The 68,497-nt window shown below is 41.6% G+C and overlaps 2 protein-coding genes across 4 annotated transcripts in view; both read left to right on the forward strand.

Moving 5' to 3' along the window:
* The first annotated feature begins 24,614 nt into the window (after positions 1-24,614).
* Positions 24,615-60,665, forward strand: LOC128693209 (uncharacterized). Of its 3 annotated transcripts, XM_070089291.1 has the most exons (7): positions 24,615-24,718; positions 28,828-28,960; positions 30,924-34,210; positions 34,342-34,454; positions 49,607-49,674; positions 55,780-55,887; positions 59,531-59,756. In XM_070089291.1, exons 2-7 carry the CDS (start codon positions 28,837-28,839, stop codon positions 59,602-59,604), a joined length of 3,774 nt encoding a protein of 1,257 aa, XP_069945392.1. In that variant the 5' UTR covers positions 24,615-24,718; positions 28,828-28,836; the 3' UTR covers positions 59,605-59,756. The 3 variants fall into 3 exon arrangements, with proteins under 3 accessions (XP_069945392.1, XP_053638684.2, XP_069945391.1); XM_053782709.2 differs by lacking the exon at positions 49,607-49,674 and having other exon boundaries at positions 59,531-60,665; XM_070089290.1 differs by lacking the exons at positions 24,615-24,718; positions 49,607-49,674 and adding an exon at positions 24,743-26,925 and having other exon boundaries at positions 59,531-60,665.
* Positions 60,666-66,774: 6,109 nt separating this feature from the next.
* The window catches only part of LOC128693137 (uncharacterized), a 25,075-nt gene continuing 23,352 nt past the window's right edge, over positions 66,775-68,497 (forward strand). Inside the window, exon 1 of the mRNA XM_053782608.2 lies at positions 66,775-66,963. Within this exon, the coding sequence (XP_053638583.2) occupies positions 66,775-66,963 (189 nt within the window). The remainder of the gene's footprint in view (positions 66,964-68,497) is intronic.

Here is a 68,497-nt window from a genome sequence, read left to right on the forward strand (position 1 = left end):
AGTCCAGTCCCTGGACCAATTATGTACCTCTGTAATCTTTTGACTACCGCCCACAGGATGGGTATGGGGTGCATAATAAACATATTAAACTAACTAACTAAATTTATGAAAACACTGGCCAGAATTATACACAAATCTAGAGAGCTTATCTGAGGTTCCTGGAGCTGTCTTGTCCAGTCGTCTGATATCTCAAGTTATGCAGGAATGCATGTCCAACAATTTCGCCTCCTATTTGAGAGGTGTCAGCCCAATTTCAACCTCTAGAGCACGAAAATTCCTTCCCATCACACCAACGTTGTACACAATTCAAAACCAAGATGGCGAGTCTTCTTCTACACAGACGCAGGCTTTCCGTTTTCTATGACATAAATATTATTAAATACAGTATGGCCACCTATTTACATATAAATACTGAATTTCTGGAAAATATATACAGTATTTTCCACAGTATCCCTAGTTTTGAAGGTTCTCATTATCCATCCTGTCATTTTTCTAGCAGATGCGATTGATACAATGTTATGGTCCTTGAAGGTGAGATCCTCTGACATGATCACTCCCAGGTCTTTGACGTTAATTTTTTGCTCTATTGTGTGGTTGGAATTTGTTTTATACTCTGATGAAGTTTAATTTCATCACGTTTACCATATCGGAGTAATTGAAATTTCTCATCGTTAAACTTCATATTGTTTTCTGCAGCCCATTAAAAGGTTTGGTTGATGTCCGCCTGGAGCCTTGCAGTGTCTGCAATGGAAGATACTGTCATGCAGATTCGGGTGTCATCTGCAAAGGAAGACACGGCACTGTGGCTTATATCCCTGTCTATGTCTGATATGAGGATGAGGAACAAGATGGGAGCGAGTACTGTGCCTTGCGGAACAGAGCTTTTCACCGTAGCCACCTTAGACCTTACTCTGTTTACTACTCTTTGTGTTCTATTTGTCAGGAAATTATAGATCCATCTACCAACTTTAGCACGCATTTTGTGCGCTATTACGTTCTCATTATCCATCCTATCATTTTCTTTGCACGTGCGATCGTGGCACTGTTGTGATCCTTGAAAGTGAGATCCTCAGACATTACTACTCCCAGGTCCCTTACATTATTTTTCCGCTCTATTGTATGGCCGGAGTCAGTAGTATACTCTGTTCTAGTTATTATCTCCTCCAGTTTTCCATAACGGAGTAGTTGGAATTTGTCCTCATTGAACATCATATTGTTTACCGTTGCCCACTGGAAAACTTTGTTTATATCTTCTTGGAGGTTAACCGCGTCCTCAGCAGATGACAGCCTCATGCAGATCCTAGTATCATCCGCAAAGGATGATACGGTGCTGTGGTGTGGTGTATATCTCTGTTTATGTCTGATATGAGGATAAGGAATAAGATGGGGGCGAGTACTGTGCCTTGTGGAACAGAGCTCTTCACTATGGCAGCCTCCGATTTAATTCTGTTGACCACTACTCTTTGGGTTCGATTTGTTAGGAAGTTGAAGATCCATCTCCCCACTTTCCCAGTTATTCCTTTAGCACGTATTTTATGGGCTATTACGCCATGATCGCATTTGTCAAATGCTTTTGCAAAGTCTGTGTATATTACATCTGCATTCTGATTTTCTTCCAGTGCATCCAAGGCCATGTCATAGTGATCCAGTAGTTGTGAGAGGCAGGAGCGACCTGCCCTGAACCCATGTTGCCCTGGATTGTGCAGATTTTGGGAATCCAGGTGATTTGCAATCCTGCTTCTTAGCACTCTTTCAAAGATTTTTATGATGTGGGACGTCAGAGCTATTGGTCTATAGTTCTTAGCTAATGCTTTGCTGCCACCTTTATGGAGTGGGGCTATATCCGTTGTTTTAAGTGACTGTGGAATTTCACCCATGTCCAAGCTCCTCCTCCATAGTGTACTTAGGGCACGCGAGAGGGGTTTCTTGCAGTTCTTAATGAAAACAGAGTTCCACAAGTCTGGGCCCGGGGCTGAGTGCATAGGCATGTTGTCAGTGGCTTTTTCGAAATCTATCGGAGTTAGGGTAATGTCGGAAATCTGGCATACATTTATGGAGTTTTGAGGCTCATTCATGAAGAAATCATTTGGGTCGTCGATCCTCAGACCGATTAGTGGTTCACTAAACACAGAGTCGTACTGGGATTTCAATATTTCACACACTCACTCACACTTGTCGAAGGCTTTTGCAAAGTCTGTGTATATTACACCTGCATTATTTTTGTCTTCTAGTGCATCTAGGACCTTATCGTAGTGATCCAGTAGTTGGGACAGACAGGAGCGACCTGCTCTAAACCCATGTTGCCCTGGGTTGTGTAATTGATGGGTATCTCGATGGGTGGCGATCTTGCTTCTTAGGACCCTTTCAAAGATTTTTATGATATGGGATGTTAGCGCTATCGGTCCGTAGTTCTTTGCTATTGCTTTACTGCTCCCTTTGTGGAGTGGGGCTATGTCTGTTGTTTTTAGTACCTGTGGGACAACCCCCGTGTCCATGCTCCCTCTCCATAGGATGTTAAAAGCACGTGATAGGGGCTTCTTGCAGCTCTTGATGAACACGGAGTTCCACGAGTCTGGCCCTGGGGTAGAGTGCATGGGCATGTCATTTATCGCCTGTTCGAAGTCATTTGGCGTCAGGATAACGTCAGATAGGCTTGTGTTTACCAAATTCTGTGTGTGTGTGTGTGTGTGTGTGTGTGTGTGTTAGTTACCATTTTGTCCTAGGCACATGTCGATTAGACACTAGGCCTGGCGTGTGTGTGTGTGTGTACTCACTTGTGGTTGCAGGGGTCGATACTCAGCTCCTGGCCCCGTGTGTGTGTGTGTGTACTCACTCAATTGTGGTTGCAGGGGTCGAGACTCAGCTCCTGGCCCCGTGTGTGTGTGTGTGTACTCACCTATTTGTGGTTGCAGGGGTCGAGTCTTAGCTCCTGGCCCCGCCTCTTCACCGGTTGCTACTGGGCCCTCTCTCTCCCTGCTCCATGAGCTTTATCAAACCTCGTCTTAAAACTGTGTATGGCTCCTCCCTCCACTTTGCAAAAGCCTTCGACAAGTGTGACCATGGCGTAATAGCGCACAAAATGCGTGCTAAAGGAATAACAGGAAAAGTCGGTCGATGGATCTATAATTTCCTCACTAACAGAACACAGAGAGTAGTCGTCAACAGAGTAAAGTCCGAGGCAGCTACGGTGAAAAGCTCTGTTCCACAAGGCACAGTACTCGCTCCCATCTTGTTCCTCATCCTCATATCCGACATAGACAAGGATGTCAGCCACAGCACCGTGTCTTCCTTTGCAGATGACACCCGAATCTGCATGACAGTGTCTTCCAGTGCAGACACTGCAAAGCTCCAGGCAGACATCAACCAAATCTTTCAGTGGGCTGCAGAAAACAATATGAAGTTCAACGATGAGAAATTTCAATTACTCAGATATGGTAAACATGAGGAAATTAAATCTTCATCAGAGTACAAAACAAATTCTGGCCACAAAATAGAGAGAAACACCAACGTCAAAGACCTGGGAGTGATCATGTCGGAGGATCTCACCTTCAAGGACCATAACATTGTATCAATCGCATCTGCTAGAAAAATGACAGGATGGATAATGAGAACCTTCAAAACTAGGGAGGCCAAGCCCATGATGACACTCTTCAGGTCACTTGTTCTATCTAGGCTGGAATATTGCTGCACACTAACAGCACCTTTCAAGGCAGGTGAAATTGCCGACCTAGAAAATGTACAGAGAACTTTCACGGCGTGCATAACGGAGATAAAACACCTCAATTATTGGGAGAGCTTGAGGTTCCTAAACCTGTATTCCCTGGAATGCAGGAGGGAGAGATACATGATTATATACACCTGGAAAATCCTAGAGGGACTAGTACCGAACTTGCACACGAAAATCACTCACTACGAAAGCAAAAGACTTGGCAGACGATGCACCATCCCCCCAATGAAAAGCAGGGGTGTCACTAGCACGTTAAGAGACCATACAATAAGTGTCAGGGGCCCGAGACTGTTCAACTGCCTCCCAGCACACATAAGGGGGATTACCAACAGACCCCTGGCAGTCTTCAAGCTGGCACTGGACAAGCACCTAAAGTCAGTTCCTGATCAGCCGGGCTGTGGCTCGTACGTTGGTTTGCGTGCAGCCAGCAGCAACAGCCTGGTTGATCAGGCTCTGATCCACCAGGAGGCCTGGTCACAGACCGGGCCGCGGGGGCGTTGACCCCCGGAACTCTCTCCAGGTAAACTCCAGGTAAACTACGTCATTTTCTAGGCTATTCCACTGCCTTACAACTCTATGACTGAAGAAATACTTCCTAATATCTCTCTGACTCATTTGTGTCTTCAACTTCCAATTGTGGCCTCTTGTTTCTGTGTCCCCTCCCTGGAACATCCTGTCTTTGTCCACCTTGTCTATTCCACGCAGTATTTTATATGTCGTTATCATGTCTCCCTTGACCCTCCTGTCCTCCAGTGTCGTCAGGCCGATTTCCCTTAATCTTTCTTCATAGGACATTCCCCTTAGCTCTGGAACTAACCTTGTCGCAAACCTTTGTACTTTGTGTACTCACCTAGTTGTACTCACCTAGTTGAGGTTGCAGGGGTCGAGTCCAAGCTCCTGGCCCCGCCTCTTCACTGGTCGCTACTAGGTCACTCTCCCTGAACCATGAGATTTATCGTACCTCTGCTTAAAGCTATGTATGGATCCTGACTCCACTACATCGCTTCCCAAACTATTCCACTTCCTGACTACTCTGTGGCTGAAGAAATACTTCCTAACATCCCTTTGATTCATCTGTGTCTTCAACTTCCAACTGTGTCCCCTTGTTACTGTGTCCAGTCTCTGGAACATCCTGTCTTTGTCCACCTTGTCAATTCCTCTCAATATTTTGTAAGTCGTTATCATGTCCCCCCTATCTCTCCTGTCCTCCAGTGTCGTCAGGTTGATTTCCCTTAACCTCTCCTCATAGGACATACGTCTTAGCTCTGGGACTAGTCTTGTTGCAAACCTTTGCACTTTCTCTAGTTTCTTTACATGCTTGGCTAGGTGTGGGTTCCAAACTGGTGCCGCATACTCCAATATGGGCCTAACGTACACGGTGTATAGGGTCCTGAACGATTCCTTATTAAGATGTCGGAATGCTGTTCTGAGGTTTGCCAGGCGCCCATATGCTGCAGCAGTTATTTGGTTGATGTGCGCTTCAGGAGATGTGCCTGGTGTTATACTCACCCCAAGATCTTTTTCCTTGGGTGATGTTTGTAGTCTCTGAACCCCTAGACTGTACTCCATCTGCGGTCTTCTTTGCCCTTCCCCAATCCTCATGACTTTGCACTTGGTGGGATTGAACTCCAGGAGCCAGTTGCTGGACCAGGTCTGCAGCCTGTCCAGATCCCTTTGTATTTCTGCCTGGTCTTCGATCGAATGAACTCTTCTCATCAACTTCACGTCATCTGCAAACAGTGACACCTCGGAGTTTATTCCTTCCGTCATGTCGTTCACAAATACCAGAAACAGCACTGGTCCTAGGACTGACCCCTGTGGGACCCCACTGGTCACAGGTGCCCACTCTGACACCTCGCCTCGTACCATTACTCTCTGCTGTCTTCCTGACAAGTATTCCCTGATCCATTGCAGTGCCTTCCCTGTTATTCCTGCTTGGTCCTCCAGTTTTTGCACTAATCTCTTGTGTGGTACTGTGTTAAACGCCTTCTTGCAGTCTAAGAAAATGCAATCCACCCACCCCTCTCTCTCTTCTCTTACTGCTGTCACCATGTCATAGAACTCCAGTAGGTTTGTGACACAGGATTTCCCGTCTCTGAAACCATGTTGTCTGCTGGTGATGAGATCATTCCTTTCTAGATGTTCCACCATTCTTCTCCTGACAATCTTTTCCATGATTTTGCATGCTATACATGTCAGTGACACTGGTCTGTAGTTTAGTGCTTCATGTCTGTCTCCTTTTTTAAAGATTGGTACCACATTTGCTGTCTTCCATGCCTCAGGCAATCTCCCTGTTTCGATAGATGTATTGAATATTGTTGTTAGGGGTACACATAGCGCCTCTGCTCCCTCTCTCAGGACCCATGGAGAGATGTTATCTGGCCCCATTGCCTTTGAGGTATCTAGCTCACTCAGAAGCCTCTTCACTTCTTCCTCGGTTGTGTGTACTGTGTCCAGCACATGGTTGTGTACCCCACCTCTCCGTCTTTCTGGAGCCCCTTCTGTCTCCTCTGTGAACACTTCTTTGAATCTCTTGTTGAGTTCCTCACATACTTCACTGTCATTTCTTGTTGTCTCTCCTCCTTCCTTCCTTAGCCTGATTACCTGGTCTTTGACTGTTGTTTTCTTCCTGATGTGGCTGTATAACAGCTTCGGGTCAGATTTGGCTTTTGCTGCTATGTCGTTTTCATATTGACGTTGGGCCTCCCTTCTTATCTGTGCATATTCGTTTCTGGTTCTACGACTGCTCTCCTTATTCTCCTGGGTCCTTTGCCTTCTATATTTCTTCCATTCCCTAGCACACTTGGTTTTTGCCTCCTTGCATCTTTGAGTGAACCATGGGCTCATCCTGGCTTTTTCATTATTCCTGTTACCCTTGGGTACAAACCTCTCCTCAGCCTCCTTGCACATTGTGACTACATATTCCATCATCTCATTAACTGGTTTCCCTGCCAGTTCTCTGTCCCACTGAACCTCATTCAGGAAGTTCCTCATTCCTGTGTAGTCCCCTTTCCTGTAGTTTGGTTTCATTCGTCCTGGCCTTCCTGCTTCCCCCTCCACTTGTAGCTCTACTGTGTATTCGAAGCTCAAAACCACATGATCGCTGGCCCCAAGGGGTCTTTCATATGTGATGTCCTCAATATCTGCACTACTCAAGGTGAATACTAAGTCCAGTCATGCTGGTTCATCCTCTCCTCTCTCTCTTGTAGTGTCCCTTACGTGTTGGTACATGAAGTTTTCAAGTACCACCTCCATCATCTTAGCCCTCCATGTATCTTGGCCCCCATGTGGCTCCAAGTTCTCCCATTCGATCTCCTTGTGGTTAAAGTCGTCCATGATCAGGAGCTTTGCCCTACATGTATAAGCTCTTCTGGCCACTGCAGCCAGTGTGTCAACCATCGCTCTATTGCTCTCGTCATACTCTTGCCTTGGCCTCCTGCTGTTCTGTGGTGGGTTATACATCACTGCAATTATCACCTTGGGACCTCCAGAGTGAAGCATTCCCGCTATGCAATCACTTTCTTCTCCGCTGTCTCCTCTCTCCAGCTCATCAAAATTCCATCTGTGTTTGATCAGCAATGCCACTCCCCCCCCCCCTGTTCCTTCTGTCTTTCCTCAGGATCTGGTATCCCGTTGGGAAGATGGCATCTGTTATCATACCTGTAAGTTTGGTTTCTGTGATTGCTATGATATCTGGTGATGCCTCTTTGACTCTTTCGTGCCACTCCTCCCACTTGTTTGTTATTCCATCAGCGTTTGTGTACCATACCTTCAGTTTCCTTTCCAACACTGTGGTTTGGGGAGCCTGTGGGGGTGGGAGACCTGGTAGCATACTGTGGGATTCTATGGTTGGGGGTTGGGTGGAAGCTGTGGGTATGGATTGTATTGTGTGTTGGGATGGTGTGATAGGTTGTGGGGTTCTGAGGATAGTTGTGTGTGTGCTTGCTCTTGCTGCTCTGTTCTGCTCTGACTGACCTCTGCTGGTTCCATCCTTGTCTCCTTTCCTAGCTCCTTTCGCTTTTTTGTCCTCTCCCTCAGCTGCTGTCTCTCTTTTTGTGTTCTGTCTCTGTCTAGGAACACCTTCTTGTACTCTTCCGAGCTTCTCAACCGTGGTTTTTCTTGGAGGATCCTGTTCCGCACTGTTTCTGTCCTGAGAATCAGCTTGATCGGTCGGTTTCTCCCCTTCAAGTACCCCCCTATTCTCTGAAAATTTACAATCTCGTCCATGTCTTCTCCCCCTATTTCCGTGATGATTTTCTCAATCTCCTTTCTTTCTTCCTGCCGTCTTTCAGTGTGTGTCCTTTCCTCTCTCTCCCGAAGCCCATGGATAAACACTGATTTTGCCCTTTCCTCCTCCCATTGCCTCTCCCTCTGTGACTCTGGTTCCTGTCTGTATGTGGCCATTTTCTCCCTTGATTTTTCCAGTGGCTCTTGGTAGCATGGTTGTGCCTCAGCATTCGACTTATCTCCCTCTCCATCTGCACCCATCTGCTCTTCCCTTCCACTCCCTGGCCCTTCTTTGCAGGCTGATAGGACCTTAGCATATTTCATATCTCCTTCCTTCCTGTTCAGCCTCTCAGCTTTGTATGGTGTGTCTTCTCTGGTCACTACCCCTGAGACTTGCTTCAGCCTGTTTACCTCAAATTCTAGGACCTTTACCCTGGCTACTGCAGTTTCGACTTGTGCCTCCCAATTCTTCGTCTCCTTCTCCAACCTCTTTTCCCATTTCACAGAGAGCTCTTTCTCCATTTTTTCAGAAAGCTCTCCTAATTTTCTCTCCCATTCTTGTTCTATCCTTTTCCACTGCTCCTCCATCCATTCCTCCCTACCAGTACCATTGTCATCTGATCCCTGATTCCTGCGAGTCCCAACCATTTTTTTTTTTTATTTTTTTATTAAAAGAGAAAGCGAAAAAGAAAAAAGGGGGAGAGAGTGAGAGAGAGGGGGAGAGAGTGAGAGAGAGGGAGAAAGAGAGAGAAGGGGAGGGTAGGAGGGGAAAAGGGGGAGAAAGTGAGAGAGGGGGGAGTGACAAGGGAAGAGAGGGAGAGAGAGAGAATAGGAAGAGAGAGAGAAAGAGAGGAAGAGAGAGAGGGGGAGAGAGAGGGGGAAAGGGAGGGAGAGGGAGAGAGAGGAAGAGAGAGTGAGAGGAAGAGAGAGAGGAAGAGGGAGAGGAAGAGAGGATGAGAGAGAGAGAGAGAGAGAGAGAGAGAGAGAGAGAGAGAGAGAGAGAGAGGAAGAGAGGAGGGGAGAGGGAGGCGGGGGGGGAAAGGAAGGGTTAGAGGATCACTTCACAGGAAGGTGTGAAATCCTGTATATGGGTGTGTGTGTGTGTGTGTGTGTGTGTGTGTGTGTGTGTGTGTGTGTGTGTTTATGTGTGTGTGCATGTGTGTGTGTTTATGTGTGTGTGTGCATGTGTGTGTGTGTGTGTGTGTGTGTGTGTGTGTGTGTGTGTGTGTGTGTGTGTGTGTGTGTGTGTGTGTGTGTGTGTGTGTGTGTGTGTGTGCTCGTGTGTATGTGTGCCCCCACTTCTAAGTATACATACTGCTAATAAATATCAGTAGTAATACCCGTATTTCTAAAACTACCAACAGTGATTCTAGCACTTATCACTTCTACTTATAAAACACAGAAAGTAATTAGGTTGTAAAATTTAGCTTGTCTGAGCTTCTTTATCCACAATGTCAATAAGTACATGGATCCTAAATTCCTGTTGTCAGATCAAGTTGCAAACCCTCGTCGACTTCCAAATGATCTGATATTGGCTGAGTGGATTGGTCAAGGGACTCCACCATCATATATCTACTCTCGTGCAGCGCTTAACAGGAGTTACAAAATAGCTTTGTACAAAGCACCTCACCGTAGATGCTACAAGTGTCAGCGCTGGGGTCACATTGCTTGGAAATGCTCATCTAAGTCACACTGGTGTGCAGTGTGTGCCAAGGCCCATCCTTCTCACCAGTGCTATGATATGATCAAGAAACACCAGACCGTTGCATTAGAATGTATCAATTGTAAGACTCCAGGAGTCACAGCTGCTCATGCTGACTGCAGAGCGAAAGCTGCCCACATCGCCAGCCGCAGAGCTCCCGCCTCACCCATCACCCCCCATGATGAGGCAATAGGCCTACCAGATACTTCATGTCTGAATACTGACCCTTGCCTGAACTCAGACAATATGGTTGAGCGAGTCACTCTGGGAGTACATCAACAGAGCACGATCACGTCTGCTATCAACACTAGTAATGCTGCTGGTGTTGACACCATCTGTCTGGCTGAGTCAGCTGTCAGTCAGCCACCTGACTCAGCTGATCGGGACTTCATACTTCCTGATGACGCTAGTCTTGCTTGGGTGGTACACAACATGCAGCTGCGCATAACTCTACTGGAGAAGCAACAATGGTGTTTGAAACAACAACTTGAGCACCGCGAGGAAAAGCTTACAGAGGTTGCAAATGAGTACATCAACCCACAGATAGTCAGCCATTATGAAAATGAGTGTGGTGATGAACAAACTGATGATTGCAGTGGTGTTAATAATCACAAAAACGATGAATCTGATAGTGGTGTTTACAATCACAGTGAAGATGATAAGGGCAGTGAAGGCCATCATGATAGTCAACCTGATGAGTGTAATGTATTGATAGATACTGAGTGTGGAGATGACCCGGTTGTTGATAATGGTGTATGTATCACTGGTCATAATGATGAGGGAAGTGATACATGTGATGATAGTGATGAGTGTAATAAAAGCGGAGAGTTGAGTGCGAGGGATAGTGTCACCTTCCATACATTCACAGACAAAGAGCGCAGTGACCTCTGTGTACAAAGACTCCCAAGAGGTCTCACTAATGGAAGTGCACTTAGGAGACTCATGGATAAGGATAATACTGATGATATTGATATTGATTATGTCTGTTTGTTATTTAGTAATTTTTTTCATTTTGCTGAGAAATTGAAAACTATCCCTGGACTTTTATAATGGAACCAAACTCGTATAAACTATCCATTTTAAGTTGGAATATTGCGTCACTTAGAAAAAGATTTTCTGACCTGCATCATAAAGTAACCACTGAATCCATTGATATTGTGTGTCTACAAGAGTGCAGAGTCCCTGAAAAATCCCAACCCCCTAAATTGCCATCGTTTGTTGCATATAACCTCAAATCTACTAATTCTTGTGTTCTATATATTAAAAAATCACTTCCCCATCAACTTCTTGCACATAAGAAAACAGAGGGGCTACAGTATCACGGTGTTAGGATTTATATTGGGAACTCTGCTCTCAACATATTTAACTTGTACGCTCCTGCTGATAAGTTTAATTACTTGGAGCTCCCAACTTGTGCTCAGTCTGAACCTACTCTCATTATTGGTGATTATAATGCAAGACACAAAAGCATTGGAAACTCTCAGTTTGGTAATCGTAATGGCAATCAACTGTTGTCACTCTTAAACAGTCATGATAATGTGCAAATTGTAGGTGACCTTGAACCCACACATATCTATGGAGGTGTCCTTGATCTGTGTCTTGGCTTCAACATTACTTCTGCCAGCTGTGAGTCTTCCATTGTAACAGATATAGCGTCTGATCATTTCCCAAGGCTAACCTCTCTAAATATTGGTAATACTATTCTCCCTGGTGGGATATTCAAACGGAAACGTCTTAATGTTTCCCCTGATCAACATGATGACTTTGTTGCACATGTGACTGACTGGTATAATTCCTATGAGTGTACCTCTGTCGAGACTTTTAACAATGACCTTGTGAGCAGTATTCAGAACTTCTTAGAGCCGCCTCTGAAACCTCCTACTACTCTAAATCCAAATGACTTCCATAATAATCATAAGTCTTATAAAAATCATACCTATTACAATGATTCTAAACTTCGAACATTGAAACGTACTGCTCGCAGACTAGGCCTAGCCTATAGAAACCATCGTACCCCTGAAATGCTGAGCCTCTTCCAAACTGCCCTTGCTGCTGCCAGAGAGCGTATGACAGAGCTGCGGCAAACAGACTGGGAACAATTTGTCAATGGTCTCAATGCTCACACCCCACTTAGCCGGGCATGGAGGGACATAAATGGAATTAAGGGTAACAGAACTGGGCAGATCGCGCACCCTCATCCCTTGCATAGGGCGAATGAGTTAGTCAGTGCTTGGGCTGCTACATCTAGCTATGACAGTCTTCCCAGTACCACACAGGCGAAATTAATGGACAAATATGATGCAAGGGAGAGACTTGTTTGCTTTATGCTCAGCAAGGCAGATGACTGCAACATTCCTTTCACTAATTATGAACTTGATGCAGCACTAACTAAGGGCAACTCCACGTCGCCTGGTGAGGATGGTATTACTTACAACATACTCAGATTGCTGTGTCGAGTACCAGGTAATCCTTTACTTGAATTATATAACATGAGTTATGTCACTGGGGAGCTCCCTAAATCATGGACCAATAGCCTCATTATTCCCATTCCAAAGCCCAATCAACAAAACTCATTTCGCCCAATATCCCTTACTAGCTGCTTGTGTAAAACATTTGAAAGGATGATTCTTAATCGTCTTATGCACAGAATTAAGGAATTCTTGTCACCCCGGTTGCATGGCTTCATGCATGGAAGGAGTGTGCATCATTGCATTACCACCTTTCTCACTCTGCACACTGACAGCTCATACACTACGTTCCTTGACCTTAAATCCGCTTTTGATGTAGCCAACAGACATGTAATCATTAGTGAACTTGCCAGAATGGATGTTGGAGGATGGCTTCTCCGGTGGATTAAAGGTTACCTGTCCAACAGAAAGTCGTCTGTGTTGTTCCAGGGACATAGAAGTGTAACTAAAGATTTTGAATTAGGAACCCCACAGGGAGGTGTGCTTAGTCCCACCCTTTTCAACATTTTGATTAATGCCTTACTTAATGCCATGCCTAGCCAGCCCCATCATTATATGGTTAGTTTTGCTGATGACATAATGATTCACACTACCGGATTCTCCAACACCCAAAACATTCTTAATCATGTTTTAGCCTCGTGTCAGGACCTGGGGTTAATAATCTCAGGGGATAAAACAAAGATACTCAACAGGCGTCCTCCTCGGCAGAGAGGCACAGTTCGTCAGATCCAGTTGCATGATGGGTCTCTTCTAGAATATGTAAGCAGATACAGGTATCTAGGCTTTGAGGTTCCACTACTTGGACCTGTTGTAACGAGACTTTGTCGCCAATACAAAGAAAGGCTGAGAGCACTTAGAGTTGTGGCAGGTTTTCATCCCAGGTATGGTGCTAATGTTAAAATTGTGAAAATGATGTATCTTGCTTATATTAGATCATTGGTTGATTATGCAGCGCCACTACTTGCACTCGTGTCTGACTGGAAGCTTGGAGGGCTGGAAAAACTGCAAAACGAAGCAATGAGGATCATCCTAGGATGCCCTCGTACTGCCAAAATTTTAAATATGCGGAAAGAACTTAATATTCCAAGCATTAGAGATCGTGTTACTGAAAGAAATATCCTTATTGGGGTCAATATGCTTAGGCTAGCCCATTCAAACCCCTGCACAGAAGCCCTCCAAACTTTCCTCAGCACTGGTGAACATCCTTCCAGATGGATCGAAAAAACTGGAACCGACCTCCGCATGAACCAGCTACATGATCTATATCAAGTTAGACAACAGAGACATTTCCCTGCTCCATGGGCTATTACCCCATTCCAAACTACCATTCCTCCATTTCCCCCCAAAACTCTTCTTAAATCACAACCAAAGCTTCGTCTTGAAGCCAAACATGATGCCTTAAGCTGTATTGATAACTTAGTCACACAGAACAATCTTTCACAAATTATTTACGTCGATGGTTCTGTTCACCAGTCCACTGGTGCAACTGGTAGTGCTGCTGTTGTCACACAGAGTGATGGCTCTCATAAAGAAATTGGAGCACGCATCAATAAATGGGCCTCTACCCTTCAAACAGAACTGTTTGCCATACTCCTTGCACTCAAATGTGTCCATGTATCTAAGGTTGACACTTTAATTGTAACTGATTCTCTGTCATCCATAAATGCTCTCAACTCATTAAGTATAAATTGTGGCATGCTTTTGTCAGAAGCCAGACATAGATACGGTAAGATTGTGGACAGTGGAGTCAGAGTGCACATGCTGTGGATTCCATCTCACATTGGTCTTCAGATGCATGATAGAACTGATAAATTGGCTAAGCTGTATGCTTTCAAAGAGGGGGTAGATTACAATCTTGGGTTGTCATTTAGCAGTTTGAGAACAATAATACGAAAAGAACTTCAAATGAACTTTATTGACTTAAGACTTAGGGAGATTGACACAAGTCAGTCCATCTATCATCATTCCATCATGCAGGAGGAGCCACATGTCTATGGTGCATCCAACAAGATAAGCAGACTCTTGGATGTCACTACTGCCCGGCTCCGGCTGGGTTACAAGTATCTTTGGCAGGTTAAATCACCACCACCAGATGTAGACCAAACGAAATGTAAACTTTGCCAGATGGACTATTGTCACACATTGCGTCATTATGTACTGGAGTGTGATAAAATTAATGAATTTAGAAACAACTCACTCAGAAGTGTTCAAGAAATGGCTAAGTATTTTATCCACAGTGGTATATTGCAGACCATTCTGGAGAAATACCCTGACTTTGCTAGCTGTAAATAAAGCATTACCACATGTGTGCATGTGTGCATGTGTGCATGTGTGTGTGTGTGTGTGTGTGTGTGTGTGTGTGTGTGTGTGTGTGTGAGGGTGTGTGTGTGTGTGTGTGTGTGTGTGTGTGTGTGTGTGTGTGTGTGTGTGTGTGTGTGTGTGTGTGTGTGTGTGCGTGCGTGTGTGTGGGTGTGTGTGAGGGTGTGTGTGCGGGTGTGTGTGAGGGTGTGTGTGTGTGTGTGCGTGTGTGTGTGTGTGTGTGTGCGTGTGTGGGTGTGTGTGTGCGTGTGTGGGTGTGTGTGTGTGTGTGTGTGTGGGTGTGTGTGTGTGGGTGTGTGTGAGGGTGTGTGTGTGGGTGTGTGTGAGAGTGTGTGTGTGTGGGTGTTGGTGTGTGTGTGTGTGTGGGTGTGTGTGTGTGGGTGTGCGTCCTTGTGTGTATGCATATATTTGTACGCTCGTGTGCACATGTCCGTGCGTGCGCCCTCGTGTGTGTATGTGCGCGCGCGCGCTAGTGTGGGTGTATGATCCACTTAATATTTGTATTTATAACTCATTACAATTGTGACCAGGTGTGGACGTATCAGTGGTTCATTACTTTGTAATTGTTCATGAATGTAACCATGTATAGGAGTGAAGCTGATTCATTACCTCTGTAACTTGCCATGATTAGTGACCAGATCTACCTGGAGTTCATTACCTTTGTAACTAGTTCAGCTATCATAACTTTGGGGTCCAGTCACTGGACCCATTATGTACCTTTGTAATCTTTTGACTACCGCCCACAGGATGGGTATGGGGTGCATATAGATATTAAACTAAAGTGTGTGTGTGTGTGTGTGTGTGTGTGTGTGTGTGTGTGTGTGTGTGTGTGTGTGTGTGTGTGTGTGTGTGTGTGTGTGTGTGTGTGTGTGTGTGTGTGTGTGTGTGTGACTCAACAATCAATATTTGCACCAATAACTCATTACAGTTGTGACCGGGTGTGGAAGTGTGAATTGCTCATTACTCTATAATTTGTTCATGATTGTAGCCAAAGTATAAACGTAAGTAACCATTCTACAGAATTCATTACCTTTGTAACTTCTGAGCTCATTACCTTTGTACCTAGTTCAGCTATCAAAACTTTGGGGGCCCAGTCCCTGGACCCATTACGTACCTCTGTAATCTGTAAATACCTTTGTAACTTGTCATGATTGTGACCAGACTTACCTGGAGTTCATTACCTTTGTAAGTTCATTACCTTTGTAAATTGTGAGTTCATTACCTTTGTAAATTGTGAGTTCATTACCTCTGTAACTTGCTCAGCTATCAAAACTTTGGAGTCCAGTCCCTGGACCAATTATGTACCTCTGTAATCTTTTGACTACCGCCCACAGGATGGGTATGGGGTGCATAATAAACATATTAAACTAAAAACTAACTCTGAGCTTCTAGGAGTGTCTGACGTCACCCTCACTAGGCTTCCCCTCGCTAGGCTGCTCCTCGCTAGTCAACACTATCTTCACCTTATCTATGCTATTTCTGCTCTAATTCTGGTAATAGCTTGCAGGAGTGAGTGACCAGTATCTAACAGTGACGCAAGGCAGGATTCAGAACCCCCAAAACAACCCCAACAGGTGAGTGATACTTAAGCTGGCAGTGATGCGATGACAAGTTGCCAGATGCTGATGACGTAGCCTTCTATCACTATTTTGAAAATTCTTCACCTGTGATCTTTATAACCGTATATGCTCATGCATCCCGCGTCCCTCAATGTCACTTATGATAGAATACACTTCACTTATATTGGAATACACTTCACATTCGGTGTTACACTTTATATGTATAATGTCACACAACTGTTGTGACGTCACTGTTTCAGCAGGCCTAATGCCACCTTCCCTTGTTATTACCTGGAGAGAGTTTCGGGGGTCAACGCCCCCGCAGCCCGGTCTGTGACCAGGCCTCCTGGTGGATCAGCGCCTGATCAACCAGGCTGTTGCTGCTGGCTGCACGCAAACCAACGTACGAGCCACAGTCCGGCTGATCAGGAACTGACTTTAGGTGCTTGTCCAGTGCCAGCTTGAAGACTGCCAGGGGTCTGTTGGTAATCCCCCTTATGTGTGCTGGGAGGCAGTTGAACAGTCTCGGGCCCCTGACACTTATTGTATGGTCTCTTAACGTGCTAGTGACACCCCTGCTTTTCATTGGGGGGATGGTGCATCGTCTGCCAAGTCTTTTGCTTTCGTAGTGAGTGATTTTCGTGTGCAAGTTCGGTACTAGTCCCTCTAGGATTTTCCAGGTGTATATAATCATGTATCTCTCCCTCCTGCGTTCCAGGGAATACAGGTTTAGGAACCTCAAGCGCTCCCAGTAATTGAGGTGTTATATTTTATTATATTTTTCCTTTCTACTTTTGCTTATTAACTTTTTCACTCTCACTGTATGGTGCCCCACATTTCACTTGTTATCCAATCTCTCGAAATTCTTGAACACCCGCTTCCACGCTCACTTGAATCTTTGTATATTTGAATCTGTGTAGCAACAGAAGCCTACTATCCACTAACGGTTTGACACTTTGAAATATTAAAGATTTCAGGCTTCCTCTCGACTTTTTTTAACTAATAACTCTGGTTATCACTCGTAGGATTGTTCACTGACGTTGTCACTACCACTTATTACTGCTAGCAGTTGTTGCACGCCTTAAAAACCACTAAAGTTCTCGGAGCCTTGTGACCCACGTCTGCTGACTGACTGTGTGTGTGTGTGTGTATGCGTGTGTGTGTGAGTGTGTGTGTGTGCGTGTGTGTGTGTGTGTGTGTGTGTGTGTGTGTGTGTGTGTGTGTGTGTGTGTGTGTGTGTGTGCGTGCTAGTATGTATGCATATATTTGTACGCTCGTGTGCATATGTCTGTGCGTGCGCCCTCGTGTGTGTATGTGTGTGCGCGCGCGCTAGTGTGGGTGTATGGCCCACTTAATATTTGTATTTATAACTCATTATAATTGTGACCAGGTGTGGACGTATCAGTGGTTCATTACTTTGTAATTTGTTCATGACTGTAACCATGTATAGGAGTGAGGCTGATTCATTACCTCTGTAACTTGCCATGATTGTGACCAGATCTACCTGGAGTTCATTACCTTTGTAACTAGTTCAGCTATCATAACTTTGGGGTCCAGTCCCTGGACCCATTATGTACCTTTGTAATCTTTTGACTACCGCCCACAGGATGGGTATGGGGTGCATAATAAAGATATTAAACTAACTTTCTCATAAAAAAGTCATTTAGACCTTCGACTCTCAGTCTGGTTAGCGGCTTGTTAAAAACTGAGTCATATTGGGACTTGAGTAACTCTCATTTCCTTGCTGTCATCTGTGTAGGACCCATCTTGTTTAGGTAGGGGCCCAATTCTTGATGTTGTTCTCGACTTTGATTTGGCATAAGAAAAGAAATACTTTGGGTTTCTTTCGATTTCATTTACGCTTTTAGTTCTTCCCGCGATTCCTGACTCCCATAAGATTCCTTTAGCTTGAGTTCGATGTTTGCTATTTCTCTGACAAGTGTCTCCCTATGCATTGCAGACACATTGGCCTCTTTTAGCCGCCCTGTTATTCTTTTCCTTCGCCTGTAAAGGGAGCGTCTGTCTCTCTCTATTTTACATCTACTCCTCCTTTTTCTTAAAGGAATATGCCTTGAGCATACATCGAGTGCCACAGAGTTAATCTGTTCTAGGCATCAGTTGGGGTCTGTGTTGCTTAGGCTATCTTCCCAGCTTATATCATTTAGGAATTGGTTTATTTAGTCCCACTTTATGTTCCTGTTATGTTATATTATGCTGAGCATTTCGGGCAAATTAGGTCAGTTTTGTCCCAAGATGCGACCCACACCAGTCGACTAACATCCAGGTACCCATTTTACTGACGGGGAACATAGACAACCGGTATAAAGAAACACTCCCAATATTTCTACCCTCGCTGGGAATCGAACCCGGATACTCCTCGCCATGTGAAGCGAGAGCTTTAGCCACCAGGCCACGGGGCACCGTTAAGATTAATAAGGCAATAACTAATTGACTGTTTATGATACATCAAGAAAGAATGGTACATAACCTGGAAAGGTTGAGAGGGTCCTGAAGCTTCATGAACCCTTATGCTATATTTACTGGAAGATTGTGACTGTCCTAGGGTTCCATGAACCCTAATGCTGAAATTATTAGAAAGATAATAGATAAATGATAAACCTTATCTCTACAAAGTATTATTTACAGTTTGTTCAGAAATAGGTGACAGTTGGTACAGAAAAGGTGATATTTTTGGCATGCTGTACAGAAAACCCATGGTTATGCACATATTGTCATACTTTATATAAAGTCCCTGGTTATGTAGAGCGTTTCGGGCAGGTTTTTGCTTTATAGGGGCTATGATTGCTTATGCAGTCCTGTTTCCAGGAAGCTGCCAGATATAGCGCGTAGATAATGGAGAGGCAACAAGTTTCCTATAAAAAAAAAAAAAAAAAAAAAAGGATTCCAGATTAAGTTTCAAATCAGGGGGACCCCTTGCCTAAATCCCAGCAGTAGCAGTTAGTTGTACCTCCTGAGCGGCTAAGGAAACAAACAAACTTTATTTCTTTCTGTAGTATACAAAATGTGGTCTACATGTAACAAAATATTGTTGAGTACAAAGGAAGCCACTAGCATGCGGAGTATATCATTTTGCACCCGCAGTTCATCCTGCGAGTAGTAACGCCATAAATAATAAAACAAGATTACTGAGGTCACAGTGCGTCTCTCTCAGATCCACTGGACATAATTACATCACAAAAAAAAATAGTCATTCCATATATTACAGTTTTTAATATGAAGTTACAATTAAAGGCCCAAGACTGTTCAACTGCCTCCCAATACACATAAGGGGGGTTACTAATAGACCCCTGGCTGTCTTCAAGAAGGCGCTGGACAGGCACCTGAAGTCAGTTCCTGACCAGCCGGGCTGTGGTTCGTAAATCGGTTTACGTGCAACCAGCAGTAACAGCCTGGTTGATCAGGCCCTGATCCACCGCGAGGCCTGGTCACGGACCGGGCAGCGGGGGCGTTGACCCTCAACCCCCCGTATCTCGATTGCTAATGATGTTGGACACGAATACAGATCTGCACCATCACTACGGCTCCAACATATCTTAACTGCGAGGGTAATCATCATACCCTTGCAGCTAAGTGCCCACTCAGGAAAGAAATCATACTGAAGAAAACTAAAGATCTGAAGAACGCCTCCAATTCACCGACATACGCTGCAATAACCAAACTACAAGCCTACACCACCAAGATTCTACACGCCACTCCTCCACTTCCCGACGGTGCTCACTCCGAGGTGCTGTACAGCATGGTGTATGCACACCTTGCAAACGCAGCAAACCCCGGCACTTTCACCCCTATTAACGAACTATTCCGCCTTCAATATTCCGGACTCCACACCTTCAGCAGACATCCTCAAGATCCTTCCCAACGCCGTGAACATTACTGCACCTGCAGACCTGTCTCCTGCCCAAGCAACTGCTCCTGTAACCTCTATAACCACTTCCACCGCGTACAACGTTGATCATGCTGCCTCAATCACGACTCCCAACCTGCTGTTGCACCACCATAACACCACTCCACTGCTCCTGTCGACCCTCAGTCACGTGCTACCACTACTGTAGATTCGCCCAATGAATCCACTCCAGAAGAAGAGGAAGATAGCGACGACTCCAGTACACCCTCATGGGAAAACCTTACCTTCAACACTTCTCTTTCAAATACTGACACCGTGACCTGTACTGAACTCTACCTGTATTGAACTCGGTGCTGGAACAGTCAAGTGTGCCTCTGAATCACCTCTTCACTTCTCACTCACCCAAGTTCTTGAGTTCATCAAGCCTCTACGTTACACCGTCAATAACAAGATTAAATTATACCATCTAAAGGGGACAAAAAGATACAAAACATCCAGGCCATGGGAAAACCTGGGTAGCCACAGCCACTCAAGAAGGAGAGGTTTTATAGTGCCAGGAAGGAAAAAAAACTGGCAGGAAATGGCAGAAATCGTACACCAAATCCAGTCATTCCTGGAGTGGAACCACAGTCGATGGCCTCCACTCCAAACCAACAGATACAGATACTAATGCCGAAAAAAAATCCCCCCCAAGTACCAACAATACCACCAGTCCGATAACATTCTTCTTTGCAAATATACAGGGTCTAAAGCCAGCAACAAACAACAAAATACCTTTCATCCGTGGACTGTTCGCAGAGGCAAAGGCAATGTTCGCGGCTTTCACTGAGACCCACATAAAGGATCACTTGGACAACGAAATATGGATCCCAGGTTACAACCTATACAGATGTGACAGAGTGAACAGGCAAAAGGGGGGGGTTGGCCTGTACATTGCAGAGTCACTTGTTTGCACAGAACTGCTAAATGCCTCAAATGATGTAGTGGAAGTTTTAGCAGTAAAGGTCGAGAACCAAAACCTAGTCATTGTGGTAGTCTACAAGCCTCCGGATGCAACATCCCAGCAATTCCAGGAACAGCTGTTAAAAATTGACCACTGTCTGGAAAACCTTCCAGCTCCTGCACCAAACATCTTGCTCCTGGGGGATTTCAACTTAAGGCACCTAAAATGGAGGAATATAGCAAATAATATTGTTGCAGTAATAACACCAGGAGGCAGCTCTGATGAAAACTCACACTCACGCGAGCTTTTAAATCTCTGCACAAAATTCAATTTAAACCAGCAAATAATAGAGCCTACTAGACTGGAGAATACACTAGACCTCATCTTCACTAACAATGATGATCTGATAAGAAATGTTACCATATCAAAAACAATATACTCAGATCACAACATAATTGAGGTTCAGTCATGTATGCGCGGAGCCCCAGACCGACATAATGAGATTAGTCACGAGGGAGCATTCACCAAATTCAACTTCAATAACAAAAACATAAAGTGGGACCAAGTAAACCAAGTCCTAACCGATATAAGCTGGGAAGATATACTAAGCAGCACAGACCCCAACTTATGCCTAGAACAGATTAACTCGGTGGCACTCGATGTATGCACAAGGCTTTTTCCTCTAAGAAAAAGGAGGAGTAGATGTAAAACAGAAAGAGACAGGCGCTCCCTTTACAGGCGACGGAAAAGAATAACAGAGCGGCTAAAAGAGGTCAATATATCTGAAATGCGTAGGGAGACACTGGTCAGAGAAATAGCAAGCATCGAACTTAAGCTAAAAGAATCCTTTAGGAGTCAGGAATCGCGGGAAGAACTAAAAGCCATAAATGAAATCGAAAGAAACCCAAAGTATTTCTTCTCCTATGCCAAATCAAAATCGAGAACAACGTCCAGTATTGGGCCCCTACTTCAACAAGATGGGTCCTACACGGATGACAGCAAGGAAATGAGTGAACTACTCAAGTCCCAATATGACTCTGTTTTTAGCAAGCCGCTAACCAGACTGAGAGTCGAAGATCAAAATGAATTTTTTATGAGAGAGCCACAAAATTTGATGAACACAAGCCTATCCGATGTTATCCTGACGCCAAATGACTTCGAACAGGCGATAAATGACATGCCCATGCACTCTGCCCCAGGGCCAGACTCATGGAACTCTGTGTTCATCAAGAACTGCAAGAAGCCCCTATCACGAGCCTTTTCCATCCTATGGAGAGGGAGCATGGACACGGGGGTCGTCCCACAGTTACTAAAAACAACAGACATAGCCCCACTCCACAAAGGGGGCAGTAAAGCAACAGCAAAGAACTACAGACCAATAGCACTAACATCCCATATCATAAAAATCTTTGAAAGGGTCCTAAGAAGCAAGATCACCACCCATTTAGAAACCCATCAGTTACACAACCCAGGGCAACATGGGTTTAGAACAGGTCACTCTTGTCTGTCTCAACTATTGGATCACTACGACAAGGTCCTAAATGCACTAGAAGACAAAAAGAATGCAGATGTAATATATACAGACTTTGCAAAAGCCTTCGACAAGTGTGACCATGGCGTAATAGCGCACAAAATGCGTGCTAAAGGAATAACAGGAAAAGTCGGTCGATGGATCTATAATTTCCTCACTAACAGAACACAGAGAGTAGTCGTCAACAGAGTAAAGTCCGAGGCAGCTACGGTGAAAAGCTCTGTTCCACAAGGCACAGTACTCGCTCCCATCTTGTTCCTCATCCTCATATCCGACATAGACAAGGATGTCAGCCACAGCACCGTGTCTTCCTTTGCAGATGACACCCGAATCTGCATGACAGTGTCTTCTATTGCAGACACTGCAAAGCTCCAGGCGGACATCAACCAAATCTTTCAGTGGGCTGCAGAAAACAATATGAAGTTCAACGATGAGAAATTTCAATTACTCAGATATGGTAAACATGAGGAAATTAAATCTTCATCAGAGTACAAAACAAATTCTGGCCACAAAATAGAGCGAAACACCAACGTCAAAGACCTGGGAGTGATCATGTCGGAGGATCTCACCTTCAAGGACCATAACATTGTATCAATCGCATCTGCTAGAAAAATGACAGGATGGATAATGAAAACCTTCAAAACTAGGGAGGCCAAGCCCATGATGACACTCTTCAGGTCACTTGTTTTATCTAGGCTGGAATATTGCTGCACACTAACAGCACCTTTCAAGGCAGGTGAAATTGCCGACCTAGAAAATGTACAGAGAACTTTCACGGCGCGCATAACGGAGATAAAACACCTCAATTATTGGGAGCGCTTGAGGTTCCTAAACCTGTATTCCCTGGAACGCAGGAGGGAGAGATACATGATTATATACACCTGGAAAATCCTAGAGGGACTAGTACCGAACTTGCACACGAGAATCACTCACTACGAAAGCAAAAGACTTGGCAGACGATGCACCATCCCCCCAATGAAAAGCAGGGGTGTCACTAGCACGTTAAGAGACCATACAATAAGTGTCAGGGGCCCGAGACTGTTCAACTGCCTCCCAGCACACATAAGGGGGATTACCAACAGACCCCTGGCAGTCTTCAAGCTGGCACTGGACAAGCACCTAAAGTCAGTTCCGGATCAGCCGGGCTGTGGCTCGTACGTTGGTTTGCGTGCAGCCAGCAGCAACAGCCTGGTTGATCAGGCTCTGATCCACCAGGAGGCCTGGTCACAGACCGGGCCGCGGGGGCGTTGACCCCCGGAACTCTCTCCAGGTAAACTCCAGGCTATCTAGGAGCAGCTTCAAAAATTTTGAAAATGGCTCCACTGCAAACCTGCCTCCTTAATTATTCATATAACTCCCACGTGTGTGCTGGCCTCTGATGCGACCTAGCCTGCTGACAGCTACTCAACTACCACAAGTTCGATGCAACAGATCGTGTTACTCCTGTTCTCAAGTCTGTCCCACCATCGCCTTAGTTGCTAGGTTAAGTCCTGGCTCTATTTCTACGACTAAGAACACTCCTCTCCAGCGCTATACTTCGCCTGTCTCGACTTTCCCGCTCATCCCACTGGGATCTTACCTGCTTAGTTAATTTTAGGTTAATTTTAAGCTGCCCATAATGCTCTGCATACAAGGGACTTTTGGCATGTACACACAACTACTATAATTCCTTGCACAACTATGTATCATGTCTAAATAAACTATTATTATTATACTCAGCTCACACACTGAGGTCCGGGGGTCGATCCCCGTTATGGGTGGAAACATTAGGACGTGTTTCCTTATGACACCTGCTGTCCCTGTTCACCCATCAGTAAATTAGGTACCTGGGTGTTAGTTGACTGGTGTTGGTCGCATCCTGGGACAAAATTGACCTAATTTGGCCGAAATGTTCTGCATAATAAGTTTTTTATATACAGTATTATGCCACTGATGTCAGCTAGGCCTGTATACCTTATACATGTACTTGTAGAAATAAAAATTATTATTTATTATTATTATTATTATTATTATTATTATTATTATTATTATTATTATTATTATTATTATTATTATTATGTTATTTAAAAGACCCGCCATCCTTTCTCTCGTTTCCTGCCGGGTTATATTTTTTCTTGATGTATATATATTTACGTCCATAATTTTTTCATTATAGCATACTGATGTAAAAAAAATAGTTAAAAAAATATTCCTGTGAACCTCTCTCATTTGAAGAGTGTTTAATTTATTTTATGTGTGCATTTATTATATTTTTAAAGTGAATTATTTTGAGCCCTGGCTGAGTGGACGATATTTAAACTTGAGGAGGAGTGTCTAGTGACAGGTTGTGTCTTGTTCATCTCTCTCACTGCTAGGGCATGGAACCCTGTATTACCAGGTATTCTCTGCTACATTATTGTGAATATACCCGTCAGGGAGGTGCTCTTGATCCAAGGAAGTGGACTTTTCTGCCCGTTTGGGTCAACCTTGATTGCATCCCAGGTGCTGTGTGTCCCTGATGGGTTTAGCGTTTTTTCCCCGCAATATATTTCGACTTAGCTTCCAGTTTGGTGGTTTTTGTGGTGGAGTTTATTTCAGGTGTTTAATAATTTAAAAATTAGATTTCTTTTAAGAATTTCTGAAATGGGTTTAGGTGTCCAGGATTTTGCTAGATTTGACCTGAAGATAATATTTGTTTGAATTTTTAACCCTGAGGGTTAGCCACTCAGGATAATCCAAGAGAGTCAGTGAATCATTGAAGAATGTTTGTCTTATTTCCACTGGGGCCTCCCCTCAAGGAAGGCTCCTTGACGCTGGTGAGGGGCTCTTGATCTAGGGAATTGGATCTGTGCTCCAGTTGGATCTGTGCTCCAGTTCCCTGAATTAAGCCTGAATGCCTTCCATACCCCATAGGAATAATCCTACGGGTTTAGTGCTTCCCCCTTGATTATAATAATAATCCACTGGGGCCTTCAATCTTGCCCCCCCCCCAGGATGCGACCCACACCAGTCCACTAATACAAATATTTATTTCATTGTAAAGCTTTTAATGTGTGGTTTACATGTTATATTTTAATTACAAAGATGGCCACTATCGTGCCTAGGCACTTCGGGCAGATTAATAATAATTCTTACGCTATTTTGATATAGGTCATATTTGAGAAATATATATGAACATGTTATTAGGTACTTACCTACTTACTGCTAGGTGAACAGGGATAACAGATGTAAGGAAACATGCACAATGTTTCACACCATGCTGGGGATTGAACCACAGACATTCAGTGTATGAGGCAAGTATGCTGCCATTATTATTGTAGAATGGTAGGTGCTAAACATGTGTATACCCGGAGAGAGTTTTGGGGGTCGATACCCCCACTGCCCGGTCTGTGACCAGGCCTCATGGTGGATCAGGGCTTGATCAGCCAGGCTGTTACTGTTGGCTGCACACAACCCGACATACAAACCACAGTCCGGCTGGTCAGGTACTGACTTTAGGTGCCTGTTCAGTGCCTTCTTGAAGACAGCCAGGGGTCTATTGGTAATCCCCCTTATGTATGCTGGGAGGCAGTTGAACAGTCTCGGACCCCTGACACTTATTGTGTTGCCTCTTAACGTGTTAGTGACACCCCTGCTTTTCACTGGGAGGATGTTGCATCGTCTGCCAAGTCTTGCTTTTATAGGGAGTGATTTTTGAGTGCAAGTTTGGGCTTGGCATCCCTAGTTTTTGCGGTTCTCATTATCCATCCTGTCATTTTTCTAGCAGATGTGATTGATACAGTGTTATGATCTTGGAAGGTGAGATCCTCTGACAATATTGCTCCCAGGTCTTTTACATTAGTTTTTTGCTCTATTGTGTGGTTGGAATTTGTTTTATAGTCCAATATAGTTTTAATTTCCTCACATTTTCTATATCAGAGTAATTGAAATTTCTCATCATTGAACTTCATAGTTTTCTGCGGCCCATTGAAAGATTTAGTTGATGTCCGCCTGGAGTCTTGTGGTGTCTTCAGTGGAGGACACTCGTGCAAATTTGGGTCTCTTCTGCAAAGGAAGACATGGTGCTGTGGCTTACATCCCTATCTGTCAGATATGAGGTTGAGGAACAGGATGGGAGCAAGTACTGTGCCTTGTGGAACAGAGTTTTTCACTGTAGTTGCCTCAGACTTTACTCTGTTTACTACTGCTTGTGTTCTGTTTGTTAGGAAATTATAGATCCACCTACCAACTTTTCCTGTTATTCCTTTGTCACGCATTTTCTATGCTATTACACCTTGGTCACATTCGTCAAGGCTTTTGCAAAGTCTCTGTATGCTATATCTGTATTTTGTCTTCTAGAGCATCCAGGACCTTGTCATAGTGGTCCAGTAGTTGGGACAGACAGAAGGGACCTGCTCTAAACCCATGCTGCCCTGAGTTGTGTAACTATTGGATATCTAGATGGGTGGCAATCTTGCTTCTTAGAACCCTTTCAAAGATTTTTGTGGTATGGGACGTTAGCACTCTTGGTCTGTAGTTCTTTGCTATTGCCTTACTACCCCGTATGTGGAGTGGGGCTATGTCTGTTGTTTTTACCTGCAGTGGGATGACCCTTGTGTCATGTAAGTAAGTACATATAAGTTTATTCAGGTATACACAAATATAATTACATAGATTATGATACATAACAGCATATGTGTAGAGAACATAGGATAATGCAAAAAAGTCAGACATTATTTAATGCTGCATGGTTAGGATGAGGATGGTAGGGGGTCAGAGGTGGAAGTAATGAAAAAGATGAGCAATAGCTAATGGAGGAAGCTGCATTTGCTTTGGCAAATAATGTTAGTAAAGAAATCCTGAGCAACTCTAAAATAATAGTGGGATTTTCAGAGAGGAGGGCAGACAGGATAAGAACATACATTGAAGGAAATAAAAAATGCGAAAGGCTTTGAGCAAGACGATCAAAAGACGGATTGTCAGCATGACCTGACATTTCCGAGAGTGGCAGCACCACCATGAGATGGCTGTGGAAGGGCCAGTCAGCGCGAAACTTAAATTTTAGATCATTAGCTGTCCTATATTTATATGAATTTTTTTTTTCTTTTTTTACATCGCTCACCAAGATAGGGTGGTCCCAAAAAATTCATCATTCATTTATTCAATAGCTATATTCCCAGAAGTTTGAACCTCAAAACTCAAATGACCCTTCAGACTGAATGTCCACACTGCTCCTTCAAAGTGCAAGCATTATACTTTTCACCTTCAGAACAGATGGCTGGTTCACAGGTTTCCCTAAACCCCTTCATAAATGCTACCTTGGTTTCTTGCCAGCAGTACATAAACTTGGTTGGTAGCACACTGCTCACACATTGAGGTCCATGGTTCGATCCCCAGTACGGGTGGAAACATTAGGACACCTGCTGTCCCTGTTCACCTAGCAGTAAATAGGTACCTGGGTGTTAGCTGGCTTGGGGCAACATTAACCTAATTTTCTCGAAATGCTCTGCATAACAAGGGGCTTTCTATATAGCATGTTATTGATGTCAGCCAGGTCTGTATATGTTGTACTTGTAGAAATAAAGATTTATTATATTAATTATTATTATTACTTACTGTTAATTATTTTTATTAATTATTTTTATTGTATGCACACTCACGTGGCTGCTGGATACTCATGGCCCTTAAAACCTCTTTCACTCCTCCAACTCTTCCTTTGGTGACCCCTTCTCCTTCCATCCTGGAGTTATGCACCCACTTAGTCATCTAAGTCTGCTCCATCTTCTCTAAATGCTGAAATTACTTCAAGAACCCATCTCTGGCTCTCAGAATAATACCTTTCATAATCTCTTAGTGTTCTAGTTTCTATGCTTTGAATTTCCTGCATATTCACAACTCACATTGCCCTCAAAACATATCTCCACTGCCTCTAGCATCCTCTACACTAACATTTAAATCCCATCTCACACTTGTGTAAGTGTTGGCATCTCCATACAATGGTATACTGTATTCTCCTTTTCACCTCCACATATAAACCATTTTTCTTTCTGCAGACACCTCAACACTTTGCCCTACTTTCTCCTAGTGTACTGTAGGGTTCACCTCATTTTTCTTGAAACTGTCTGCTGACAAGTTTACTCAAATATCTAAATACCTATACTGTAAATATAACTCTGCTTTTTCATACTCTCTTCAGTCTGATACCATTCTCTCATCACTTTCTTTTCTTATTTTTTGCATAACCTCCCAAACTCCTCCACCATCCTTTCTAACTTCTTCATACTCTACCAAAAGAATCATAATCAGCAAAGAACAACTGCAGCAACCCCCATTTTGTATCAGATTCATTATCTTTAATCCCACACCTCTCCAAACACCCTAGCAGAATATTGTTGTCAGAATAAATATTAATAGTCAGGATTATCTGTAAATTATAAGGAATTACACTATTAAAGTTACAACTTTTTTTTGTTTTTTTTTGTTTTTGTCTTTGTGGAAGGGTATTTCTATACATACTTACATTTTCAGATTTATGACATGGGGACTCAACAGGGGAGTGCCAACTCAACTCGCCTTTCACTAGATATTGCTGACTTGCCCCTCACCCCATTTGGCATGAGTCCCCGTGAATCGAGGAAACCACATATGTTACCTTCTCAACGTGGGTAGATGTTGAAGGAAAATATACTCATTCATATTTAACATGGGGACTTTTTTTTTTTGTGCATGTAAAGTTGGGTTTTGTGCCTGGGATATTCTATATACGTATATATATTGCTTGCGGTATATATAGATATTTTTTTCCAGCCTATCAAAAAGTCTTTTTTCTTGAAATGTAAGTACTTTATCCAGTATATATTCACTTTTTTCTTCAAGTGGATCAAACCAGTTATTTTATTCTTGATTTGCATAAGTTGTTCCAACATTTGATAGGACCTTAAGGACTCAAAGTGAGCAGCTTGCACCACTATTCTACATGCCCAGTATAGTATTTTGCATTTGCATTTGTTATTTAAACAGTAATGCAGTTTATGGCTTCCTTTATTTTTGACAAATACCAACGAATATTTTCACTTCGTGTTAATAATCAGCATTAGGGCAAATATCCTTCTTGTGAATTCAATTAAATACATTTTTTGACTGCATGCTAATAGTTATAAAAGTACAGTAGGTCGGAAACACAACTGGAACATATTAGAATGGCAATAAATGCCCATGTTTCATTTTTTTGATGTAATGCAACAAGTATACCACAATGTTTTCTCAGTCAGATGTTTTATTTGAGGCTTTTGTACCATGAATTTTTAGAGCATTTAGGTATGTACTCTCATTTTCTAGGGTGTACATATATGTATATCCTGTAGGCTATATATACACTGCTTACATCTATTGTAACCTTTAGGAGAAGCTTATTAGTCTTAGTGATTTTTCCACAGGATATTTATGCCCATAATATCAAATAAAATAATAAGCAAATGAAAAATTTCTTTTCATGAGGGTTCTTATTAGTAAAATTTTACTACACCGATCTTGTGCATGGTCAAAACTGGCGCTTGCTTACAAATATTTTATTCTAGTTGTTCATATATTTCTTCCTTTTTTCTTACTCTCACCAGGATTCAGAATGTATATCCAGGGGTGACCAATATATAAATTCCAAATAATAGACATGACATACCTTCCTTACTTGAAAACATATTTAGATTTGGGAATTTAGAATTATCAATCCAGTTTGGAAAATTCCAAATTTGAGAGAACTGAATTCAGTTTTTTTTTCTTCAGAAGTTGAGAATATTTTTATGTATATACCTAATTTATGTAACTTTGATTATTTTATTCTTTTAATTTATGTTCTTGGGTCTTGTAAATTGCATTCAAATGCTGTAAATACATGTACTTATGAAAGTAGTCAAACCAACTTAAGCTGCATGGCATATATAGTCTTGGCATAACCTCTAGTATTTACTATGTCTGTAAATACTGTAGTGTAATTGAAATACATGATAAAAAAAATACAGTATAGTACATGGTTGCATTACATTAAACCCTTTTACAGTAAGATATTTTGTTTATTAGAGGCATAGTAGTTTACTCCTGTTTTATGAAAAATTCTCATTGGAAAAATTATCAAAATGTTGCAAGAAGTATCCCCCCCCCCCTTTTTTTTTTTTTTTCAAGGGTGGTGATGGCTGTTAGGCCAACTCTTGTTGGGTTAGAATTGTGATTGACTTTAAGATGTTGCATTGATTGTGATGTCTCTCCCTCGAAACACAAGCTTGGATAGAAAATTAAGTTGATTCATTGAAAGTGCAATTTGTGGAAGTTAAAAGGTTTAACCAAGTTGGGAAAATTGACTGGTAGGCAGAAATGTGAAAGTCTAGAGTATTACCCAGGTGTTTACAAATTTGAGTCATTGTGTTTTTCGAAAAATAATGGGGCTTGGGAGAAAATGTTTGTTTATAATTTTGTCTGTGTATAAAATGTGGTGTTGTGCAATAAATATGCTCTGAAAAAAAACTGATAAATAAGGGTTCACTGTATTATGCAACAGTATTAGTGGGAAATATAAAAAAATATCATGTGCTCAAGTTTTCTGTTTTTAATTTTGGAATGTTTCATTGCAGGTACCAGTAAACTTTCACTCAAAAGTCTCAAGCCCTTCCAAGAAGACATACAAGCTTCAAATTTTAGAAAGGAAAAAGAAAAGGTTTTTGGTTTTAATAGATATTTCAGGCAACAGTTTTCAAGAACATCAGCAAGAGATACTCCAACAAATCTTCAAACTTTGCATGAACATTGCTCGAGTGATTGTAATAGAGACAATTCTGATGTATGTAGTTCTCTGCAGAGTAAAAACTCAGAGGTTACAGTGAATTCTCAGGAATTTACTAGTGCTACAGTTACAGAGAAAGTGCCAGATCATACACACTTTACAAAACAACCAAATAGAGATAGTATTTTTACAGACATTGATGATGGCAGCTTTATTGAATTTTGCCATGGAAAAGAAAATGGGCAGCTAGTACCAAGACTTACCACAGACCAAGCCAAGTGTAGTCCTCAGTTGTATTATACTTGTGAGAGTCAAAATGATACTCAGTTTTCAACTTCAACTAAAGTTAATGATGCTCTAGTTGGGTTTCGAAAATATGTGGAAGCTTTTAAGAAACAAATTGGACATCAAGGTATAATAAAGAAGAGTGAAAATAAAATGTCAAAATTACCCAGGAATGATTTACATTTAAATTTTGATGAAACTATAATCACATGCAGTGCAGATATACAAAAATGTCAAACTAAGGTAAACTGTGAAGGAGCATTCAACAGCACAATGTTGGATAAGCACCCTTGCCCAATTTGGAACCCTCTTGCAACTGTCTATCCAAATGTATCAACATTGACTGCTCTAACTGAAGATATATCTAGTTCACATTCTGGCAATACAACTCCTGTTAAAACTTTTAAAAAACGTAGCACCAAAAATGAGATTCAAACTATAACCATATCAGATAGCTCTGATGATGATTCTAAAATTATCAGGACAAATATAAAGAAAGAAAAGATTGATGAACTCGTGTCAAGGAATCTTAAAGAAAAGGATATTAACCTAAAGGAAGCAAAGCATAGTGAAAACTATAATATTTCAACCCAAAGAACTGTTCTTTGGTCCCAGGAAGCATATGATCATCATTCACTCATTAGTGAGGATGTAAGCATAGTGAGTAGCTCCACTTCCGAGAGACTCCAACCTCAAAAATCGGTAAGTTGCAAGAAAACTGGAAGAGTAATTATAGATTCTTCTGGATCAGAAAATGAAGCCATATGTTTGCCAGTCAATGGGTGTGGTAAAACACAGCTGGAGTATGAAGATGGGCATGATGTAAATAGTGTTAATGTTTTTGATAAATATGGAGAATTTAAGCATACAGTAGTAACACCAGAGAATGCAAAGAGCCCTGAAGTAGCAAAATGGATTATTTCTAGTCCTTTTAAAGATAGTTCTTTTGGTACAAGTTTTATAAACAGAGAAAATAGATATACATGTATTACTAACACACCCAGTCAGCCACAATTTCTAGGTATTGACCATTCATCTACAACATCCAAGGCAAATATTGGTAGTGAGCATTTGAAAAACCTTGAAAAACCAAAGGCTTTTTGTCCTGTTAATAAAGTTATGAAATCTCCTCTTAACATGTATAACAGTTCCAGCAGTTCTAGTGAAAGTGATACAGGTTTCAGGAGAAAACGTGGTATTTTCTGTAGAGTGGTTGAATCTACTTCTGAAGAGTCTGATGATGATAGAGAAAGAATATCAAAGCCACATAGAAAACCAAATATAGACACAAAAACAATGTCGTCCAAACCAGGTTGCGTTGAGGAATCGCCTGAAATATCCCATGAAGATTCTCTTCATCTTAGACTATCCGAGGGACTAAGTAAATCCAATAAAACAAATGAGAAAACAAATTGTACCATCGGAAGAGATGCCATTTCTCCAGGTACTTTAAGAAATACAACTGACAGTTCTGATGATGTCTTGGGTGACGTTCGAACACAAAAGTCAATGCGTATTAGGAGAATTGTTGATTCTGACTCTGAGCAGACTAATTCAGATTATAAGGAGCAAGCAGATAGTATATCTGACTTGGAGGTGTCTTTATCAGATATTAAAATACATTCAAATTTTCATGTTTCTTCAGCTCCTGAACCTTTCCAGAAACCACAAACTATTAGTGGTAAAAGGAATTTTCTCGACCTGAAAATAATACAAAAGGAATTGGATGCAGTTTACAGTTCTGAGTGGAGAAAAAATGAGGGTGCTGTTCTAAAGAGTATTATTAAAGACAATGAGAACAGTTCAAAAGCTAGAAGGCAAAAAGGTAAAAAGATAAGTGAAAACAAAGCTTACAATGAAAATGTTCCAACAGGAAAAGTGAAGGACAAAGTTCTAAGAGCCATCACTTTTGAATCAGACGATGAGGAAGATAGTTATCATGAAGCAAGTGAAACCTCTGGAGAGGAGAGGAATAATTGTAAAGAACTAGAGAATGACAATGAAGATGTTACTGAAGATATATCAGTCTTGACAAAGAAAAAAAGTGCATTGGTTGAAACTTACTGTCCAACTTATGAGAATGAAAATGAAGCTGAGAATGATAGCTTTGAAATATATTTAGAAAAAGTCAAAAGTCAAATAAGAAAAGAAACACCAAATAAGGGTACTGAAGATAAATATGAGTCAGATTTTATTAATGATGACAGTGATGATAGCTATAGTCTGCCCTCTCTAACTCCAAAATCTGTTCAGTGTTCTCCTCAGTACAAGGCTGATTACATAAATTGTGACAGCATCTCAGATGAGCTGAAATCACATAAAAAAGAAAAGCCTAAGAAAATCACGACAAGTACAAGCATTTCGTCTTGGCGTGATTCTCCGGCTATTCTCATCTCAGATTCAGATTCAGAGGCAAATGAAATGTTTTCTGTAACTGAAGTTAAAAGAAAACCAGTCCAACGTATTTTGCCCTTTGTCACTCCGGATGTGAAAGGTTCCAGTAAGATCATGGCTAAAACTGAGGGAAACTTTAGACAGGTGCCAAGGAGGTATGCAATAAGTGGTAATGTTACACCAACATTATCATTTCTGGCATCACTATCTACAAATGTTCCAGTTGGTAGATGTCATCCAGAAGCTGTCATGTATATTAAGAATTTTAGAAAGCATCGGGAACAGTTAACAGAAAAATTACACCGTTATTATAATGCTCATGTCTTTGAAAATAAGCTGCCTCCTGTAATGAGTATTAAATGGAATGCAAGAATGACCAAGACAGCTGGGTTTTGTTATTATCAAATAGATCGGTCTAAACCAAATGGAAGAGGAGCCCGAATTGAGCTTTCTACCAAGGTAAGAATTTTTTTTTTTTTTTTTTTTTTTTAAATTATTCTAGCCTCATAGTTTAGGTATTATAATAGAGACTGTATTCTATTTTACTTTATATAAAATTGTGGAGGATGATTATTTTCCTTTATTGGTAGGTAATTGATGCTCCAGAGAGGTTACGAGACACACTTATTCACGAGTTGTGCCATGCTGCTGCTTGGATTATCTCAGGATATAAGGATGGTCATGGACCACTTTGGAAGGCATGGTAAGATGTTACTGGGTAAAAATATTCTGAATTCCTTATTACTGTATTCCATAAATTTTATTTCAAGAATTTTCAAATCTTCAAGGAAAAAGTAAGGAATGGCATAAATATGAATGAAGCAGTGTGGTGGAAAGAAGCCGTGAAAGAGAAAATATTAAAAGCGTGGATGAAGTCATAGAAAAAAAAAAGCCTCCCATACAAAAGTTGCTCCCACAGAACAGAAATCTGAGCACTTGTGTCAAATAATATGCTGCTTTTCAAATTTTGTCTTTAGGAAAAAATATAAAGCTGGCTTGACAAAATAGTTTTAGTAACAGGGGTCTTCAAAAGTTCGTTGTCTTGGGGCCTCCACAACTTTAAAATAAAATGTATTTTCAAAATAAACATAATTGTTAAAGAATTTGGTGACATTTGCTTAAAACATTTTGAAAAGCACCTGGTTAGGCAGGTAGAGCATTCCAGGGAACTAAAACTTTAAACACTGGACTTTGTTTAGTTGAAATTGGATTATTTGAATGTTAAGTTCAAAATAATAGTTATCTAAAGATAGGATTGTTAAATATAATGAGCATTTTAAATCCTTTGAGAGTCCAGACCCCTGATCTGAAACTTGTCCACAGGGTACAAGAATTTAAAAAAAAAAAAAAAAAAAAAATTATGAAATTATAGAGAATCTTTTTCTGAAGGTAATAAAACAAAAAGTACAAAATTTAATGGAAAATTGATGAAATTATGCTATCACGAATTTTGTTGTGTCAGCAATATTTGTGCATCGGCAATTTTGCTCACTTTGAGTACTAAGTTAAGTCAACTGTTGTTCCAGTTGACTAAATTATTAGCTATTTCGCTAGTATGCCTTCCATTTTATTGACTGAGCACAAGAAACTGCCCTATCAACTATTTCAGCTATCCAGTAAAGTGATCAGAAATTGGTAATTTGGCCAAATTTACACAAAATTTTAAAATATTCCAGTTTCAAAAACAGGTTCAGAATAAATAATGCAAGCATTCCTAGCACTAAAATAACATTTCCTGTGTTCATTAGTTACGTTCCCAGGTTTTACATGTGAATTCCATTTTGATTTCTTATTCACACAAAAAAATAGATTTACTGTCATGCAATGTAATAATTGTACAAATAATACGAGTGCCTTTGTGAACACACATTAGACCTGCCAGTTGGTGTATACTGAATGCATGATGTGATTTGTTTACTTTTGAACATTGGCAAATATTGAACATTTCCCCAAATTTGAGCTTAATTTCAAGCTATATTCAGTCCTGAAACCAATCAAAATCATCTATATTTCTGTAATATATCTTCCATTCTATCAAATGAGACCAAGAAATTGTGAATACAACCATAAAAACAATAGTGTCGCTGTTTTAAACCAAAAACAGTCGCATTTTTTTTTCTCATGCACTGCATGCTGCGGGATTTCTTTTATATGGTGCACACTTACCACATAGACCCATTCTTTTATATCTAGGCTCACATTTATCACTCGCAGCTTATCTGAGTGAGCTGAGCTCATGCCATAGAACAACGGCACAGACTCTGGCTTCAGACCCGTAGAACAGTGGCACGGACCCTCAAGCGGTTAAGTAGCAAAACTGTAAATTTAGATTGGTAGACAGCAACTGCCCAGGGAGGTACAACCGTCCTGCCAAGTGAGTGTGAAACAAAAGCCTGTAATTGTTTTACATGATGGTACGATTGCTGGTGTCTTTTGTCTGTCTCATAAACTTGCATGATTTCAGGTACATCTTGCTATTTCTACTTACACTTAGGTTACACTACATATACAAGTACAAGCATATATACACACACACACCCCTTTGGGTTTTCTTCTCTTTTCTTTCTAGTTCTTGTTCTTGTTTATTTCCTCTTATCTCCATGGGAAAGTGGAACAGAATTCTTCCTCCGTAAGCCATGCGTGTTGTAAGAGGTGACTAAAATGCCGGGAGCAAGGGGCTAGTAACCCCTTCTCCTGTATAAATTACTAAATTGAAAAAGAGAAACTTGTTTTTCTTTTTGGGCTACCCTGCCTTGGTGGGATACAGCCAGTTTGTTGAAAGAAGAAAGGATTGCTGGTGTATTTTTTCTCTCATAAACACACAAGGTTTCATGTATGTCTTTCTACTTCTACTTACACTTAGGTCACACTCCATATGCATGTACAAGCATATATATATACACACACACCCCTGTGGGTTTTCTTCTATTTTCTTAATATTTCTTATTCTTGTTTATTTCCGCTAATCTCTGTGGGGAAGTGGTGCAGAATTCTTCCTCTGTAAGCCACGCATGTCACCAGAGTGACTAAAATGCTGGGAGCGAGGGGCTAGTAATCCCTTCTCCTGTATATATTGCTTGTTACAAAAAGCGCGATTCTAAAAGCTTAGAGATCTCCAGTGAATACTAGAAAGGACTTCCCTTCTAGCATCCAGCCTGTTACTGGGTTTTCGTAACAATTAGTCAGTATCCTTGTCCAATTATCCATTAGAATTCAGTATGATTCAATAGTGCTTCAGGATTACAATTGGTAGGCTACTAACTAGAGAAATTAAAATTTAATAAATTTATTAAGTATCGTCTAGAGGTATATCAAATTAAATTAAATTAATCACAGTAATCAAAATAATAATAATCACTTCTCTCGTATACAATAGTATTGTGCTGAAAGCACAATACTATTGTATACTATTGTATACTATTGTATATATAGTATATATAGTATACTATTGTATATATAGTATATATAGTATACTATTGTATACTATTGTATACTATTGCATATATATTACAAATATATACAAGTAAGTTTGTGTGTATGTGTGTAAGTGCTGTGAGTAGTTCGCTATGTCTCACTACTCGACTAGACTTAAACAAGTGACTGACAAAGTCCTCAAATAAACTAACTTCTTGACCAACTGGCAATCAGAACAGTCTGCTTGAACAATAAAAAGAATGCTAAGCCCAATAGCAATATAACAAGCAACTGCGACACAGAATCAGGAACAAGGAGATAATATAACGACACTAAGTAGGGACCATCTGCAGATCCTCCACAAAAGTCACCGAACTCCCATACTACTGAATCTAAGTTCAGCATAAGAAAATCCCCGACTGTGATAATACACGGATACCAGTACAAGTTAGGTCAGAAGCTACAGCTCAGGACCTGAGTTGCTCAGAGTGTCTATGCGACACACAACCTCAGTACAACGTCGAAAATCACTAAGTCTATACAATGTTCTGTGAACAGAGTTCTACAGAACTAACAAGAATAATGAGACAGACAATCTGTCCAACCACCAAGAGAGTCTAGACCAGACTGAATACTTCAGGCGAGGTGAGGACACATCCCCCTCGATCACGTGATAGCTCCGTGGGTCGCTGCCCAGCAAGAAGCCGGCAGGGAAACGAGCAAAGAGCGATAATTACAGTAGTTAGACAATCAAGACTTGAACTGAGCACATAATATGTTACATCCTACCTAACAACAAAACTAAGTCAAATAATAATATAAAGCAATACATTTACGATTTAGCTATTATCGCAAATATAAGCAATATAAAATTATATGAAAAGATAATAATTATATATATATATATATATATATATATACATAATAATCATTGCAACCCATTCAGGGGTTGCAACGCCCCCCCAACACAACAAACGGTCGCACTAGGAGTTGCATTAATGTCTTTCACATTACTGATTACTCGGGTTACATTACTAATTAATATAAACATTAATCAGAGTCACTCTTGTGCCAAGCACTTCTATAATTTAAGTGTCTGTTTCACTATAAGTTATGCCCCTAGTACTAGGGCAGTACACAGTATCGTATCTTTGCATTCTCGTGGTTATGTACATCAGTGTAGAGACAGGATAGCACAGACAAGCCTGACACGTTGAGGCTCGAACATAGTAATGTAGACAGCATAATAGTCTTGTGTTATAGACAGGAGACAGCATTCCACTCTTAAGTAGTGGTTGTGGAATGCTATGCAGTATGGACATCTGAGTATGAAACAGCTCAAGGTGTGTTGTGAGGGGGTGGGGTCTGCGGCAGGACAGTGTTCCGTCACGCAGTACATCGCCCACACAACACTACCCACTCAACACTCAGCTTATGTCTCCTCCTCACACACATCATTACTGTGAATATATAAATATAATAATTAGACATGACATGAGTATACATAGTTAGTATGGGCTGGAGGGATTAAGTTACTTTACTGAATTTGACATAGCAAGTAACAAAAGGTATTTGGGCATAAAATTATGTTAATTTTAATGTAACTGATAATTATTAAGGACGTGACAGAGCGTCAGCAATTACAATACAATGACCACTTATGTGTTTTATACTAATAGAATAAGGTTGGATTCTGAGGGCCCACCTCATGATCCTAGCATTTTTACTTTTCATAGTGTTAATATAAGTGAGTGGATTGTGATCTGAAAAAGCGTTAATTTTGAATGGGGAAGTGCCCAGATACACATCAAAATGTTCCAAGGACACCACAAGAGCTAGAGCCTCTTTCTCAATAGTGGCATAATTTTTCTGGTGTCGTTTAAGCTTAGATGAATAGTAACATATAGGATGGAGAATGTCAGTGGATGTTGACTGTTGGAGCAGCACAGCGCCCACTGCAAGATTAAAAGGAAGATTAAAATTAGGACTTTTCAACACAGGAGCAGAGGAGAGCAAACGTTTCAATCTTTTGAACGAGTCTGAACAATCTCTAGTCCAGGTGAACTGAACTTTGCTACTAGTAAGCTCAGTGAGAGGAGCTGCAATCTGAGAAAAGTTTGGACAGAACCTGCGATAATATCCTGCCATACCCAGGAATCTCTGTACTCCCTTCCTATCCTGTGGCACTGGAAATTCAGAAATTGCACGAACCTTAGCCTCAATAGGAGCAACCTCACCTTGGCCGATACAAAAGCCTAGATAGGTAATCTTGGCTTGACCAAAACTACATTTAGCTAAGTTAACAGTGAAGTTGTAGTGCGCCAGTCTCTCAAACAATGCTCTGAGACGCGTCAGGTGCTGTTCCCACTCGTCACTGTACACCACTAAGTCATCAAGGTAGGCTTCTACTCCTAAGTTATGGGTCAACTCGTTCATTATACGTTGGAATGAAAAAGCCGCGTTACATAGGCCGAAAGGGGTGACGAGGTAGTTAAACAATCCATCTTGAACAGTAAAAGCAGATATTTCTTAAGCACGTTCAGTAAGCGGGACTTGATAATAGCCTCGTAAGAGATCTAAACGGATGACAAACTGGGCTCCTGACACACGGTCAATAAGGTCGTCAATGCGAGGTAGAGGATAACCATCAGGCAAGATGACAGAGTTCACTTTCCTGTAATCAGTGCACATCCTGAAACTACCGTCAGGTTTAGGCACTAAAATACAGGGAGATGCCCATGGACTTTTACTGCGCTCAATAAGTCCGTGAGATAACAGAATATCAACCTCTTCTCTCAATGCTTTATGCTTTGTTGGACTCATCCTATATGGTGATTGCTTAATGGGTGATGCTCCCAGTACATCAACGTCATGTACACCTAGCGTACAACGTTTAGGAACATCACTGAACAATTCAGGGAAATGCAAAATCATGTTTTTAATATCACCAGCTTTATCAATTCCAAGGTTACTAAGAAAATCGTCTAGTGACTGTAGAGTCACTGAATTTTCTAAACGCACCTCTATACCTCTAGAGATGTCAGGTAGACTGACGTTTTCTTCCTCTGTCCTAGGAAGAATAGAAGTAGTAGGTAGAGGACTAGCGTAGTATGTCTTAAGCTGGTTAACATGGTACACATGATTAGATTTCTTTTTCCCAGGCGTACGTACCAAATAATTTACGTCGCTAAGCTTTTTTACTACTTCCAGGGGGCCATCATACCTGGCTTGTAGAGCATGACCTGGTACTAATTTCCGAGCCATCACCTTATCTCCTGCTTTAAAAGAGCTAGAGACAGCACGCTTGTCATAATGTTGCTTCATTCTAGCTTGGGCTGAAACTAGGTTTTTTCGAAGCTAGCTCTCTAGCGGCTGTCAAATGTTGCTGCATTAATGAAGGTGAAGTACTCAATGATGGATTTGATTTTCCTGTCCACACGTCTTTTAACACTACGAGAGGACCACGCACTTGGTGTCCGAATATTAATTCATAAGGACTAAACCCGAGACTTTCTTGCTCACTTTCTCTCATAGCGAACAGAAGAAAAGGTATACCCTCATCCCAGTCTCTAGAAAAATGTTCACAATAAGCTCTCATCATGGGCTTCAGTGTCTGATGAAATCTCTCTAGAGCACCTTGTGACTGGATGATAACTGGTTGAAAGTACAGACTTTATTCCTAGGTGGGATAATGCTTCTCGAAAGATCTTAGAAGTGAAATTAGATCCCTGATCGGATTGTATCTCTCGTGGCAATCCAACCTGGGAGAAAAATTTCATCAGCACTCTCACAATAGCACGAGCATTAATTTTTCTCATAGGAATAGCTTCGGGATAGCGTGTTGCAGCGTCCATAATAGTAAATAAGCATTGGTTTCCTAGTTTGGTTCTAGGCAAAGGACCAACACAATCAATAATAAGACGTGAGAATGGTTCACCATCCACGGTGATAGGAATGAGAGGTGCAGGTGGAGGCATGTGTGCTGGCTTGCCTGTCACTTGACACACGTGGCAACGTCGCACATGATCAGCTACTGTTTCCTTCATCTTTGGCCAAGTAAAATGTTTTGCCAGTTTACCGAGTGTCTTCTTGACACCCAAATGTCCTCCAATGGGACTATTGTGAGCAAAATCAATGGCTTGTTCACGAAATGTAACTGGTAACACTACAAGATGCTTGACTGTGGTGGAAACACTATCAGCTGACAACTTACATGCATTTTTCTCCATCAGTACACCATTACTATAATAGTAACAATTATCGAGATCCTTTGCTTCACTCTCAGTAACTGCTATATCTCTGTCTTTCCAGTGACTGATCAACAAACTGATCCTTGATTAAATCATCATGAGTTAGAAATTTAACGTCAGGTGTGTCCTGACTAGGTTGATGACCGGGGGGGGAGTTGGTGTTAATGACCCTGGTCGCAGAGCGTCACTAAACAACATATTCAAGCCCAAATCATTGTCATCCACTAACTCAACAGGAGACAAGGATGGTGGTTGTATCTTTGACATAGCTCTAGTAATTGCGCTGAGAGGAAATAAAATAGGCTTCTCTCTACAAGCTTCAATGGCATAATTATCATCAGTGTTATTATCAATCACAAGTGGTTCCTTACATATACCAGCATGAAGGATATCGTTCCCTATCAACAAGTCCACTGACCTGATGGGAAATACACCACTGGATATACCCACTGAAATATAACTGGTATAATAGCTTGTTTCAATGTATATTTTGTGAAGAGGTACTTTTATAACAGCCCCACCATAGGCTTCTACCAATACATCTATCTTGGAATAGGTATCATCAGTTAAGGGCAGTACATCTTCTCTTAATAACGTGAGATAACTGCCAGTGTCTCTGAAAGAAATTATCTCGGTTAGATGTGATTCGTCAAATCCTACTTTACCTCTCGAAATGTAAGGACTTATCGCTAAACGAATCTTTTCGTCAGATACACTTTCTGACGCTAGTCATCTGTCCTGAGTAATATTATCTAAAACAGTAGGATCAGAGGTATTACTAGGATTTTGGTGCCTTTGTTGCTCGGAAGAAGATACGACTTGTGTGGGGGCGCCAGCCGCACGACTGCTTCTCATATCTCTTTCTAACTTACAGCAATACTCTCTAGCATGTCCTTTTCTGTTACAATAGGTACATTTAACTTTCTTCTTCTCGATATCAGATTTCTGTCTAGCCACAGAGACAGATTCAGGATTGTGTTTTCCTGGTAAAGGTACGAGAAGTTACAGTAGCAGGTACATCAGGCCGGCAATGAGCAGCTGATTTAGGTTGCCAACTTCTAGGACAATTTTTAGTTGCCATGTTTCTCTGTGTTTTAGTACGTACAAGTTTGTGAGAAATCTCGTAATTGTCTGCTAATGCTGCAGTTTCCAGAATATCCGAGGTAGTATGATCGATCAGATATTCTTGTAAGTCCGCAGACATACAGTTGTTAAACTCTTTATGTAGTAACAACTGAACTAGACTGTCGTCATTGTTACATTTAGCAGCTCTAGACCATCTCTCAAATGCAACTTTTTTCTCACGAGCAAACTCTACACAAGTTTGATCTGGTCGTCGTTGTAACGTACGAAATGCGCTTTGATAACTTACAGGTAACAAGTTATATGTCTCTAGAATAGTTTGCTTGACAGCGTCATAACTAATGTACTTGGCAAATGGTAAAGCAGCAGTACAAGTTTGAGCTCTTCCTGTCAAAGCTGTGTGCAACAAGGTAGCCCAGTGCTTATGTGGCCAGTTCGTAGCACGTGCCTGGTTCTCAAACACATCAAAATAGGTGTCTAAGTCACTCTCAAAAAACTTAGGAACCATGGATGCAGCTTTCTGCACATTAAATGTGTCCTGTGATCTATCAGTCTGTTGTCTTCCCAGACGAACATTTTCCCTCTGGAAATCATCTTCGTTCAATTTCCTCTGTGCCTCTATTTGTGCAGTCTGCAACATAATGAGGTGTTCAAACCTCTCAAACTGTTCCTGAGAGATAGGACCAGTGGGTAATGGAGGAGTAGGGAAATTAACATGTCTTTCTGGACTATCCTTAGGTCGGGCACCTCGTCCAACCGTCCCTAGAGAGTCTAGATCTGGTCTATGATAAGTAGATACAGGTGTAGCATACACAGTACTAGTATTAGGCTGAGTCATACTACCAGCTATACTCTGTACTATTGTGTCAGTGAGGGAAGGAGTGAGCGAGAACTGAGCTACACTAGGCTCAGACACTAGGGTCACTTCTGCCTTAGTTGCTCTTTCTTCTAAGTCATCAAATAGAGTTATACTTCCTAATTGTGACACTAGGCTTTCTGAATCTGAATCATATTCAGTCATCTCTGTATGAGCAGGAAACAATATATCTTTAATAAACGCTCTGACAGTTTCTGCGGTGTAATTCCTGTTATACGTCACACCGAGATATTTGGCTACTCGCCAACACGTCTGAAGTTTTAATGTACTCAACTCAGACAAAGTCGGAGTATCAATTAACTGTTTCACTTTGGCATACTTAACGAAAATAATTGTACTACGAGAGAGTGATTATGGGAAACTATAATCCTGATAGGAATTTTAGTGTTGGTTGTCTTAGAACTAGAGCTCATAAACAGTATTTCCATCTCCTTAGATCAAGAGACTCGGTCAAGTACATACATCCACCTAGTATGTTGTACAAGACTAAACTCAAAGTCTTCAGATTAGGAAAGTACTCAAAGTGTTTGACCATAGTGTTACTAGTATGTCAAACTGGACAATTTCTCCAACACCTTGGATCAAGAGCATCCCGGACAGGCCCCCATTTGTTACATAAAATGCGATTCTAAAAGCTTAGAGATCTCCAGTGAATACTAGAAAGGACTTCCCTTCTAGCATCCAGCGTGTTACTGGGTTTTCGTAACAATTAGTCAGTATCCTTGTCCAATTATCCATTAGAATTCAGTATGATTCAATAGTGCTTCAGGATTACATTTGGTAGGCTACTAACTAGAGAAATTAAAAATTTAATAAATTTATTAAGTATCGTCTAGAGGTATATCAAATTAAATTGATCACAGTAATCAAAATAATAATAATCACTTCTCTCGTATACAATAGTATTGTGCTGAAAGCACATATCACATTTATAATTCTTAAGTACCATCTAGTACATTAACATTTAATAAGATATTACAAATATATACAAGTAAGTTTGTGTGTAAGTGCTCTGAGTAGTTCGCTATGTCTCACTACTTGACTAGACTTAAACAAGTGACTGACAAAGTCCTCAAATAAACTAACTTCTTGACCAACTGGCAATCAGAACAGTCTGCTTGAACAATAAAAAGAATGCTAAGCCCAATAGCAATATAACAAGCAACTGCGACACAGAATCAGGAACAAGGAGATAATATAACGACACTAAGTAGGGACCATCTGCAGATCCTCCACAAAAGTCACCGAACTCCCATACTACTGAATCTAAGTTCAGCATAAGAAAATCCCCGACTGTGATAATACACGGATACCAGTACAAGTTAGGTCAGAAGCTACAGCTCAGGACCTGAGTTGCTCAGAGTGTCTATGCGACACACAACCTCAGTACAACGTCGAAAATCACTAAGTCTATACAATGTTCTGTGAACAGAGTTCTACAGAACTAACAAGAATAATGAGACAGACAATCTGTCCAACCACCAAGAGAGTCTAGATCAGACTGAATACTTCAGGCGAGGTGAGGACACATCCCCCTCGATCACGTGATAGCTCCGTGGGTCGCTGCCCAGCAAGAAGCCGGCAGGGAAACGAGCAAAGAGTGATAATTACAGTAGTTAGACAATCAAGACTTGAACTGAGCACATAATATGTTACATCCTACCTAACAACATAACTAAGTCAAATAATAATATAAAGCAATACATTTACGATTTAGCTATTATCGCAAATATAAGCAATATAAAATTATATGAAAAGATAATTATATATATACATAATAATCATTGCAACCCATTCAGGGGTTGCAACATTGGTAAATTTAAAAAGATAAACTTTTGCTTATCTTTTTGGCCATTCTTCCTTGGTGGGATACTGCTGGTTTGTTGAAAGAAGTAATACAGAACTGATGGTGTTAGCTATATTAATTGTTGGGGTGTTAGACACAGCAGTGACAGTAGGTGCATGAGTATGAATACTGGATGGAATCCGGATAAGTAGGTTGCATTAAATATACAGTGGATCCCGCTTAACTACTTAGATTGGGACCTGAAGGATTCTTAGTTGAGCAAACAATGTTATCCGAACTGTTTTCCAATAGAAACTTGTGTTATAACTTTTAGGTGGTGAAGCAATGTAAAAAGAGAGCAAATGAGAGAGTGGGTGAGATATCAACAAATTTTGTTGAAAATAAGAAAAAGTTTTGGAGTGAGATTAACAAGTTAAGAAAGCCTAGAGAACAAATGGATTTGTCAGTTAAAAATAGGAGAGGAGAGTTATTAAATGGAGAGTTAGAGGTATTGGGAAGATGGAGGGAATATTTTGAGGAATTGTTAAATGTTGATGAAGATAGGGAAGCTGTGATTTCGTGTATAGGGCAAGGAGGAATAACATCTTGTAGGAGTGAGGAAGAGCCAGTTGTGAGTGTGGGGGAAGTTCGTGAGGCAGTAGGTAAAATGAAAGGGGGTAAGGCAGCCGGGATTGATGGGATAAAGATAGAAATGTTAAAAGCAGGTGGGGATATAGTTTTGGAGTGGTTGGTGCAATTATTTAATAAATGTATGGAAGAGGGTAAGGTACCTAGGGATTGGCAGAGAGCATGCATAGTTCCTTTGTATAAAGGCAAAGGGGATAAAAGAGAGTGCAAAAATTATAGGGGGATAAGTCTGTTGAGTATACCTGGTAAAGTGTATGGTAGAGTTATAATTGAAAGAATTAAGAGTAAGACGGAGAATAGGATAGCAGATGAACAAGGAGGCTTTAGGAAAGGTAGGGGGTGTGTGGACCAGGTGTTTACAGTGAAACATATAAGTGAACAGTATTTAGATAAGGCTAAAGAGGTCTTTGTGGCATTTATGGATTTGGAAAAGGCGTATGACAGGGTGGATAGGGGGGCAATGTGGCAGATGTTGCAAGTGTATGGTGTAGGAGGTAGGTTACTGAAAGCAGTGAAGAGTTTTTACGAGGATAGTGAGGCTCAAGTTAGAGTATGTAGGAAAGAGGGAAAATTTTTCCCAGTAAAAGTAGGCCTTAGACAAGGATGTGTGATGTCACCATGGTTGTTTAATATATTTATAGATGGGGTTGTAAGAGAAGTAAATGCGAGGGTCTTGGCAAGAGGCGTGGAGTTAAAAGATAAAGAATCACACACAAAGTGGGAGTTGTCACAGCTGCTCTTTGCTGATGACACTGTGCTCTTGGGAGATTCTGAAGAGAAGTTGCAGAGATTGGTGGATGAATTTGGTAGGGTGTGCAAAAGAAGAAAATTAAAGGTGAATACAGGAAAGAGTAAGGTTATGAGGATAACAAAAAGATTAGGTGATGAAAGATTGAATATCAGATTGGAGGGAGAGAGTATGGAGGAGGTGAACGTATTCAGATATTTGGGAGTGGACGTGTCAGTGATGGGTCTATGAAAGATGAGGTGAATCATAGAATTGATGAGGGAAAAAGAGTGAGTGGTGCACTTAGGAGTCTGTGGAGACAATGAAATTTGTCCTTGGAGGCAAAGAGGGGAATGTATGAGAGTATAGTTTTACCAACGCTCTTATATGGGTGTGAAGCGTGGGTAATGAATGTTGCAGCGAGGAGAAGGCTGGAGGCAGTGGAGATGTCATGTCTGAGGGCAATGTGTGGTGTGAATATAATGCAGAGAATTCGTAGTTTGGAAGTTAGGAGGAGGTGCGGGATTACCAAAACTGTTGTCCAGAGGGCTGAGGAAGGGTTGTTGAGGTGGTTCGGACATGTAGAGAGAATGGAGCGAAACAGAATGACTTCAAGAGTGTATCAGTCTGTAGTGGAAGGAAGGCGGGGTAGGGGTCGGCCTAGGAAAGGTTGGAGGGAGGGGGTAAAGGAGGTTTTGTGTGCGAGGGGCTTGGACTTCCAGCAGGCGTGCGTGAGTGTGTTTGATAGGAGTGAATGGAGAGAAATGGTTTTTAATACTTGACGTGCTGTTGGAGTGTGAGCAAAGTAACATTTATGAAGGGATTCAGGGAAACCGGCAGGCCGGACTTGAATCCTGGAGATGGGAAGTACAGTGCCTGCACTCTGAAGGAGGGGTGTTAATGTTGCAGTTTAAAAACTGTAGTGTAAAGCACCCTTCTGGCAAGACAGTGATGGAGTGAATGATGGTGAAAGTTTTTCTTTTTCGGGCCACCCTGCCTTGGTGGGAATCGGCCAGTGTGATAATAATAAAATAAAAAAAATATTTACCCCCTTTGCAACAACAGCTTCCTTGATTTCCTTTTTCTTGGCTATGATTGAAGATATGGTTGTACGGGATTTGCTATACATCCTGGCCAGTTCGCCCACACGTACGCCACTTTCATATTATTCAATGATGTTTTTCTTAAATTCAATCGTATTTCTCACCTTCTTTACGAAAGGCTTGGCACTAGGGGCTTTCTTTGGAGCCATGGTAGCTTATTTAGCACTTGCAAGCACTAAAATGAATGGAATATTATGAAATATTTTGTATGAACACGTGAGGGGACCGTCGCTCACTGGTAAACAATGACACACTGGCTGGGAAGGGAGGCCGAGGCCGCTCAGAGCCGTGAGTACGCGTCCAGGACGAAAGACGATTAGCGAGTTAACAGACCATTTGCGAGCTAATGTTTAGATGAAATAACGCGACTATTTCCGAAATGGACGACTTTCAGGCCGGACGATTATTGAGGGGCCTCTGTATTATGAAATATTTCGTATGAACATGTGAGGGGACCGTCGCTCACTGGTAAACAATGGCACACTGGCTGGGAAGGGAGGCTGAGGCCGCTCAGAGCATGAGTATGCGTCCTGGACGAAGGACGATTAGCGAGTAAACCGACCATTTGCGAGCCATTGTTTGGACAAAAATAACGCAACGATTTCCGAAAAGGACGACTATCGAGCCGGACGATTATTGAGGGACCACTGCGTGTGTGTGTGTGTGTGTACTCACCTATTTGTACTCACCTATTTGTGGTTGCAGGGGTCGAGTCATAGCTCCTGGCCCCGCCTCTTCACTGATTGCTACTAGGTCCTCTCTCTCCCTGCTCCATGAGCTTTATCATACCTCGCCTTAAAACTATGTATGGTTCCCGCCTCCACTACTTCACTTTCTAGATTATTCCACGACTTGACTACTCTATGACTGAAGAAATACTTCCTAACATCCCTTTGATTCATCTGAGTCTTCAACTTCCAATTGTGACCTCTTGTGTATGTGTCCCATCTCTGGAACATCCTGTCTTTGTCCACCGTGTCTATTCTGCGCAGTATTTTATATGTCGTTATCATGTCTCCCCTGACCCTCCTGGCCTCCAGTGTCGTCAGGCCGATTTCCCTCAACCTTTCTTCGTACGACAATCCCCGTAGCTCTGGGACTAGTCTTGTTGCAAACCTTTCCACTTTCTCTAATTTCTTGACGTGCTTGACTAGGTGTGGATTCCAAACTGGTGCTGCATACTCCAGCATGGGCCTGACGTAAATGGTATACAGTGTCTTGAACGACTCCTTATTGAGGTATCGGAACGCTATCCGTAGGTTTGCCAGGCGCCCGTATGCTGCAGCAGTTATCTGATTTATGTGCGCCTCAGGAGATATGCTCGGTGTTATACTCACCCCCAGATCTTTTTCCTTGAGTGAGGTTTGCAGTCTTTGGCCATCTAAACTATATTGTGTCTGCGGTCTTCTTTGCCCTTCCCCAATCTTCATGACTTTGCATTTGGCAGGGTTAAACTCAAGGAGCCAGTTTCTGGACCAGGCTTGTAGCCTGTCCAGGTCTCTTTGTAGTCCTGCCTGATCCTCATCCGATTTGATTCTTCTCATTAACTTCACATCATCTGCAAACAAGGACACTTCTGAGTCTATCCCTTCCGTTATGTCGTTCACATATACCAAGAACAGCACAGGTCCTAGGACTGACCCCTGTGGAACCCCGCTTGTCACAAGCGCCCACTCTGACACCTCGTCACGTACCATGACTCGTTGTTGCCTCCCTGTCAGGTATTCTCTGATCCATTGCAGTGCCTTTCCTGTTATGTGTGCCTGATCTTCTAGCTTTTTCAGTAACCTCTTGTGAGGAACTGTGTCGAAGGCCTTTTTGCAGTCCAAAAAAATGCAGTCGATCCACCCCTCTCTCTCTTGTCTTACTTCTGTCACCTTGTCATAAAACTCTAGTAGGTTTGTGACACAGGATTTTCCTTCCCTGAAACCATGCTGGTTGTCAATTATACACTTGTTTCTTTCCAGGTGCTCCACCACTCTCCTCCTGATGATCTTCTCCATGACCTTGCATACTATCCACGTTAGTGATACAGGTCTGTAGTTTAGTGCCTCATGTCTGTCTCCCTTTTTAAAAATTGGGACTACATTTGCCATCTTCCATACCTCGGGGAGTTGCCCAGTTTCAAATGATGTGTTGAAGATCTTTGTTAATGGCACACACAATATCTCTGCTCCCTCTTTAAGGACCCACGGAGAGATGTTGTCTGGTCCCACCGCCTTTGAGGTGTCAAGTTCGCATAGCAGCTTCTTCACTTCCTCCTTGGTTATATTTACCTCATCCAGCACTTGCTGGTGTACCCCCCTGTTCTGATTTCCTGGAGTCCTACTGGTTTCCACTGTAAATACTTCTTTAAATCTCGTGTTGAGCTCCTGACATACCTCTCGGTCGTTTCTTGTGAATTCCCCATCACCCTTCCTCAGTCTGATTACCTGGTCCTTGACTGTTGTTTTCCTCCTGATGTGGCTGTACAACAGCTTCGGGTCAGTCTTGACTTTCGATGCTATGTCATTTTCATATTGTCGCTGATCCTCCCTTCTTATCTGTGCATATTCATTTCTGGCTCTTCGGCTAAACTCTTTATTTTCCTGAGTTCTCTGTCTTCTGTACCTTTTCCATTCTCTAGTACACCTAGTTTTTGCCTCCCTACACCTTTGGGTGAACCAAGGACTCGTTCTGTTCTTCCCATTATTTCTGTTTCCCTTGGGAACAAACCTCTCCTCTGCCTCCTTGCATTTTGTTGCCACATAGTGTGTGTGTGTGTGTGTATACTCACCTATTTGTGGTTGCAGGGGTCGAGTCTTAGCTCCTGGCCCCGCCTCTTCACCGGTTGCTACTGGGCCCTCTCTCTCCCCGCTCCATGAGCTTTATCAAACCTCGTCTTAAAACTGTGTATGGTCCCTGCCTCCACTATGTCATTTTCTAGGCTATTCCACTGCCTTACAACTCTATGACTGAAGAAATACTTCCTAATATCTCTCTGACTCATTTGTGTCTTCAACTTCCAATTGTGGCCTCTTGTTTCTGTGTCCCCTCCCTGGAACATCCTGTCTTTGTCCACCTTGTCTATTCCACGCAGTATTTTATATGTCGTTATCATGTCTCCCCTGACCCTCCTGTCCTCCAGTGTCGTCAGGCCGATTTCCCTTAATCTTTCTTCATAGGACATTCCCCTTAGCTCTGGAACTAACCTTGTCGCAAACCTTTGTACTTTCTCTAGTTTCTTGACGTGCTTTATCAAGTGCGGGTTCCAAACAGGTGCTGCACACTCCAGTATGGGCCTGACATACACGGTGTACAGTGTCTTGAACGATTCCTTACTAAGGTATCGGAATGCTGTTCTCAGGTTTGCCAGGCGCCCATATGCTGCAGCAGTTATCTGATTGATGTGTGCTTCCGGAGACATGCTCGGTGTTATACTCGCCCCAAGATCTTTCTCCTTGAGTGAGGTTTGCAGTCTTTGGCCACCTAGCCTATACTCTGTGGTCTTCTGTGCCCTTCCCCTATCTTCATGACTTTGCATTTGGCAGGATTAAATTCGAGAAGCCATTTGCTGGACCAGGTGTCCAGTCTGTCCAGGTCTCTTTGAAGTCCTGCCTGGTCCTCATCAGATTTAATTCTCCTCATTAACTTCACATCATCTGCAAACAGGGACACTTCTGAGTCTAACCCTTCCATCATGTCGTTCACATATACCAAAAATAGCACTGGTCCTAGGACCGACCCCTGTGGGACCCCGCTCGTCACAGGTGCCCACTGTGATACATCATTACGTACCATGACTCGTTGTTGCCTCCCTGTCAGGTATTCTCTGGTCCATTGCAGTGCCCTTCCTGTTATATGCGCCTGATGCTCTAGCTTCTGCACTAATCTCTTGTGAGGAACTGTGTCAAAGGCCTTCTTGCAGTCCAAGAAGATGCAATCAACCCACCCCTCTCTCTCGTGTCTTACTTCTGTTATTTTATCATAAAACTCCAGAAGGTTTGTGACACAGGATTTGCCTTCCGTGAATCCGTGCTGGTTGGCATTTATACTCTTGTTCCGTTCCAGGTGCTCCACCTCTCTCCTCCTGATAATCTTCTCCATAATTTTGCATACTATACACGTCAATGACACAGGTCTATAGTTTAGTGCCTCTTTTCTGTCTCCTTTTTTAAAAATGGGAACTACATTTGCCGTCTTCCATACCTCAGGTAGTTGCCCAGTTTCCAGGGACGTGTTGAAGATTGTGGTAAGTGGCACTCACAACATATCTGCTCCCTCTCTAAGGACCCACGGGGAGATGTTGTCCGGTCCCATTGCCTTTGAGGTATCGATGTCCCTTAACTGTTTCTTCACCTCCTCCTCATCTGTATGTATGTCGTCCAACACTTGTTGGTGTATTCCTTGCTGGTGTCCCCATCTGGTCTGTCCCCCCAGAGTCCTTCCTGTCTCTACTGTAAATACTTCCTTAAATCTCGTGTTGAGCTCCTCACATACCTCTTGATCGTTTCTTGTGAGTTCTCCACCTTCTTTCCTCAGCCTTATCACCTGGTCCTTGACTGTTGTCTTCCTCCTAATGTGGCTATACAGCAGTTTCGGGTCAGATTTGACTTTCGATGCTATGTCGTTTTCATACTGTCGCTGGGCCTCCCTCCTTATCTGTGCATACTCGTTTCTGGCTCTTCTACTAATCTCCTCGTTTTCCTGGGTCCTATGTCTCCTGTACCTTTTCCATTCTCTGTTGCACTTAGTTTTTGCCTCCCTACACCTTCGGGTAAACCAAGGACTCGTTTTGGTCTTCTTATTATTTCTGTTTCCCTTGGGAACAAACCTTTCCTCTGCCTCCTTGCACTTTGTTGCCACATATTCCATCATCTCGTTTACTGATTTTCCTACCATTTCTCTGTCCCACTGAACCTCCTGCAGGAAGTTTCTCATACCTGTGTAGTCCCCCCTTTTATAGTTTGGCCTGTCCCCTTCAGTTCCTGTTACCTTCTCCACTTGTAACGCTACTATATAATCAAAACTCAGAACCACGTGATCGCTAACTCCAAGGGGCCTCTTGTAAGTGATGTCCTCAATGTCTGAACTGCTCAGGGTGAACACAAGATCCAGTCTTGCTGGCTCATCCTCCCCTCTCTCTCTGGTTGTGTCCCTGACATGTTGATGCATGAGGTTTTCAAGTACCACATCCATCATCTTGGCTCTCCATGTTTCGGGACCCCCATGTGGCTCCAGGTTTTCCCAGTCGATCTCCCTGTGGTTGAAATCGCCCATTACCAGTAACTTTGCTCTGCTCAAGTGAGCTCTTCTTGCCACCTCAGCCAGTGTGTCCACCATCACCCTGTTGTTTTCTTCGTACTCCTCTCTTGGCCTCCTGCAGTTCTGTGGTGGGTTATACATCACTCCAATGACTACTTTATGTTCTCCGGACTGAATTGTACCTACAATGTAGTCTCTTTCTCCAATCATGTCCATGCCTTCCATTTCCTCAAATCCCCATCGGTGTTTTATGAGCAGTGCAACCCCTCCTCCCCCTCTACTCCTTCTATCTTTCCTCAGGATCTGATATCCCGTTGGGAAGATTGTGTCTGTTATTGTCTCAGCGAGTTTTGTTTCTGTGACTGCTATGATGTCTGGGGTTTTTTCACTGATTCTTTCGTTCCACTCCTCATGTTTATTCGTTATTCCATCCGCGTTTGTGTGTGTGTGTGTGTGTGTGTGTGTGTACTCACCTATTTGTGGTTGCAGGGGTCGAGTCCTAGCTCCTGGCCCCGCCTCTTCACCGGTTGCTACTAGGCCCTCTCTCTCCCCGCTCCATGAGCTTTATCAAACCTCGTCTTAAAACTGTGTATGGTTCCTGCCTCCACTACGTCATTTTCTAGGCTGTTCCACTGCCTTACAACTCTATGACTGAAGAAATACTTCCTACTATCTCTCTGACTCATTTGTGTCTTCAACTTCCAATTGTGGCCTCTTGTTTCTGTGTCCCCTCCCTGGAACATCCTGTCCTTGTCCACCTTGTCTATTCCACGCAGTATTTTATATGTCGTTATCATGTCTCCCCTGACCCTCCTGTCCTCCAGTGTCGTCAGGCCGATTTCCCTTAATCTTTCTTCATAGGACATTCCCCTTAGCTCTGGAACTAACCTTGTTGCAAACCTTTGTACTTTCTCTAGTTTCTTGACGTGCTTTATCAAGTGCGGGTTCCAAACAGGTGCTGCATACTCCAGTATGGGCCTGACATACACGGTGTACAGTGTCTTGAATGATTCCTTACTAAGGTATCGGAATGCTGTTCTCAGGTTTGCCAGGCGCCCATATGCTGCAGCAGTTATCTGATTGATGTGTGCTTCCGGAGACATGCTCGGTGTTATACTCACCCCAAGATCTTTCTCCTTGAGTGAGGTTTGCAGTCTTTGGCCACCTAGCCTATACTCTGTCTGTGGTCTTCTGTGCCCTTCCCCTATCTTCATGACTTTGCATTTGGCAGGATTAAATTCGAGAAGCCATTTGCTGGACCAGGTGTCCAGTCTGTCCAGGTCTCTTTGAAGTCCTGCCTGGTCCTCATCAGATTTAATTCTCCTCATTAACTTCACATCATCTGCAAACAGGGACACTTCTGAGTCTAACCCTTCCGTCATGTCGTTCACATATACCAAAAATAGCACTGGTCCTAGGACCGACCCCTGTGGGACCCCGCTCGTCACAGGTGCCCACTGTGATACATCATTACGTACCATGACTCGTTGTTGCCTCCCTGTCAGGTATTCTCTGATCCATTGCAGTGCCCTTCCTGTTATATGCGCCTGATGCTCTAGCTTCTGCACTGTGTGTGTGTGTGTGTGTGTGTTTTGTGTGTGTGTGTGGCAATATATCATTATTTGTGTTTTAATGCTAAATATTAAGAAAAATATAATTTAATAATTTTGTAACATAAATATTAATGTAAATTCAGGAAAATTTCCATAATAAACAATACTTTTACTAAATTAAATTATTACCGTATATTTACCATACATATACCAAAGAAAACGGGCTTGCACGATTTACAGTACATATGGGAGTAACATTGGTATTTTACATTCTAGTACTGCGGGAGACATAGCAGTACAGTACTGTATACGGGTTTGTCTTTACATTTTTTTTTTTTTTTTTTTTTTTTTTTGAAGGGTGATGTGTGAAGTTGAGTTTGAAATTAAATTGAAGTGTTTTAGGGCATATTTAGGGTCTGAACTATAAAAATGGGCATTTTTTAACTGCATCCAGAATTTGTGATTTTTCCAAATTCGTGGGTAGTCTTGGAACAGACTCCCGCGAATTTGGGGGGCTACTGTATATATATTTTTTTAACATGTCGGCCATTTCCTTCTAAGACAGGGTGAGCCAAAAAGAAAGAAAACACTTTCATCATTCGACTCTCTCACCATCATTCATACATAATCACTGTCTTTGCAGAGGTGCTCAGATACAACAGTTTAGATGTCACTCCAAACAGCGAATATCCCAAACCCCTCCTTTAAAAGTGCAGGAATTGTACTTCCCACCTCCAGGACTCAAGTCTGACTAACTGGTTTCCCTGAATCCCCTCACAAAATATTACCCTGCTCACTCCAATAGCTCAAGTCCCAAAAACCATTTGTCTGCATATACTCCTATCTAACACACTCACGCATGCTTGCTGGAAGTCCAAGAACCTCGCCCACAAAACCTCCTTTACCCCCTCCCTCCAATCTTTCCTAGGACAGCCACTACCTTGCCTTCCTTTCCCTACAGATTTATACACTCTCCATGTCATTCTACTTTGATCCGTTCTCTCTAAATGACCAAACCATCTCAACAACCCCTCTTCAGCCCTCTGACTAATACTTTTAGTAACTCCACACCACCACCACCTAATTTCCACACTACAGATTCTCTGCATAATATTTACACCACACATTTCCCCTAGACATGACATCTCTACTGCTTCTAGCCTCCTTGCTGCAGCATTTACAACCCATGCTTCATACCACAATACTCTTGAACATTCCCTTCTTTACCTCTCTGGATGGATAACGTTTTTTGTCTCCACAGATACCTCAAAGCACCACTCACCTTTTTTCCTTCGTCACTTCTATGGTAAACCTCGTCCTTCATGTATATATTTGGTTTGCAGGGCAGCACAGGCAGTGCGCACATTTCCAGAACTTCCTGCCATCAATAGATGCCACTCTTACGAGATCAGCTGCAAGTATACATACAGATGCACTCGTTGCTTACACAGGTATGTTTTGATTAAAAAATATTTCTTTTATTCTTTGGTGACTTTGTGATTGGTGCATTCTCATCTTCCAATAAATTCTGTTTGTTGCCTCCTTTGTTAATATATTTTCTTCAAAGTACAGTACTTTCTCATCTGTATCTTACCCATTTTATGCACACTGTTCATGGACAACCTTTTTTCTTGTAGTTCACTTACTTGCACCTGTTGATGCACTTTCCTGTATTGGACCTTCCATGAACTACAGCACCAGTAAATAATGATTACGCATTGGTTGTACTGCTCTAAAAGCCTGCCTGTAACCTTGTATGCTAACGCATATCTTAGCAAACTGCTTTTGTTATGTTTATCATATTGTGTATGATTAGTCCTTAACCCGTAAACGGTCCAAACGTATATATACGTTTTTTCAACATTTGAAAGTATGTAAAAAAAGTAGATCTTCTTTTTGTTTTTTTACATTTCAAAATGTGTAAAAAAACTTTGATCTTTTCTTTGTTTTTGTTATATTTGAAAATATGTAAAAAAAATGTAGATCTACTTTTGTAGCACTACACATGTGAACGTAGATCTGCTTGGATCGTTTACGGGTTAAAGTGTGGCAGACCTGAAAACACATACCTGTGGGGGCAAAATTAAAAAGAAAGAAAAAAAGATTAGTCTTTATTTCTAAGTGGAATGCAACAAAAAACAAAATTGGATGATAACTTAACATTTTGTGAAAACTGAAGTTGGCAAAAAAAATAATCACTCATCAGCAACATTGGTATAAATGAGCATAGCAGAAATTTTCTAAGTTACACCAACCTCACCTTTTTTCAGTATCTAATGTTATGATAATAGCAACATTTCATGGTGTTTTAGCACTACAATTACAGTACTTTTGTTCATTTCATCTTTGTATGTGCAAAAATTTCATAAATGAATTGAGGTACTAGTGAAAAACCTGTATTGATTTACATTTACATGTTGAATATTTCAGAAATTTTCCTTTAAGGCACATTATATTGGTAGATTTGCTTTTATCTACTAATCTCTCCTCTAGTGTTAAAATATTTATAAAATATTTCTTTTTCATTATTTACAAATAATATTTAGGGTTGTTGAGGTGGTTCGGACATGTAGAGAGAATGGAGCGAAACAGAGTGACTTCAAGAGTGTATCAGTCTGTAGTGGAAGGAAGGTGGGGTAGGGGTCGGCCTAGGAAAGGTTGGAGGGAGGGGGTAAAGGAGGTTTTGTGTGCGAGGGGCTTGGACATCCAGCAGGCATGCATGAGCGTGTTGATAGGAGTGAATGGAGACAAATGGTTTTTAATACTTGACGTGCTGTTGGAGTGTGAGCAAAGTAACATTTATGAAGGGGTTCAGGGAAACCGGCAGGCCGGACTTGAGTCCTGGAGATGGGAAGTACAGTGCCTGCACTCTGAAGGAGGGGTGTTAATGTTGCAGTTTAAAAACTGTAGTGTAAAGCACCCTTCTGGCAAGACAGTGATGGAGTGAATGATGGTGAAAGTTTTTCTTTTTCGGCCACCCTGCCTTGGTGGGAATCGGCCAGTGAGATAATAAAAAAAAAAAATAATTTAGGGAGGGAGGAGTATATGGAGAGGAAAATAGAGGTTAAGAGAGTGGTGAAGCAATGTAAAAAGAGAGCAAATGAGAGAGTGGGTGAGATGTTATCAACAAATTTTGTTGAAAATAAGAAAAAGTTTTGGAGTGAGATTAATAAGTTGAGGAAGCCTACAGAACAAATGGATTTGATAGTTAAAAATAGGAGAGGAGAGTTGTTGAATGGAGAGTTGGAGGTATCGGAAAGATGGAGGGAATATTTTGAGGAATTGTTAAATGTTGAAGATAGGGAAGCTGTGATTTCGTGTATTGGGCAAGGAAGAGTAATATCTTGTAGGAGTGAGGAGGAGCGAGTTTTGAGTTGGGGGGAAGTTCATGAGGTATTGGGTTGAATGAAAGGGGGTAAGGCAGCTGGTATTGATGGGATAAAGATAGAAATGTTAAAAGCAGGTGGGGGATATAATTTTGGAGTGGTTGGTGTTTTTATTTATTAAATATATGGAAGGGGGTAAGGTACCTAGGGATTGGCAAAGAGCATGCATAGTTCCTTTGTATAAAGGCAAAGGGGACAAAAGAGTGTAAAAATTATATGGGAATAAGTCTGTTGAGTATACCTGGTAAAGTGTATGGTAGAGGTATTATTGAAAGAATTAAGAGTAAGCAGGATAGCAGATGAGCAAGGAGACTTTAGGAAGGGTAGGGGGTGTGTAGTCCAAGTGTTAACAGTGAAACTTGTAGGTGAACAGTATTTAAATGAAGGTAAAGAGGTTTTTGTGGCATTTACAGATTTGGAAAAGGCTTATGACAGGGTGGATAGGGGGGGCAATGTGGCAGATGTTGCAAATGTATGGAATAGGAGGTAGGTTATTGAAAGCAGTGAAAAGTTTTTACGGGGATACTGAGGCTCAGGTTCGAGTATGTAGGAGAGAGGGAGATTATTTCCCAGTAAAAGTAGGCCTTAGACAAGGATGTGTGATGTCACCATGGTTGTTCAATATATTTGTAGATGGGATTGTAAGAAAAGCGAATGCTTGGGTGTTGGCAAGAGGTGTGGGGCTAAAAGATAATCTAACACAAACTGGGAGTTGTTACAGTTGCTCTTTGCTGATGACCCTGCTTTTGGGAGATTCTGAAGAGAAGTTGCAGAGCTTGGGGATGAGTTTGGTAGGGTATGTAAAAGAAGAAAATTAAAAGTGAATACTATAGGAAAGATTAAGGTGATGATGATAATGAAAAATTAGGTAACGAAAGTTTTGATATCAGGTTGGAGAGAGAGAGTATGCAGGAGGTGAATGTATTCAGATATTTGGGAGTGGACGTTTCAGCAGATGGCTCTATGAAAGATGAGGCAAATCATAGAATTGACGAGAGGAAAAAAGTGAGTGGTGCATTGAGGAGTGTGGAGACAAAACACTGTCCATGGAAGCAGAGAGGGGAATGTATGAGAGTATAGTTATTCCAACCCTTTTTTGTGGGTGAGAAGCATGGGTGGTGAAGGTTGCAACAAGAAGGCTGGAGGCAGTGGAGATGTCATGTCTGAGGGCAATGTGTGGTGTGAATATAATGCAGAGAATTCGTAGTTTAGAAATTAGGAGGAGGTGTGGGATTACCAAAACTATTATCCTGAAGGTTGAGGAGGGGTTGTTGAGGTAGTTTGGACATGTAGAGAGGTTGGAACAAAATAGAACGATTTCAAGAGTATATAAATCCGTAGTGGAGGGAAGGTGGGGTAGGCCTAGGAAAGGTTGGAGGGGGGGTAAAGGAGGTTTTGTGTGCGAGGGGTGTGGACTTCCAGCAATCATGCATGAGCATGTTAGATAGGAGTGAATGGAGACAAATTTTTTTTAGGACTTGACGTGCTGTTGGAGTGTGAGCAGGGTAATATTTATGAAGGGATTCAGGGAAACTGGCAGGCTGGACTCGAGTCTTGGAGATGGGAAGTACAGTGCTTGTGCTCTGAAGGAGGGGTGTTAATGTTGTAGTTTTATAACTGCAGTGTAAGCGTGCCTCTGGCAAAAAAAAAAAAAAATACTTACATAATATAGTGTACCTGTTAATAATGATAAATTGAACATTTTCAGCATTGGACGGCATTCCAAGAGTCTTGACACACAGAAGAAAGTTTGCGGCTATTGCCGTGGTAAATTTGAACTAGTTGTGAACTCCCAGAAAGGGATACAAAGCACTGGAAATGGAATTAGTATTTCTGCTGGAGCCACCCCAAAAACTCCAAGAACTCCAGGAGCATTTGCTATATTTGTGAAAGAAAATTATGGAACTGTCAAGAAATCTGGAGGAAATCTAAAGCATGCAGAGGTGATGAAGATTTTGAGTACAAACTTTGGTAAGATGAAGGCAAGTAGTAATTTATAAAAAAAATATTGATTAGTTATTATTGGTAAATGAATGAATTTAAAAAGAATTTCATTCTTCATTGTGCAGCACCATTTCAAAATATAATTTTTGTCCATAAACTTGTTTTCTTGAGAGAGCATAGGCATGGGTGATTTAAGCTATATGAAGTTATGAGAGTGCTGTTCTTATTTTAATAAATTCATGTGGAAAATCAGATTGAGAAATTTCTCTTGGCTCATTATTAGCTATTTCTACGGTTATACTGTAGTATGTTTAGAGTATTTTGTTTATCCAGGCTTGTCACCAGGGATGGGAGAGAGGGTTACAGAGTATGCTGTAGATCATAGTTTTCCATTTATTGTTTTTCACTGTTTTGCTTCCTGACAATTTTGTGATAGTTCAAACCAGGTATTGTATATAATACTGACAAGTTAAGGATAAGACGCTTATTTTAATGAGGAAACGTTTCCATTCTATGATTTTAATCAATCCTAGTGTTTGGCAGTGTCTTGTACTCAATATCCTGAAAATGCCATTTTGGATTGTCTGTCACTTTTATGGTATTTATACTGAACTTCCTATTGTTATTGTAATGTATAGCCCAAAGCATTTTGTTGGAAGCTTTAAATAACATCTAACATTTCTTCAGTGTCATAAAAAAAAAAAATATTGCTCATCAGACTTGTTCCACGTTTCCCAGTACTGGATAATTTTGCAGGAAAATTTGGCTTAATTTAAAGCCCCGAAGAATTTTACTAAAGGCCAATGTTCTGCATTTTTGTGTATTTTAATTGAGGGAAGAACCCTGCCTCGGTGGGAGATGGCCGACTTGTTAAAAAAAAAAAAAAAAAAAAAAAATAATCCCATGTGAATGTGAGGCAATCAGGTTTGATCCAAGGAAAGGGAGAAGTCTTTATCTTGAACCTAGAGTCCCTTATCGGGATTCAGGCACTTTCCTTAAGGGAACTGCATTTTTTATACTTGATATCAATACATCTACTTTCATTTTTCCTTTTGGGCTACGCCGCCTCGGTGAAATATGGCTGGTGTGTTGAAAGGAGAAAGAATAAATCTCGTACGTATTGCTTTTTTGGCCCTACCCTGCCTCAGTGGGAGACGGCCAATATGGAAAAAAGAATCATAAGAGAATTTCTTAAAATTTCATACAATAGTATGTTTTTGGCTCCATTACTCCTTAATGTGATGAATTTAAAAAAGAATTTAATGACAGTTTTAACATCAAATTAAAAGTTTTTATTTGAGAGGTATTGTTGGTGAATATTCAAGAATATAAGTTTATTTTACAGAATTTTTCTTTAAAAATGGTTGAAATTTTTTATGTAAAATATAGATCTTGTAGTATGGTATGCAGTTTTTTTTTTTTTTTTGGGGGGGGGGTGAAGTTTAGAGTAGCATCAATGTAAATTTTGAATGAAAGAACTGCAGTACTATTACAGTTGTTGATCATGCCACTGAGTTACATAAAAAATAAGTAATATTATTTTTAATAAAGAAATACTTTAAAATACAGGCAAATACTTTACTGTACCTTTTTCTAAGTGTTTTTAACTAAATGTGGTTTATTCTTTGCAACCTTTCACATTGTGTATTATATTCACAAAAAATGGTAAGCCTGTCATACAGTACCATTTAGCAGAGAGATGTTGAGGTCAGGAAGGAAATGTGAAGTGTGGGCTAATGTATTTACAGGAAAACCAGAATTATCTTAAGTCAGCTTCAGTTCCCCAGTTAAGAACATAAGTAAGAAAGAACACTGCAACAGGCCTACTGGCCCATGCGAGGCAGGTCCAAGTCTCCTACCGGCTTAAGCCAATGCCCTGGCATGGCATGGCATGAAAGAATTGTTAGGTCATTTTGACTAGCTACCAACTCTTAACAGTCCCATTGATCAGAGTATTCCACCCTCTCTTTCACTGCTTTGATGTGCTTATTCTTACCTTCTCTGACAGTCCCACCTTTTCATGCAGATCCTGTGAATTTTAAAATTAATAACTGGACTAATTGTTATACCCTGTTTTATCTTCACCCCTTTTGTCTTTGCTGTTCACCCATTTGCCATGTAGTACTGAATGACGCATTAAAATTTATTGCTTCTTCGACTGAGTAATTTTACACCACCCTGGGCATTTGGCATACTCTGATTACATTTTTTCTACTTCACATGCAAGTTCATTAACAATTAAGATTTAGACAGGGATGCATGATGTCGCCATGGTTGTTTAACATATTTATAGATGAGGTTGTAAAAGAAGTGAATTCTAGGGTGTTGGGAAGAGGTGTAATACTGAAAGATGTTGGATCTGATACAAAGTGGGAGTTATCACAGCTGCTCTTAGTTGATGACAGTTCTTTTGGGGGATTTTGAACACAAGTTGCAAAGGGTAGTGATAAAATTTGGGAGAGTATGTAAGAGAAGGAAATCAAAAGTTTAAATAGAAGAGAAGGTCATGAGGATAAAATAAGTCTAAGCAATGATAGATTCCATGAGAGATTGGAAGGAAGAAGTATGGAGGAAGTGGGTGTATTTGGGAGTGGACATATTAGCAGATGGATCTATGAAAGAAGAGGTGAACTGTAGAATAGATGAGGATAAAAAATGTAGGTGATGTGTTGAGGCATCTTTGGAAAGAAAGATGTTTATCTAATGAAGGCCAAAAAATTAATTTACCAGAGTATATTGGTACCAAGACTTTTATATGGATGTGAGGCATGGGCTTTGAATGCTGCAGTGAGGTGGCACTAGGGGCAGTGATGCCATGTTTAAGAGCAATGTGTACCTAAAGGATGTTTCTGGGGTCAATGCCCTTGTGGCCTGGTCCCAGACCAGGCCTCATGGAGGATCAAGGCCTGGTTGATCAGGCTGTTACTGCTAGGCGCACACAGTCCAACATATTAACCACAGCGTAGCTGATCAGGCACTGATTTAAGGAACTTTAGCTTCTTCTTGAAGACAGCCAGAGGTTTCCTGGTAATTTTCATTATGGCACTCATAGTTGTTAGTATACTCATCACACCTGCTTTTTAGCGAAGGTATTTAACACCATCTATCAAGTTTCTCGTAATACAAAGTGATTTCTGTATTGAGGTTTGGGACCAGTCCCTCCAGGATCTTTGAGGCATAAATTATTATGCACCTTTCTTCCCTACATTCCAAAGAATATTTCAAGAGCATAGTGTCTCCAATAGTTCAGATGCTTGATTTTGAGCATATACTAGCATGAAATTTTCTGTACCTTTTCCAGCTCGGCAATCTTGCCCGCCTTGAAGAGGGTTTTTAGTATACAGCCCTTTACTACCTTGGAGAGAATAAGTAACTTGAAGAGTATCATCACTGGCTTAGCATTTTGTCTTGAAAGTTATATTTATACATCCTATAATTTTCGTTGCAGTAGAAATGTCAACCTTGTTGTAATCTTCGAATGTCAGATCTACCGACATCATTACTCCCAGGCCTTACGCTGGGACTTTTGCTCTATTGAACGATCTGAGTTTGCCTTATACTCCGTTAGTCTTTATTTCCTCTGCTTTCATGGCGGAACAACTAAAACTTGTCCTAGTAAAATATATATTATATTGTATTCTGAAGCCCATTTAAAGACTTGATTAATATCTTCCTGAAGATTTGCTGTGTTTTTGACAGATGCCAGTCTCAGAGATTCTGGTGTCAATCATTATTATTATTTTTTTTTTTCTCAGCAAGTCGGCTGTCTCCCACCGAGGCAGGGTGACCCAAAAAGAAAGAAAATCCCCAAAAAGAAAATACTTTCATCATCATTCAACACTTTCACTTCACACATAATCATTGCCTTTGCAGAGGTGCTCAGATACAACAGTTTAGAAGTCCCTCCAAACTGTCAATATCCCAAACCCCTCCTTTAAAGTGCAGACATTGTACTTCCCATTTCTAGGACTCGAGTCCAGCTAACTGGTTTCCCTAAATCCCTTCACTAAGTATTACCCTGCTCACACTCCAGCAACTCGTTAGTTCTAAAAACCATTTGTCTCCATTCACTTCTAACACACTGGCTGGAAGTCCAAGCCCCTTGCCCACAAAACCTCGTTTACCCTCTCCAACCTTTTCGAGGACAACCCCTACCCATCCTACCTTCCCCTACAGATTTATACGCTCTCCAAGCCATTCTACATGTACTTTGATCCATTCTGTTGAAATGACCTGACCACCTCAACAACCCTTCTTCAGCCCTCTGACTAATACTTTTAGTAACTCTGGTGGCCTGGTGGTTAACGCTCTCGCTTCACACGGTGAGGGCCTGGGTTCGATTCCCAGCCAGAGTAGAAACATTGGACGTGTTTCTTTCCACCTGTTGTCTATGTTCCCCATCAGTAAAATGGGTACCTGGGTGTTAGTCGACTGGTGTGGGTCGCATCCTGGGACACTGACCTAAGGAGGCCTGGTCACAGACCGGGCCGCGGGGGCGTTGACCCCCGGAACTCTCTCCAGATAAACTCCAGATAAACACCTCTTCCTAATTTCCACACTCCGAATTTTTTGCATAATATTTGCACCACACATTGCCCTTAAACAGGACATCTCCACTGCCTCCAACTGCCTCATCGCTGCAGCATTTACAACCCAAGCTTCACACTCCTATCTTAAAGAGTGTTGGTACCACTATACTTTCATACATTCCCTTCTTTGCCTGTATAGATAACATTTTTTCGTCTCCACAAATATCTTGACGCACCACTCGCCTTTTTTCCTTCATCAGTTCTATGGTTAACCTCATCCTTCATAAACCCATCTGCTGACAAGTCAACTCCCAAATATCTGAAAACATTCACTTCTTCCATACTCCCTCTCTCCAATGTGATATCTAATTTTTCTTTAAATCATTTGATACCCTCATCACCTTACTCTTGTCTATGTTCACTTTCAACTTTCTACCTTTATGTGCCCTCCCAAACTTATCCACTAACCTTTGCAACTTTTCTTTACAATCTCCCATAAGCACAGTATCATCAGCAAAAGTCAACTCTCATTTTGTACTTGATTCCCCATAATTTAATCCCTTCCCTCTCCCCAACACTCTAACATTTTCTTCTTTTACAACCCCATCTATAAATATATTAAACAACCATGGTGACATTACACATCCCTGTCTAAGACCTACTTTACCGGGAAGTAATCTCCCTCTCTCCTACATACCCTAACCTGAGCCTCACTATCCTCATAAAAACTCTTTACAGCATTTAGTAACTTACTACCTATTCCATATACTTGCAACATCTGCCACATTGCTCACCTATCCACTCTATCATATGAGTTTCTAAATCCATAAATGCAATGAAAACTTCCCTACCTTTATCTAAAAACTGTTCATATATATGCTTCAATGTAAACACTTGATCTACACATCCCCTACCCTCCCAAAAGCCTCCTTGCTCATCTGCAATCCTACTCTGTCTTACCTCTAATTCTTTCAATAATAACTCTTCTGTACACTACCTGGCCGTATCCAACTGAGGCAGGGTGGCCCAAAAAGAAAAAACGAAAGTTTTTTTTTAAATTTAGTAACTTGTACAGGAGAAGGGGTTACTAACCCTTGCTCCCGGCATTTTAGCGGCCTCTTACAACACACATGGCTTACGGAGGAAGAATCCTGTTCCACTTCCCCATGGAGATAACAGGAAATAAAGAAGAAGAAGAACTAGTAAGAAAATAGAAAACCCAGAGGGGTGTGTATCTTTCTTTCAGCACACCGGCCGTATCCCACCGAGGGGGGGGTGGCTCAAAAGAAAAAATGAAAGTTTCCCCTTTCAGATTTAGTAATATATACAGGAGAAGAGGTTACTAGCCCCTTGCTCCCGGCATTTTAGTCGCCTCTTACAACACGCATGGCTTACGGAGGAAGAATTCTGTTCCACTTCCCCATGGAGGTAAGAGGAAATAAACAAGAACTAGAAAGAAAAAGAAGAAAATCCAGAGGGGTGTGTATATACATGTTTGTACATATATGTGTAGTGTGACCTAAGTGTAAGAAGTAGCAAGATGGACACCAGCAATCCTACCATCATGTAAAACAATTACAGGCTTTCATTTTACTCACTTGGCAGGACGGTAGTACCTCCCTGGGCGGTTGCTGTCTACTAACCTACTACCTAACTCACTAAACTTATTCCCCTATAATTTTTACAATTTCTTTTGTCCCTCTTCCCTTTATATAAAGGAACTATACATGCTCTCTGCCAATCCCTAGGTACCTTCCCCTCTTTCATACATTTATTAAACAAGAATACCAACTGCTCCAGTACAATATCCCTTCCCTGCTTTTAACATTTGTCATGATCCCATCAGTTCCAGCTGCTTTAACCCCTTTCATTCTATGTAATGCCTCGTGCACCTCCCCCACACTCACTTCCTGCTCTTGTTCACTCCTAAAAGATGTTATACCTCCCTGACCAGTGCATGAAATTACCACCTTCCTTATTATTATTATTATTATTATTATTATTATTATTATTTATATGTGTATGCTTCTGGACTGTTGTATTCTGAGCACCTCTGCAAAAACAGTGATAATGTGCGAGTGTGGTGAAAGTGTTGAATGATGATGAAAGTATTTTCTTTTTGGGGATTTTCTTTCTTTTTTTTTTTTTGGGTCACCCTGCCTCGGTGGGAAACGGCCGACTTGTTGAAAAAAAAAAAAAATTATTATAATCAAAAGTGCTAAACCCATGAGGATCATACAGCTTAGTAGGGCAGGGGGTAGTGTAGGATCAGAGAGTAGTAAGTGTGGAGAGGATAACAGATGAGAGTTAGAAAGGGCTGTGAGGAGTGCTAAAGGAAGGATTATCAAAGTTTGTGTAATAAATCAGTTGCTGTCAAAAAGTCAAAGATGGAGTCTGTGTTAAAGGTGGGGGGCATCTGCAAGGAGGAAAGATAAAGTAAGGATGTAAGAGTGGTGATGATGATGGAGGAAAATTCTGCATGCTCGTTGATAGACAGGGCAGTCCAATAGAATATGGGAAATTGAAATTGGAACCAGACAATATTCAGAGTGGAACCGGGTGTCTATCCATGAGATACTCCATGAGTGAGATGAGTGTGCCTGATGTGAAAACAGTGTTGTCTCCCAACCTCAGCATCAATGACAAGAAGGCTAGAAACCGAAACTTGGTTTGATAGAATGTAATTTGTTATGAGTCAGACCAGACCAACGTTGTTGCCAACATCTGGTGTCATCAGTGAAATATGTTAGTGCTATGATTTATGGCCTAGTTGATATCAGATATAAGAATGAGAAACAACTGGGGCAAGTACATTGACTTGAGAAACAGAACTTTTCAGTGTTGCAGCCTCTGACTTCATCCTATTTACTTCTACTACAGTGGTCCCTCGCTTTACGTAGTTCCCGGCAATCGTAAATTTCGCCAATCATAGGGTTATTTTCGTATAAACATGGACTCGCTTTTCATAAGTTGACTCGCGAGTCGTAGTTCGTCCGGGACGCGTACCCACAGCGTGAGCCATGGCGGCAGCCAGTCTGGCATTGTTTACCAGTGAGCGAAGGTCTCCTCACGTGCTCCAGCAAAATATTTCATAATATTCCATTTATTTTAGTGCTTGCAAGTACTAAATAAGCTACCATGGCTCCAAAGAAAGCTCCTAGTGCCAAGCCTGTGGTAAAGAAGGTGAGAAATACGATTGAATTTAAGAAAACCATCATTGAACAATATGAAAGTGGTACAAGTGTGGCCGAACTGTCCAGGATGTACAGTGGACCCCCGCATAACGATATTAATCCGTTCCTGAGAGCTCATTGTTATGCAAAATTATCGTTATGCAAATGAATTTTCCCCATAAGAAATAATGGAAATCAAATTAATCCGTGCAAGACACCCCAAAGTATGAAAAAAAAATTTTTTACCACATGAAATATTAATTTTAATACACACAAACTGAAAAAGGCATGCACAGTTACATGACACTTGTCTTTATTGAAGATCTGGTGATGATTGATGGGATGGGAGGAGGAGAGAGTCTTAGTGTTTAGAAGGGGAATCCCCTTCCATTAAGACTTGAGGTGTCAAGTCCTTTTCTGGGGTTACTTCCCTTCTTTTAATGCCATTAGGACCAGCTTGAGAGTCACTGGACTTCTGTCGCACAACATATCTGTCCATAGTGGCCTGTACCTCTCGTTCCTTTATGACTTTCTTAAAGTGTTTCACAACAGTGTCAGTGTAATAGTCACCAGCACGGCTTGCAATAGCTGTGTTAGGGTGATTGTCATCAAAAAAGGTTTGCACTTTAAGCCACATTCCACACATTTCCTTAATCTTTGAAGTAGGCAACTTCTTCAATTTCTCTATCCCCTCCTCCGAACCAGTTTCCTCAGGTCTGGCCTCTTGCTGTTGAAGTTGATCTAGCAGCTCATCAGTGGTTAGTTCTTCATTGTCCTCCTCCACCAACTCTTCCACATCATCCTCACTAACCTCCAACCCCAAGGACTTTCCCAATGCCACAATGGATTCCTCAACTGGCATAGGATTCCCAGGGTTAGCCTCAAACCCTTCAAAATCCCTTTGGTCTACACATTCTGGCCAGTTTCTTCCAAGCAGAGTTCAAGGTCCTCTTAGTCACTCCCTCCCAAGCCTTACCTATGAGGTTTACACAATTGAGGATATTAAAGTGATCTCTCCAGAACTCTCTT

The sequence above is a fragment of the Cherax quadricarinatus genome, chromosome 28 (genome assembly GCF_038502225.1).
Source record: "Cherax quadricarinatus isolate ZL_2023a chromosome 28, ASM3850222v1, whole genome shotgun sequence".
Lineage (NCBI taxonomy): Eukaryota > Metazoa > Arthropoda > Malacostraca > Decapoda > Parastacidae > Cherax > Cherax quadricarinatus.

Excerpts from the sequence above, each read along its gene's own strand:
- LOC128693209 (XM_053782709.2), top strand. The coding sequence starts at position 28,837 with ATGGGGACTCAACAGGGGAGTGCCAACTCAACTCGCCTTTCACTAGAT. Across the intron at positions 34,211-34,341 it reads GAATTGAGCTTTCTACCAAG|GTAATTGATGCTCCAGAGAG; the intron begins GTAAGAATTTTT and ends CTTTATTGGTAG. Across the intron at positions 34,455-55,779 it reads GGACCACTTTGGAAGGCATG|GGCAGCACAGGCAGTGCGCA; the intron begins GTAAGATGTTAC and ends TTTGGTTTGCAG.